The 72,089-nt window shown below is 38.9% G+C and overlaps 3 protein-coding genes across 4 annotated transcripts; all 3 read right to left on the bottom strand.

The window, feature by feature from the left end:
- Positions 1-13,262: 13,262 nt before the first annotated feature.
- On the bottom strand, positions 13,263-15,818 carry LOC104211888 (zinc transporter 2). The gene is made up of 3 exons (XM_009761025.2): positions 15,394-15,818; positions 14,829-15,059; positions 13,263-13,908 (listed from the first exon to the last, which is right to left on the bottom strand). The coding sequence occupies exons 1-3, from the start codon at positions 15,767-15,769 to the stop codon at positions 13,517-13,519; spliced, it is 999 nt and encodes a 332-aa protein (XP_009759327.1). The 5' UTR covers positions 15,770-15,818; the 3' UTR covers positions 13,263-13,516.
- Positions 15,819-19,332: 3,514 nt separating this feature from the next.
- LOC104211889 (E3 ubiquitin-protein ligase SDIR1-like) lies at positions 19,333-28,159 on the bottom strand. Of its 2 annotated transcripts, none has more exons than XM_009761027.2 (10): positions 27,835-28,159; positions 24,794-24,980; positions 23,346-23,457; positions 22,721-22,775; positions 22,575-22,627; positions 22,232-22,460; positions 21,962-22,076; positions 20,562-20,610; positions 19,991-20,107; positions 19,333-19,690 (listed from the first exon to the last, which is right to left on the bottom strand). In XM_009761027.2, exons 3-10 carry the CDS (start codon positions 23,346-23,348, stop codon positions 19,565-19,567), a joined length of 747 nt encoding a protein of 248 aa, XP_009759329.1. In that variant the 5' UTR covers positions 23,349-23,457; positions 24,794-24,980; positions 27,835-28,159; the 3' UTR covers positions 19,333-19,564. The 2 variants fall into 2 exon arrangements, with proteins under 2 accessions (XP_009759329.1, XP_070024523.1); XM_070168422.1 differs by having other exon boundaries at positions 22,935-23,457.
- Positions 28,160-32,685: 4,526 nt separating this feature from the next.
- LOC104211890 (E3 ubiquitin-protein ligase RDUF1) lies at positions 32,686-34,567 on the bottom strand. The gene has a single exon (XM_009761028.2). The coding sequence runs from the start codon at positions 34,325-34,327 to the stop codon at positions 33,176-33,178; it is 1,152 nt and encodes a 383-aa protein (XP_009759330.1). The 5' UTR covers positions 34,328-34,567; the 3' UTR covers positions 32,686-33,175.
- Positions 34,568-72,089: the final 37,522 nt, after the last annotated feature.

Consider the following 72,089-nt stretch of genomic DNA (forward strand, 5'->3'; position numbering starts at 1 on the left):
GCTGCGAACGTCGGGCAGTTACCTTGCTAACTCAGATGACTCTGCTACTGAGCAATCAACATCCGCTACCGGGTTTAGAAATACCTGAATCTGCACACAAGGTACAAGGAGTAATGTGAGTATGCCAACTCAGTAAGTAATAAAAGTAAATGAAAGCTGAGTAGTAGAAAACACGTAAGCCACGTCATAATGCTACAGCAAATGCAATACATTCCAAAATAGAATAGAAATCATTTTCTTCGTAAATCAAGCTTAGTTTCAGTAAAACCTTTTAAAACAACCTTCAATAGTTTCAAACGAGTGATAAAACAGTGAGTAAAAATGATAGAAAATGGAAACAGCCCCTCGAGCAAAACATGTACCATAAATCGCCCCTCAGGAATAATATCAACAGAACCAGCCCGTTGGGCGACCTCACAATCACTCGTAATCAGCCCCTCGTGTATAATATGAATCAAGAAACACCCTTCGGGCAAAACATGGATAAGAACAACCCCTCAGGCAACAATATGAAACAACAATAGCCCCTCGGGCTATATCATATCACTCACACTGGGTACCCGCGCTCACTAGGGGTGTACAGACTCCGGGAGGGGCTCCTTACAATCCAAGCGCAATATCAAGCCATCTCGTGGCATAATTAATATATCACTCACTCAGGGTACCTACGCTCACTGGGGGTGTACAAACTTCGGGAGGGGCCCCTTACGGCCCAAGCGTAATAACAAACCATCTCGTGGCATAATCAAATAGGCCCTCGGCCTCATAACAAGCCACTATGTGGCGTAACAAATCAGGCACTCGGCCTCATAACCATGAATCAGTAAAAACCTACTGCGGCACGCAGCCCGATCCCATAGTATCCTCACAACACAGGCCCTCGACCTCACTCAGTCAGAAATCCCTCAAGCCACTCGGGCAATAGTAAAACATGATGCTGAGCCCAAAATATCATTTAAAATATCAAAATGGAGTAAATATGCCTAAGTTATAAAAACAATATAATACAACATGACTGAGTATAAATAAGAAGTCAAAACATTAAGGAATAGCAGTAAAAAGCCCATAAGGGTCCAAAACAGTTGGCACGAGGCCCAAATATGGTATTCAGCCCAAAACATGGTAATAATTTCCAAAACACAATGATATCAAACAAGTTTTAATCAAATACGTGACTTAACAGTCGTACGGGACAGACTAAGTTACAATCCCCAATAGTGCATGACCCCACGCTCGTCATCTAGCATGTGAGTCACCTCAAAGTAGCACAATGATATAAAATCCGGGGTTTCATACCCTCAAGAAAGACATTTACAATCATTACGTACCTCAATCCGGTCCAAACTCTAGCCCGCGATGCCTTTGCCTCTCAACTCAACCTCCGAATGCTCCAAATCTAGCCAAAAGCACATTCACGCCATCAAAATATGCTAAGGGAACAAAGCCCACTCGAAAATATCCAATTTATAACAAAAATCCCGAAATTGGCCAAACCCGGCCCCCGGGCTCACATCTTGAAATCTGATAAAAATCACAAAACTGGAAAACTCATTCGCTCACAAGTATACCCATATAAATTTCACCAAAATCTGACATTAAATGGCCATCCAAATCCCCAAAATCAATTCTCCAAACCTTCCTCCATTTTCCCCAATTTTTACCCTAAATTCCCAAATTAAATGATAAGAATCAATATATAATCATGAGATTTAACCAAATTTGAGTGAAAAACACTTACCCCAATCAATCCTCTGAAAATCCCTTCAAAAATTGCCTCAATCCGAGCTCCATATCTCCAAAAATGCAAAAATGGCTGAAATCCTCGAAATAGAGTACTTTTTAATCTGTCCAGGCATTTATCCTATGCTATTGCGGACAAACTAATACGATAGTGAAGCACAAAATTATCCAACCCTTCTTTTACTCTATGCGATCGCGGCCATTTCCCCGTGATCGCATAGAACAAATCTTTCCAACAACCTTCTCCAACTCTTCCGAACAGCCTCTAGTATAATGGTCATAACATTTTGTACAAAACTCCAAATTACAATTGGTTTAACTTTCTAAAACCTAGATAACAAGGGCTACAATTTCATTTTTGGATAATTTTCAAATTCTTTATAGATTGTGAGATATAAGCTTCCAAATTCGGGTCAGTGCAGCAGAGATTTTACCCTATGTGATTGTGGGAGGACTTACGTGATCGCATAGCACAACTCCATTTTTCCAAATTTTCTCTATGCTAACGCGGTTAGATCTATGCTAACGCATTGTACACCCCCGAAGCCAAAAATCAACAACTAGAAATGGCCTAGAAATGGTCCGAAAACACCCCAAAACTCACCCGAGACCCTCGGGACCTCAACCAAACATGCCAACACATCCCATAACATCATTCAAACTTGTTCCAACCTTCAGAACGCTCAAAACAATATCAAACATCGAATCTCCCTCGGATTCAAGTCTAAGAAATCCAAACTTCCGAATTCGATCAAAAAGTCTATCAAACCTCGTCCGAATGACCTGAAATTTTGCACACACGTCACAAATGACACAACGGACCTACTTCAATTTCCGGAATTCCATTCCCACCCCGATATAAAAATTTCCGCTGCCGACCGGAAAATGTCAAATTTCCAATTTCGCCAATTCAAGCATAAATCTACCACGGACCTCCAAAATACATTTCGGACGCGCTCTCAAGTCCAAAATTGCTTAACAGAGCTAACCAAATCATAAAAATCTAAATCTGAGATCGATACTAAAAAGTCAAAACTTGGTCAAACCTTTCAAATTTTTAAGCTTCAAACTGAGGATTGTTCTTCCAAATTCATTCTGATTACCCTGAAAACCAAAACCGACGATTTACATAAATCATAATACATCACACGGGGCTAATCATGCCCGAGAACTAACGAGCGAAGTGCCAAAGCTCAAAACGACCGGTCTGGTCGTTACAGAGTAGTTGAGATTTTGTGAACCCATTTTGATTTTCTTTGTTGAAAACATATTATTTGGGCATATTTAGTGTTTTTCAGTACATTTATAAAGAGTTTGAGTTGAAGCTAGTGGATTCAGTTAAACCCACTCGTGATGGTGTAGATTCGCATCCGACTATGGTGTTGTAAATGACGAGCCTTGACAATATACACTGTGTCGATGTAATTGTGGACTTAAGATTGTTAGAAATGCATTAGCAACAACCAATAAGTGAAGTAGTAGTTTTCAATTACCTAATAAGGTCTTTTGACTTCTCTATCTTCTTCTTTTTCACTTACTTTCTACTTTTCTTTAGCTTGGCATTTTTTGAAATTAAATAAGTTCTCAATTTTCTTTTCCAAGTTCTCAACTTCTCATGATCTCTACTTGTAAGGGGAGGGCATATGCAACGAGAGATGTACGTAAATTTCCACATTTGTTGATGGCATGAGCTCTAGTGTCTTTGTGTGTCTCTCGGCATGTCTTTTTATAAGTTAAGTTTTGGGTTGAATTATGTTTAGTGTCTACTCTCTAACATGGTATCCAAGATAGGCATATTCCCTATTATTGGTTTATACGATGTTGGGCCCTCAATATTAGAGTCTGGAACCTAATTGTGGTTCTTTTGGACTTAAAATACATAAATAGGTGGGATAAAATGGTGATTAAAGTAACCTCTATTTGGGACGTTAAGGTAAAGCGCGTTTAAAAATTGTGTTTTATATAAAACGCCTTTTGTAAATACGTTTTACCTGTTTTGTGGGCCCGCCAATAACTCTTTTGTGCTTAACTGCTATAACAATAATTCAAATAGGTAAACCACCCTTTTAAAAAGCATTTTACTTCCAAAAATTTGACCCCCACCCCCGGATTGGGCATTGCCTTATTTAAATGCGTTAAGGATTTTGCAAAAATTCATTCAGAAATATTCTCAATCCTGATAAATTTTTTTTCTTGTTAAATTCTCAAGCTTTTTTCATAATGTCTAAAGAGCAAAAAGTAAGGGTTTCATTATATTGGGGGGTAAGGTTGTGGTGGCGAATAACTCAGTGAGCTATAGATTTATCTCTACAAAGTCATGTTAAGTTGCCCCTTACAATAGAGTACGATAGACTGATATCATTGTTATGTAATAAAATAAGGTTGAGCAAACGTTCGGTGAATCTTAAAATAACCGAGATATTCGTATTTTGTGACTTCGCAAGGAGTTGCTTGTTATGCTGAGGTTAACATCGAGGATGATGAAACTCTGAGAGATTTTTTTGGGACTCCGGATGAATACCGGGAACTTATTTTGATAAAAATATTGAAAATGTACATGAAGGTTGAAGACGTTTGCAATAATGAGGTTGTGTAAAGCAGGGATAACCCTCAATCATCGGATGGTTATTCTGGAGCAGTTTTAGCCGAACAGGTTCCGGCTGAAAGAGTTTGGCCGGATCTAAACTTATCTCTATGGGCGAATGAGGAACGAGGAAATAATTTCTCTCCTACTTTACATTATCCATAAGGCGAGTGGTAAACTTTAATTTTTCTTTGTGTTACGATGTTTATTTTTGTTGTATTGAATTTGTATTAACACCCATATATTCCACAGTGGGTACCGTCCATATATGAATTTTATAAGTTATGAACCCATGCCTAGTTGGAATATACATAGTTTTGGTATGTTGGATCATGGTAGTCCCTCCGGGAGTCATCACTAACAGGATAATGTCCATCATGGAATGTCAACACATTACGACTTGTAAGTGAAGTGATATAGCTATATGTAAAGTATTTATCAATTTGAGTAGCTTATTATTTTGTTGTTTGTGTAGTGAAAACGAGCAACTTGATGGTCCTGTCCTAACTCAGTTGCCCGTAGACGAAGTATTTACTTGAGATTTGGTAGATGCGCAGAGTCAGGAAGATAATAGTGATTATGACGAAAATGCCAATGAGTCTGGAGATGACACACCCTTCCTTGATGAGGGTGATGAGGATGATAAGGAGGAGGAAGAGAATGCTAGACCTGATTTGACGAGGGAGAATGCTCCACCTCCCGTTAGACTAAGAGTGTACGAGTCCCAGGTGTCGTTTCATTCAAGGCATATTCTCTACCTTGATCATTTGCCAAGTATGTCGGATGTGGATGCCCTCACAAGGGATTTTGATGAAATTTGGATAGCAAGGTGGGATGAGTCTAGACCAATGGTGCTGGCAAAGGGCATTATTTTTCCTGATAAAGCACGCCTAAGAAAGGTGGCAAATATGTACAACATAAAAGAGTGTCGTGAGATGATGGTATGGGAGTCAAGTACGGATGTATACAAGGTTATTTGCCATAGATGGTTTACAAGTTGTCGTTGGATGTTGCGTGCGAGCAAAAAGGAAACAGGATTATGGAAAGTGGGTAAATATATTGGTACCCACAATTGTAAAATGGAAACATTCAATGGGAATCACTTCAACTTGGATGTTGACTTGATTTCTCTTCAATTGATTCCACACATTGAAGTGTCCATTAGGTACAAGATCAAAGAGTGTATTACATCCGTCCATCAGGAATATGGGTGTACTATTACCAAAAGAAAGGCATATCTCGGGCGCAAACGTGCATTTGAAATTATTTATGGTGACTGGGATAAGTCATTTAAAATCTCTACCCAGGTACATGGCCGCAATGCAACACTTTAACCCCGGGACTGTTGTTGAATGGAAGTTTGAGCGGAGTGCAAGAATACCATAATATATATTCAGATACATGTTATGGGAATTTAAGCCAGCAATTGATGGTTTTGTGCATTGTAGTTCGGTAATTTCCATAGACGGTACTCATGTCTATGGAAAGTATGATAGTAAGTTGTTGATCGTCGTTACAGTAGATGCCAATGGACAAATATTTCCACTAGCTTTTGTCATTTGTGCCAATGAAAGCCAAGAGACGTAGACGCTATTTTGAACCACTTAAAGTAGCATGTTGTCACATAACGTTCAGGTATTTGTCTAATATCTGATCGACAAGGTGGTGTATTAAGTTCTGTAGAGGATTTCCCTGAATGGCAGAAACCCTATGCATACCATTGTTACTATGTGAGGCACCTGAAGGACAATTTCCAGAAGAAATATCCCAACAAGGACTTGCATGATTTAATGTGAATGACTGCAACTGATCACCAACAATGCAAATTCAGGAGGCGCATGGAATCGATCCGGCAGTTAGATGAAAGAGCCGATCATTGGTTGATGCGACATGAGCTTCACAAGTGGACATTGCATGCGGATGGTGGTAGACGATGGGGAACCCTGACTACAAATATGTCGGAGTCTTTCAACGGGTTATTGAAGTTTGCACGTGGATTGACTGTCACTGCCATGGTGCGGATGTCATCAAATAGATGGCGGAGAGGTTTATTGAAAGGCATAGAGGTGCATCGGAATTGATAGAGATGGGTGTTGAATTTATGCCAATACCAATGAAAATATTTGAGAAATACAGGAGGTGAACACATTGGCATTCATTTTTACAGTATGATCATGACCGGGGTATTTTTGAAGTTTGTGCCGCTATCCATCAACACCAGGGGAATAATATACACACCATAAATGAAGCTAGCAGGTTGTGTTTTTGTAAGAAATGGTTCATCTACCATATGGTGTGCTCATATGCCATCAAGTGCTTTCAACATACAGGTTTAGGGCCAACCAACTATGTTGATAGGCAATACAGTGTTGCTGCATACTTAAACATATATAGTGGGCAGTTGCAGCCAGTGGGTGCTAAGCATTATTGGCCGCGGAACTATTTAAAATGGTGTGTAACAAAGACTATTTGCGTAAAGTGCAAAAAAGAACGCGTATACAGAACCAAATGGATATGCGCGTAAATGTGGCATATGCTCGCAAACAGGACACGACCATTGTAAATGTCCTTCAGCTGGTTTGGTGTCGGTGGTAATCCATCTCCTGGTGGAAGTTCATCTAATGTGCTCAACTACCAAGAATACACGTAGTGTTTTGTTTTCGTAATGTGGTTGTAATAAGTGTATGTACTTGTTTATGTTGCAAGATGTATCAAATAAAATATGTTTCCATTGTTGTTAAATTTTATTGATATTTAACATTTTTCAGTTGAGTAAATTAATGAATTTCTCCCTTCCGTTCATGTAATCAAAAATAGTATTGGATTAAAAATGGAAAATTTTTATGTTCACTTTCGAATTTCACTCTAAAATTATTAGAAAACTACACTGTCAGAGGAGAAAGATGTTTGATAAATATGTGAATACTGCGGTTAAATACTACATTATGTGTGTTGTCTTGTCGATCTGAAAAGCTACCCGCCTGCGAAAAAGCTATTTTGTATCCGAAAGAATCTTTAACACGCGAAGCATAGCGCGGTTAAGTACTACGTTATATGTGAGAATACATAGCGCAGTTAAATACTACGTTTTGTGTGTTGTCTTGTCGATCTAAAAAATTGCCCGCTTGCGAAAAAACTTTTTTTTATCCAAAAGAATCTTTAACACGCGAAGCATAGTGCGGTTAAATACTATGTTATGTGTGAGCATATATAGCGCGGTTAAATACTACATTTTGTGCGTTGTCCTGTCAATCTGAAAAGCTACCCGCCTGCGAAAAAGCTATTTTGTATCCGGAAGAATCTTTAATACGTGAAGCATAGCGCGGTTAAATACTACGTTATGTGTGAGCATAGCGCGGTTATATACTACGTTATATGTGTTGCCTTGCCTATAAATAAGGGGCGCATTCTAGTTATTTTCTACGCTTAACCATAATAAATAGCAAAACTTTTCATAAAAACAGGGTTTCTTTTTTTGCTTTAACAAATGTATGAACCCATTTATGTACAAATGTGGCAAACGTTGTATGTTGGCGGACTGTTGGGATGATGGTCAAGTTGGGCGCTCATACTGGATGTGTGTGAACAGGTTTGGAGGCAACAACGGAAATTTTTAGGTATGATTTGATGAACCCTGTAAGCAGGAATGCTATAAAGAGTCTTTGCAGTATTATCATGATTTGACCAAAAAAACAGTGGGATGATGAGATTATGTATAAATGAGAAATTGCGAAGTTGAAGGAGAAACTAAAAGAGGTGGAAGAAGAAAGAAATAAGCTGGAAGAGAAATTTAAGTGGTTGGAGCAGAGAATAATAAGCGGTTGTGACTAAACAATGACATGTATGAGTTGAGTGTAGTACTTTATCTTTGTGTTTCTCGTGTCATGTGTTTTCATTAGTTGTATTGAATTTAAATTATGTTAAGTTTCTATGTTTGTATTTGTGTTGTAGTATTAAAATAAAGAAGAAACGGGAAAATAAAAATATAATGCGCATATAATGTAAACATAAAAAATTATTGTTATTATTTACATTAATATTTACATAAAATACAAAAAAAAATCAATGTATCCCACAGCCTGTGTGCTTCAATGCAGCCGCTGGCCTGAGGCGCATCCCATCCCGCCTGGATACGTTATCAGGATCATCCTCATCACGTCGCCTCGTTATCAGAGGATGCGTTGCAGCATGATCGTCAGTAGTACTGGCAGGATCGGTAGAAGGGGTCGCCGGTCCATCAGCAACTTACAGAAGAATAAGTCAGCTCAGTATATGAAAATATATATTAGTAATGTACGTGTTAAGTCAAAAAAATTTAAATTGTCTTACCATGGTCTCGTCGGGCTCCTGAATATAAGCATATGTCGCATCCTGGTCAGCATCACACAAAGTGGCCTCCGTGACGGGCGGGGATGAAGCCTTAATAAGAAAATTATAAAGTTATTTATAGCGAATCATTGAGATAAAAATAAATTTAAATTTAATAGTAATACAAACATACCTGCGCCTGTGACAGATCCCGAGTAACCGTCGATGATGAGCCATAACTCAATCGGTGCCCACCATCCACATCTCGGGTCCGTCGATCCTCAACAGCAGTTGATGGGCCTAAAAAGTACTGCTTCCAATCCTCTTCGGTAATTCTCGTGCCCGTGATGAACAATGGATCTGATGGGGTCACCTGCGAAGTCACTGGAGTGAACGGCAGCTGAAGGCTGAATGATGGCATGTTGTTGCAATGATCGTCTGGCTGATGGAGGTCACCCGGTAGATTAGCTGTAACATCCTCAATAGATACCTCAATGCCCCCTTGCTGGGATCACCTCCTCGCCAGCCCCCACGACCCCGTGGGACAACCCTGCCTCGTGGGGCACCTCTGCCTCGTGGGATAGCCCTGCCTCGTGCTCCCCTACTTCGTGGGACAGGCCTACCTCGATGGTAGTGCTCTGGTGCCACATAAGCAGGGATGTGCACTAAGTGCTCGTCCTTTCGGGCTCTCTGCAGTTTCCGGACAGCCAGCTCTATAACCTGCCGACCATACTCATGCAAAATGGCCGCTCCCATGCCGCATGTTGCTGCATATGCAGTCCCAACTGGTGGAATAAATGTAGGCCACTAGCCTGTACAAGATGTAAAATATAAATTACGGGTCACAGTTATAAATAAGAATACCAAATAACATACCAGTGCCTCGTGCCTCCCGGTATATGGAACATACCGACTGCCAGCTCGATGAATGGGATTCCCAACAAAAAGTTGGGTAACTCCGCGGTACCAGCCCATATAATCATGCTTAGTATCCGGCCGACTCGATGAAGGGGGCGAAATCAGGTCAAATCGCCAGTCCCAAGTAAATATCCTGGAACGATCATCTCATTGGTAATGCATGGCCTGCCAGGTGGGCAGTATCGGTACGAGCTGCGGATGGCCAAACTAGAGAAGTACCCGCTCGGTGGCAGATGCTCCACAATATCAAAGCAGATCAACGGGACGGAAGAGCACCACATAAGTTGGCCAGCCGAGCAATAATCGGGCAAGCCAGCTATCACCGCATTGTTGTATGGCGTCCAAATGAACTATTAAGTAATAAGAGGAAATGTGAGTATACGCAACACATGTGAAGCTATGACAAGTAAACTTAGATATACATTTATCTGTGCACCCTCCAACAAATCCAAGATATCCCTGCACAAGGAAAGATTATGCCGAGCCTCGTACTCACGTGTATATCCCTACCGGAGAACCCACCTCCTAGCTAGAGGGAGCAACGGAGGTGGTACATCCAGATCTAATGGTGGTAGAGGTGTCTGCAACTACAGGAACCGCTCTCAGGCCCAAACGTAACATAAAAAGTTGACGAAAAATTTAAGATATATTTTTACTAGGTATGTTAAAATGAATAAAGTATTCGAATATGTTGTCACCTGTAGTAGCGGCAAAAATCCAGCAACGTCACGCTGGGTGCCCCTGCTCGCCCGGCACATCTGCATATACAATTAGGCGAGAACAGCAGCACCCCATCTGTACTGGGATAAATCATCTAGCTGCTCAAGATGATGAAGAAATCTCAAGTTGACTAGGTTCCCCGAAGTGTTTGGGAACAAGACCCCTCCAAACATAAGGAGTAGCAGCAACCGCGTATACCGGTAAACATGATAATCCGGTGTATCGCCATCGATGTTAGGATGCAATACCTCTAAATACTCTCGAATAGTCAGTCGCCAACAGAAAACGACTGGTCCCCAGCCAGTACATTCTCATCCTATGGCCAGAAAGCAATGAGCCGCTGCAACATGTCCAGGTACTGCACACCTGTCATCTCTCTCATGCCATGTGGCAGAGCAATAGGGTGTCCATCAACGGGTAGCCCATATAAAACCTCCACGACCTGCAGTGTGATGGTGGCCTCGCCAATGAGCAGGTAGAATGTACGCGTCTCCGGTCGCCACCGCTCTATCAGGGCCGTGACCAAAGACCAATCGAGCTGCATCCGCCCAATCTCTAAAATCCTGTAGAAGCCCGTCTCCTGCAGGCGTGTGATTACACGGGGATGGAGAACTCTGCCATTCAGAAAGTCTCACATGTCGTCCACTCTCCTGATGCGGAGAGTCTGGGCCATTAACCCTCCCTCCCATATGTGGGCGGACCTATGATCGCCCTATAACGATAGTAGCTCATCGCTGGAAGGTCCCGGATGAATAGGCGGTACCTCCATGTTGTCTACTATAAATTAAACAACATCAATTACATGTTAGTTTTATAATTTTATATGTTTGTTTGTAAATTAAATAATTATTTTTTATAATTATATAATATTTAATTATTAAATATTCACATACGGGTTCCAGGCTCGATATTTGAGGCCCGGTAGCACCAAGATATCCTGAATTCTTGTATGTGCTAGTTTTATTATTTTACATGTTTGTTTGTAAATTAAATAATTAATTTTTATAATTATACAATATTTAATTATTAAATATTCACATATGGGTTTCAGGCTCGATATTTAAGGCCTAGTAGCACCAAGATATCTTGAATTCTTGTATGTGTTAGTTATATTATTTTACATGTTTGTTTGTAAATTAAATAATTAATTTTTATAATTATGCAATAATTAATTATTAAATATTCACATATGGGTTCCAGGCTCGATATTTGAGGCCCAATAGCACCAAGATATCCTGAATTCTTGTATGTATTAGTTTTATTATTTTACATGTTTGTTTGTAAAGTAAATAATTAATTTTTATAATTATATAGTAATTATTTATTTAATATTCACATATGGGTTCCATGCTCGATATTTGCAGCCCAGTAGCACCAAGATATTCGGAAAATATTGTTCTTTTCTCATGTTATTTTGTTACGATATTTAAACTACAGGGATACTACACTAAAAGGCACTACTTTTTACTACCCTAAAAGGGCACTATATTACTAGTCTTTAAGCAAATAAATAATATAAATCAGATAAAAATAACAAATACATTTAATCACAAAACATTCATGAAAATATATATACAACAGTAAAGAAAACTTATTACATAGCATTTTTTTAACAAATAATAATGATTTCTCATTTTTTTAGCACACTAATATCTATGTTCGGATAAAAATAACATACCAGCTTAATCGCAAAAAGATACAAAACAACATAGAACACATGTAAAACAACTAATATGCATTTTTTATATGAGTTTTGATAAATATTAAATCGAAATACCTCGATTTATGTTCTTTGGAATGTTGAAGAATTGAAGATTTTAGTCCGAAACGAGCAACCACAACGAGAGAAGGCCTTAGTTAGGATGTGGGACCAACAATCTTTACTTTTTATGGGACGGGTGGGATCCACTCGAGTTTTTAATCTCATTAATGGAGTGGGGGAGAGGGGGAGGGACTGATGTTCCAATAAAAAATGAGGGCTTCTGGTTTGAACATGGGGGAAGGGAAGGGGACGGGTATATGAAGAGGCAAAACGTGGTTTATTAAGGCGTTTTATATAAAACGCATTAATAAATCACGTTTTATACAAACGTCCAATCAGATGGGGTAAAAAATATTTACAAAAGGCGTTGTATATAAAACGCGGTTTTTAAACGTGTTTTACCTTAATGTTCCAAACGGATGTTAAGATAAAACGTGGTTCAAAAGGACGTTTTATATACTTTGGTCATTAAATTTTTTTCACTTATTTATGTATTTTGAGTCCAAAAAAATCACAATTGGGTTCCGAACTCCTCAATATTATGTTGTTCACACTACCTTAGCAGTGCGAGGGTGTATAAAAGTCTTATTGGTTTAGAGTACATAGTTTTTGTGATTTTTGTCAATTCTCAATCGAACTAACTTTGAGTTGAGTAAGGGTGAAATTCAAAAATAGTCAGATTTATAAGTGGTAATTGAAAAATAGTCATAGTTTAAAAAATAATCAAAATTTTGCCACTTTTTATGTAAAGATAAATTTGAACTAAAACACTATTTAAAATTCGGAAATTATTCCAGCATAATATACTGGTCCAGCATATTATGCTAGAAGTTCATACACAAGTGCTTCAATCTCCAGTATATTATGCTGAAACTTTCCGTGTGTTGGAGTTCCAGCATAATATACTGAAAGTTCATACACATGTGCACCAATCTCCAGTATATTATATTAGAATTTTTCGTGTTGCAGCAAAGTAGGAGCTATTTTTCAATAACTTTGCAAACGCTGGCTATTTTAAAATTATCAGTCCAAAAACTGACTAGCCCATGCTATTTTGACGTTGAGTAAGGCTTATAGTCCATTCTCTTAATAGTTCAAGAATATTATTTTCTTTGAGAAAATCTCCTTTTGCAAGCCATCATTTTTTTCCCTTTCAAACGGGTTGCATATTGATGAATATGATTTGTGATAGCACAATAAATGAGAAGATCTCTGCTCAAGAAATCTGTATATAAAAACACAACAATTATTTTTATACTGTAAAAAATACATCCACACATAATTGAATTTATAATAAACAACAACAAAAAATTCAGTGTAATCTCATATGTAGGATCTGGAAAAGGTAGTGCGTGTGCAGACCTTATCCCTACCTTGTGAAGGTAAAGAGATTGTTTCCGATAACATAATTGAATTTCAAAAGAAGAAAAAACACAAAAAGGTTAACAAATCAAAGCCGGTAAAATTAAAGAAAACGAATGATCTTAGTCCCATATCATGACTATAGCAATAGTCCCAACTCCAGAAAACACAGCAAAAAACTTGAAGAATTGAGTGTCAAAATAACATTTGTTCTTTGGCCTAAAACCTTTTAATATAAGGTGATTTATTGCCACATATATGAAAACTCCACAAGCAATTGCCATGGAAATGGCATAAGTCCAATCTGCTGTTTTTCCTTCACTTGTAGCATCAATTGCTATTCCTATTCCAACACCTATAGGGCTTGAAATAGCAAAGGCAAAAGAGTAAGCACAAGTAAGTAGAAATGGCCTCTTTGGTATCATTCTTAGAAGTGCAATTCCCATTGCAATTGCTGCAAATATCTTGTGTAATGATATTGTCCATAAATTTCTCCATGCTTCTCCCTTTGTAGCTGAAACAATTCTCAAATTGAGTATAATAAATTTATGTACTGACGGTTTAAAGTATTTATACAATCAGAATATTTATAAGGTAATTACAGATAAATTTTTATGATAACAATAATCAGTAGCCTGATAAATATTATTGTTGTGAATAAATATTAACCTAGAATATCCAAGAAATTTGTTACACATGCAGGACAAGACAACTAACATATTTACACCATATTTTATTCACAATCAAAAGAGCTATAGTTAGAGAATTGAGCTTACCTGGCAATAATCTTGGTAATAGGTCTACTTCCAAGTAAAATTAAGTTTATTTATGAGTATTATATATTTTGTGCACTGATAGTATATAAAATATATGCACCATGAGATTAGGTTAAAGAAATAATTTGCTATATCTGATTAAATTAAAATGGCAAGACATGGCATAGCTCCAGTTGACCGAGGACATGACTCTTGATAGAAAAATATGGAGTTTGAGGATTAGAGTAGTATAGTAAGTAGTATAGAGTGTACATAACAGTAGTACTTACACGCAGTTTCGCTTTCTGCTGTTAGTAAGTTTGTATGACTAACCGTTGTTTTCTTTCATTGCGGATTACCTTACTATCTTGCTATTTTTATTCTGCTTTTGTATGGCTTTTTGGTAATGTTCATTCTTGTCTATATTTCCATTAATGTGGTGCTTATGCTTTCCTGGGCTGAAGATCTATTGGAAAGAGCTTCTCTATCCTTACAAGGTAGGTGTAAGTTATGTGTACACACTACCCTTCCCAGACCTCAATATATCGAATAATATTGGATATGTTGTTATTGTAGGGTGACCCCGTAGAAATACTCCCTCCATACAATGCATGAAAGTCAAAAAATTTCAATTCCCTAAATTCATATACTAGTAGGAGTAGTTTATTTAATTAATTACCTGATACTCCAACAGCAATGCCTTCAAAAATAGAGTGAAAACACAATGCAAGAATGAGAAGTATTGTGTCCCCAAGTGAAGTTGTCTTGAGAAAAGGATTTGCTTCCCCATGTCCCTCCTCAGTATTATTACCTGACCTTCCTTCTTCTACTTCAACTTTGGCCTCACTTGATTCATGACCCTTTGTCACAAACATGATAATGCAGTCACTAAACATGGTGAGAAGGTAGCCTGCCAAAAAAATGCAGTTTATTATTAGAATTACATAATGAAAAAAAATTCACATATTTTATCTAGTTGCAAGTCTCTCATTCTTGTAGTCAATACAGACTTAGGTAAAGATAGATTATGATGGAAGAATAAGATCCATATATGTGATATCGACTAATTAAGAATAGATTTTAGTGTTAGAGAACTTCTAATGTTATTTTTCACTTTTATTTTATTTGGTATGGCGACAATATAAGTTAAGCTTAAATGTAGAAGTGACATATAGCCGTCCCCAACTTGTTGTTGCTATATAATTTCTATTTTTAGTTTAAAAAAAAAAGTAAAAGAAGGTAACCTGCAGAAGCCAACATGAAGGAAAAGGGGTACTCTTTCTCAGTAAGTACAGCAAACTTTGCAGCAGAATCACTCAAGAAATGCATCAAAGAAGTCCCTAAAAAAACACCACCAGCAAATTGAGTCCCTAACAATAGAAAACTCTCGTTCCATCGATAAAAATATGGCGAAACTCCACCAGCAAATGTGCTCACAAACATTATGATCAAGCAATAAACTTTAACAAGAATCAATCCCTTTGCGCGCAAATTTGTATTCTCATTATCTGAATCATGATCAGCACCACCATGACCATTGATAGTGAAAAATTGCAAGAACAAGAACAAAGCTAGTGGTAATAACAAAGTAGTTGACTTGTTGATAGAAGCCATGATCATTTTCTTGTTATTGTGTTGTGCTATGAAGTTAGTTATGTTAGTTAATCTTCTATAAGAAGAAAAGGTATAATTAGACTGAGAATTTTGATGATAGTATTTTTGCAGTACAAATTTGACTTTGGATGAGATTGTAGTACAAAAATGTTTGTACAAAACTGCAGATTGGCCTGGCTGGCTTCTTAGGAGTTGACTACTTAATGGATATTGTTAATTATATTAAGTAACATCTGCCCAGAAAACTAAATAATATAGCAGTGCCAGTGTGGTGAACATAAACTTCTATGATGTTTAACATATAAGTGAAAGGGACAGGGGCGGCTGGACCCTAAAGCAAGTGAAGCACTTACTTTAGGCCTTATTTCTCTATATATTGCAATATATTATTTATATAATTATTTCTTATTGTTGATAAATTTATTTCTCTATTGTCATATATTAATTTTTAAATAACTCAATTTCTTCCGGTAATTAATATAACCAAAATAGTTTTATGTCAATCTTATTTTATGTTTTTACTGAATTATATTTCTCTATACATTAGTTAGTCACGTAATTATATCTTATAATCTAACTTATTTATTTATTTTTATATAAATTATACTCTCTTCGTCCCAATTTATATAAAAATGTTTGATTAGACATGGAGTTTATGAAATAAAGAAAGACTTTTGAAACTTGTAATTTAAAATAAATCATAGAAATTTCTGTCCTAGAAATCATCTTATTAAGAGTAAAAAGGGAAATAATTACCATATATATATATATATATATATATATATATATATATATATATATATTGCTTTAGGCCTCGGTTGTTGTTGCACTACTAGAAATTCGGCCAAAACCGAGCACAGTCAACCAAACGACCTTTAATAATCGACTGAAAAACCGACCGGTTTTTTTACGAAATAGACCGACTTCAGTCTATTTTTTTTCACAAAAATTCAAAAAACTATTTTAGCATCCTGCGAAATTTATTTTTTAAGAAACCGATTGAAATCGGTCGAATTTTCATATAAAATAAATTAAAATTAATATTCAAAAAATCGACCGAAATCAGTGGTTATTTCAGGAAGTCATTTTTGAAAAACTACCGACTTTGATCGGTAATTTTATATTTTTAATAAAACCGACCGAAATCGGTCGGTTATTTTCGCGCGAAAATGCAATTAAAGAGTACAAATAAATTAAAAGAAAATCTTAAACCAAAATATACCAATAGTCTAGCGGCATATTTTTTTCTTTTTGGGTCGTTTGTGAAAATTAATTTACCGATTGAAATTGGTCGAAAATTGCGACCGACTTCGGTCGCTATTTTTTACCAACCAACTTAATTTCGACGGATTAAAGTCGGTCGGAAATCGGTCGGCTTTTTCAGTTTTTCGACCGACTTCGGTCGGTATTTCTGGACGGTTTTAGGCAGTTTTCTAGTAGTGTTGAGCCGCACTTGGAAGGGAAATCTTGGAGAAAACAGTAAAGTTATCTCAATATGACCTATATAGGTCACGGGTTCGAGTCGTGGAAGCAGCAAGCCTTAGTAGACTGTCTACATCACCCTTGGGGTACGGCCCCATGTACCCTACTTGAACGCGGGATACTTTATGTACTGGGTTATTTATTTTATAAGGTAACATATTAGCCAATAAGCTGGGGCAAAAACCGTTTACAGATTTCTCAAAGGGGTTGCCCCGACTCCTCACCTCTCCACCAGTCCGAAAATAATATTAACTTAGCGTGATATTATCCATTTTGAATCCAAGTCTGCACTCGATATCTTATATATGTATCCAAGGCATAAGACCTGCAATTCGCCATCAGCATACTCGTCTCACCGAATCATTAATCATTTGAAATTATATATTCATGGATGTGATCGGAGCTGTCATATTCAAGATTGGAAACTATCAAAAGTTATATCTAAAAGAAGAAAACAAACAACGTGTTGAGAGATAACATTAGTTTATAGGATGAAATGTTGTTCAATCATTTGGGTATGCAGACTATGTCCAAAAAACTTGTTTCGTCATGAATGACGGCAACTGCAAGCAGTCTTGGCTCTATTATACAGATCATGTTCTTTTATGGAAGGCTAATTTACTATCTTGAATTATTTCATGGTTTGCCACGCAGAACCTAGATAATGCACAAGGCCTCATAATTAATATATTCAAATAACAACAATGGTAACATACTCAATATATTCCCGCAAGTACCTTGTATGAAGTAGGGTGGTTATTTCCGATAGACTCATAACAAAAAAAAATATTTTCAAACCAAAATAGTAAAGATAACTACAGTAAAAGAAACAACAGTGGTAATAAATCTGAAGAATAAGATAATAATAGAATAATAATAATATTACTGATAAACGAGAAGAGGGAGCACACAAGGTTCTCTAAACTAGAACCATGTTCTCGCATAGAAAAAAGAGAAATCGCTCAATTACCTACGAATCTTCTACCCTAATCCTCGACATTCATGCTCTCCTATCTAGGGATGTCATTGGTGAACCGAAGATGTGTCATGTCCTATCTAATCACCTCTCTCCAATTCTTCGTCGGTCTACCTCTACCTCTACCTCTCCTTGGATCTATCATTGCAAAACCTCTCGCACCTCCAATGTATTTCTGCTCCTCCTCTTCACATGCACGAACTATCTCAACCTTGCTTCTCCCATCTTGTCTGTCGCGAAGGCAACTTCCACCTTGTGCCATATATCTTTATTCCTAATTTTATCTTTATTACTATGCCCATACATCCATTTACGCATCCTTATTTCTGCTACTTTTATCTTCTACAAATGTGAGGTTTTGACTGGTGAACATAATTATTACTCCCTCTATTCCAATTTATGTGAACCTGTTTGACTGGGCACGAAATTTAAAAAAAAATGAAGACTTTTTGAATTTGTGGTCCTAAACAAGTCAAAAAGAGGTCTAGAGTATTTGTGTGGTTATAAAAAATTCTCATTAAAGGTAGAATTTGAAGTTTAAGCTAAATTATTTTTAATTTAGAAAGAGGTCATTCTTTTTGGAACGGATCAAAAAGGAATTAGGTTCACATAAACTGGAACGGAGGGAATACATTCCTAGGCGGAAAAAAAAAAAGGGGACAATTTTCCCACCCTCATGACCTCCCAAGCAGAAAGTCGTAACTTCAAAAGTAGAAACATTGCTCAGGCCACCATTCTTGCGCCAACAAACATTCAATGGCATGCATTGACGAAGTCAGAAATTTTGCTAAAGATGTTCAAGATTTAATATATAGGAATATAGAAAGTAATATTTGCCCTATATACAGTCTACTTTTTCCGGCTAAAGGTGTTCAACCAACCACCCTTGAGCATATGTGACTCTGCTACAAATGGCATAGAGTAATGTGCCAGTATAACCACGGAACTCACAGTGACAACAAACACTGCATGCTTAAAAGCTTAATCTTGTTCCTGAGTACAATCTCAAACCTAGAGTACAATTAAAACCAATTTCCTCTGAGATTGCTCGAAAAGCAATTAATGCAACATTTTGTGTATGATTAGCATGAAAAATTAGCAAAAAGTATGGTTTACTACTACTAAGACAAGTTTTAACATGCATTTCACAGTAACAGAACCCTCAGGGTCACAGAACTTAGAAACGAAGAGAAAAGTGCAACACATAGTAGAGTCTTCTATCTTATTTACATACTGCAGCAACAAGTTATTAAAACTGCAGTGAGAATTCTTGTAAGAATTCTTTTATTCTCAAAAGCAGACTGGAAATAGAATTCAAACATATCTTAAAGTTTTTCAAGTGCTCAGACCATTTCATCATCACTAATCACACTCTCGATGCTTTGCTGCGCTCCTGACCCCAGCATAAATTTACAGATTGGACATGAAGCATTCACTGCGAGCCACGGGTTAATGCATCTCCTATGAAACTGCCAAAAAATGCGGTTTAGAATTAGAGGAAGTGCCAAGATCTGAACTTGGAAACATTTGCCCTGCTGCTAGGAGACTAGTAGCCCAGTTTTCTCAATCACTGTATTTCTAGTAATTATTCAAGCATCAAAGACAAGGCAATGGTAATTACAGTCAATTCCATTGAGTTATTCATTCACAACCAATGACATAGAGCTTTAATTCAGATCAATCTCTGCCATAAGGTGATTTAGGAAAATGGAAGTACATCATGTATTTCAGAGGGAAGGAAGAAAAAATCAGATAGAATAGGCAGAAACCTGATGTAAACATGGCAAGCTACGAACAAGGTCTCCCTTTATAACTTGCTGGAAACAAATATTACATGTCGATTCGTCACATGAGGGATCCTCTGTTATACCTATCCTCCAATATCCCTGCTTCATTTAAGACGGGAGTATATAAATAATCTTCATTTAAAAGGAGCACACTGAAAATATTAAGACCAAATCTTATGTTTTAAGCAAGTGAACGAAGGACTTTGAAAAGGCAAGCACAGGAAGACAGCATAGGAAAGATTCATCTAATGTGACCAGATAGGAGTATATCGTGAAGCTAGAAATTTATACTGTTAAAATTCTCATTCACGGGCTGTAAACACATTTATCATGAGATTTTTTAGCTGTTTCCCCCTTCCCCCTCTTGAAACTTAATAAAATCCAGCTGGGGGAGAATTTCTTTTTATGTCACTGCTTCTGGATTCGGATAATTATTCTGCTCAAGCAAATTTATAGTTATCCAACAAAGAGAAGGCAACAAGCAACTGAAAAAAAAAACAATGGATAGCTAAGCCAATTGTGGCATAACCTTTGAGCATCTGAAAGAAAGTACCTTAGCTGAGGCAGCAGAAAATGAGCCTTGTTTCAGTGGTGCATCCTCACTGCAAGAAAGACCAATATGGAATCGAATTACAACTGGTTCCTAACCAGTGTTTCGCTCTTACCACTAGACCAAATCCCTGGGGGCTAGGTTTGAGGTAAATTATAATAACTATAATGATAGAATGCGGGATTTTAATAGAGTAAATGAAGGAGGATCATTACATTCTAACAATTATGCAATTCAGCAAATGAACTAGTATCTTTTTCTTTTTTCTATTTGGATAACTGATAAGTCCCCTGTGAGTTAATTGGCCAAACCATAGTTGGTCCACGGATGTGAAACTCGGGGGAGTATCATCCCACTCTCTGTCATGTTCCCACTTAAATACCAAGCTTCCTATTAAAGAAATGGGTTTGAACTTGTGACCAGTGCTCAATCCACAGATTCCAAGCTGTGTCCTTATCACTGAGTCGGAATCCAAACAGGAGGAATATTACTGTTGTACTTCAACATTATTCGAGTTCATACTTAGTCTTTAAATTTCCATTATTTTAAATTTGATCCTGACTATGTCAAACCAAAATAAGCTTACCATGTAATAACACTTCAACTAGACCAAGAACACAAATAAAAGAAAAGTAATTCTTTTAACTATGTCTTTTTGCCAATAACTTTTTAACCAAAAGTAAATATTAGTTTCCATAATCACTTATAGTAAGTAGCACTTCCCCAGTATTTCCAAGTGATGACAGGCTTGGGAGACACACGCAAGTGTTGACATATAATGCGTGCTATTAAGACATCCAAATGACTAAATATTTTCCTGTGACTCTAGAGTGGTAAAAGTTAAATACCACTTGTGGACTAAACCGTAGTAGACAGAGGATAGGATGCACAAAGGCATGGGGATTCAACAAGGATTAGCCTAGTTCTGAATGAAGCATCTACAGCTAAGGCCAAGGATCAGTCAATGGCAGCAATGCTATGTTTCTCTGCCTCCACTGAGAAACAGCAACGCGCATGCTGGCCTCAACCAAAGGACCTTGGTCAAAATAGCACCAAGCCATGTAATCCCACAGAAGACTAAACATCACATTGTAGTGCCAAACACAGTTGAAAGACAAATTTGCATCCAAGCAATAGCTCTCCATCAATTTCTTTTCCCACCCTTACCTGCTACAAAGAAAATACCAAAAAGAAAATGAAGCAAAACAAAATATAGAATTGCAACTCACTCATCCCATGTCATTACATATTTTCAATTTATCCATTCTGTCACCATCTAGTTCTGTCAATTTAAATCACAGGCTACCTTCAGTTGTTCAATCGTCATTCTTCAGGGCACAAGAATGCCAGAAAATCCAAGGCTTGAAAAGAAAAGGCATGAACTTAGAATGCGTGTAACTTACCTCTCTAGACCAATGCCTTTGTAATTGTGAACAGGTAAGGCATTTATCTCTTCTTCATTCATGGAAGGAATTCCGAAAACAATAGCAGAAGGCAACTCACTTAAGGTTACGTTTTCTGCACATGGAAACAACCATATAATAAGAAAAGAGATCATTTTTATTTGCTTGAAAGAATCTTCAAAGGTCAGTCTGTGATAGTGATCCCAAGGACATAGAGACAGCAAAAGTATTGCTATGAAAAGTTTTAACAGATAGCCATAGCAAACATACCAAACTCAACAAGTTCACGATCTAGAAGAGCAACTTGGAGCCTCAGCTCCTGCAATCTTCTTCTGGTTGGAAAAGCTTCTGATGAAGGCACATAGTGATGGAGTGTATCACAACCAATCAAGCGGTTAACGGATGTACTACTTGTTCTGCCTCGAGCTCGACGTGTAGAACAAATTTCATATATCATAACAAATGCCATAATAATGCTTACATGCACAAAAACGCAGCCCTAGACGTGAAAATTAACAACATTACCTCAAAATATTATGCCACCAAGAATGGTTAAAATCAATCAATAGAAATGCTCAAGAATATTCAGCTAAGGTATTAGGACAGAAGTTACCATGAAGACCATAGACGTGTCATCAGCGGGCCTTAAAGTGTATAGGAAAAGAACTGCCAAACAGTTTAAGGGATGGCTAATTAGTAGAAAGAAATCACACAACAAATTTGCAAGAAAAGAATCAAAAGAAGACGCAGAAACTTTACCTAAGATAGACAGAACGACGCAGGCCGTTTTTGTTGGACTCATAAAAAATTTATGCTGGTAAGGAAAGAAGTTCCAGTGTCAGGATAAGGCTAGATTAAGTACTAGTAAGTCTCTCTTGACCTTTATACAAGTATAAAGAACAACTACTCTGGTGTACCCGAAAAGGATCACCATTCTGGAAAACACGCAAGATAAGAGTAATACAAGTAGTACCACAGCCACTAAGGACACACTGCAGCAAATCTTGCACTCATGGCTGCATGAATTTCACTGCTTGATTCAAAGTAGACAAATGGCAAATGAACAGAAACATCAACAACAACAACAACAACATACCAGTGTAATCCCACAAGTGGGATTTAGGGAGGGTAGTGTGTGTGCAGACCTTACTCCTACCTTGTGTGAGGTAGAGAGGTTGTTTCCGATAAGACCCTCGCTCAAAAGAATGCACAGAAACATACCAGTGCTTAATTTAAGATGTCAAAACTATTGTGGAGCTAAAAGGAAGCACTTGATAAAGATGAGTGCAAGTCAAAACAAAGAATACTAAATATACACCGTCATAACTTCTAGAAGAGATGAATGGTGAGTTGTAATTTTACTAATTCTGAAAATTATGATTACCATTGTCGAGATAATACTTGTTGCTTGCTACTGCCCAAAATTGCCAAGATCTGTCGAGGCTTCAGGAAAACCTTACAATGAGACTCCTCACGTCCTTTAAGAGCGAAGATGTCTGTGGGTTCAAAGTACAAGATTGTTAGCCCATATTAAGCTCCCTCTCACTACCCCCTTTTCTCAAAAGAAAGCATGATCATCCCGGCCTCAGTTGGTATCTCACAAAAGGTATATCAGATCTTTAAACATTGAGATAAGTAGTTGGCCATGAGTAAAGATAAAATAAGACAGAAGTGACAAGGACCAGACTGATTTCATATTCAAGCACAGAAGTTTAAGAGTTTATGCTGTGAACGCTCATCCTCCTCAATTTATGTTAAGTCAATCTCGACATCTGAACTATCTTCTTATAGTTCAAACTAATAAAATCATCTCTTTTAGAACTTAGAAATATGTAATGCAATCCGAAGTGATGAGGATAGAGATGATTCCAGAGGCTCCAACTAAAAGGAAAACTGCTAGAAGGATGCCAAAAATATATAATCAACTTTTATATAGGAGACATCAAGCGACTAATTATATATAAAATCTTTGCTTTAGGGTATTTGAATTGTCCACTACGAGGTTCTAACAACTAAATTTGGATCAGTGAACAGACCAAGGAAACAGTTGATGAATCCTTTTACTTTAAGGATATACTTGGTTAACCATTAAGATACAAGGAATACTCAAATAAATGCTATAATTGATAGGTTTTCTACACAATAAGAAGGGACTAGCTCATAAACATTGCAGCTTGGCCTGCTTTAGATATGGTAAATAAGAAGTTCGGTAAAAAGAAAAGGAAGTTCAATTGAAATAATGTGTTTCCTTTTTTCAATATGTATTTCAATCTTCAGTATGGAAGTTTGGACATAAAGAGAATCCAATTAATGGCAAGAGTGTAGGGGGGATGGACCTTCTAGCCTCGTGCAATGAATTTACTAATAAAAGACCTCTGATTTCACCGAACTTAACGAATTGAGCCCTTCTGTGAGATACCAATAGCACGAAAGAAAACTCTACAAGAGTTAATTAAGTTTTGTGGATTCTGTTTCTTCGTCCTATACTGCAATCACCCATCTTCGCCTAGTGCATGATGACACTCAACATGCTCAAACAGGTTCTTTTCTGGAAAAAAAAATCCTTGCATGAGGGGGTAGCATGCCACTAGTAAACTACTGAAACTGCCAAATCACAGGTAGGGCAACTAGCAATTTCAAGTATCCCAATGATTTGTTAATGAAGTACAAACATAATCAACTAGAAGAATCAGAAATCACAAGAACCCTTCAGGCATAACATAGGATGATTTACCAATTGTAAGGCAAAATTGAAGAGGAAAAAATGAGAAAGAGGAATAGCAATAAAGGGAATGGAAATCTAGTAAACCTGAAAAGAAAAAGAAAGAGTACCTCCAACGCCAGAGGCCACAAAGAAGTGCAGCATCGAGGAATCCGAACTAAACTATATATATTGATGTTGTCGGTGGTGGTGCACTGTTCTTTTTGTCTGATTCGCTGCTTTAACGTTTCTTTTGCATGAATCTTATCTTCAAGATCACCAATGGCCGACATGTCAGCATTGCTTTTGGAAGTAAAACTGCCACGAAAATTTCCATAAGCAATAAGAATATTGAATACAGGATTTAGGAAGATAAATTAACTACTCCACAAAACTAATAATATTTTTTTAGAGCATGGAATCCAATGTCTTCCATGGCAAACCATGGCTAACCAGAAATGCCTGTATTGGCAAATGGCAATTAATAGTGTTTCCGAATATACAAATATTGTATCAAAACAACAATCAATCAATCAACTGTGCTTCAATGCCAAATTAGCCAGATTCGGCCATATGTATACTCCATATCCCCATTCTATTCAGATACATTTCATCCCAATTCTAAATAATCACAAATTAACTTATGAATCTTAGTTGATATTTGTGACACTTGTAATCTCTTAATTGAAAGAGATACAAGGACATGTGGGAATACTCGCATGTATAGGAAACGGTATTTTATCCCCTTTTACTAAAAGCCGCAAGGATTGTGCTCAGACGAATAAGATAAAAAGTCAACAATAGTTGAAACAGTTATTTCCACTGCCTCGATCTCAATTTAGTTGGGGTCAACTATATGAATACTATATATCTTCTTTTTTCTATTTTGAAAGTATGGATACTTTATATCCATTCAACTCTATCTAGGTCTATTTCACTCCAATATTAAATAACTATAAATTAACTTATCAACGTAAGTATACATTTGTCATACTTGCAATCTCTTCAATAAAAAGGATACAATAACATGATGAAATTCCAGCTTGTAAGAGAAATGGTAAAAGCATGCTCGCTCGAATAAGATAAACAGCAGCAGATAAATGAAAAGGTTTATCTCCGCGTATCCTCTCTGTGTTCCCTTTTTTCTCCTCAAGAAAATTTGTTATACAAAGATAAACAAGAGACAGAAAGAGAAAGTGGTTCCCATATATGCTTGGCAAGAGCGCACGAAGAGCTATGAACATGCAATTAATAATTAGTTCATTGAGCAGCTTAGGAGATGTGGTGCATCCTTTACTCTTTTTTCAGGCAGATGAGCAATTAATAATAATCAAACAATAAATAGAAGACAAAGTGATTTTTCTTTAACAAATGCAAAGAGGGGGGAGGGCAAGCACGAGGTGTAGTGGGAATCAAACTCAATCAAAACAATCGAGCAAGAATTGATTAGCGTTGAAGGTGATAAAGTAGTTCCTTTGTCCCAAGTTGATATGCTATTTAATATTCAGCATCTCCAAGCTCCTCTTCACAAATGGGATTTCATAGTAAAGAAACACTTGAATGTAGACAAGTATTGTTAGTTCAAAACCTTGCAAATGTGAATAACTAGAAAAACAACTACCAACAATGTGCTGTTCATTAGCTTACATTTCAGCAAAGCAGAAATGTTGTCACCCGTCTTACTATGGACCAAGGGAAAAATTCACCCTCGTATTTCCAAAAAAGGAAACGGTGTGTCTACATTAACAATAAGTGCAATTATTGAAACAAAGTTTCATAAAAAGAATTATATCATTCTAGCAAATTTGATTACAATTCAAACAACCATCTCATTGAACTGTAATCAATATTAGATTCAACTAGAAAACGAGACATTGACATCTCATTATTATACGTGCTGCTAATCTAAAATCTAAACAATAAATGTACACGACGAAGCAACAAATGTGTTAAATTAACATGTTGAAAATGCATAAACTACCATACCACATTTGAAATTAACATATTAATGTCTCAGAAGTAGAGTCACAATATAAGCAATGGGTGCACGCAGCACTGCCTTAGGCTCAAACAGCATATATGTGTGTAATGAGTAATGACTTAAAGAAAATGTTTAGCACCACTATCCTTTGTATAATAGATCAGCCTTGAACGTCCTACAGTCTACTGTCAAGAAAACCAACAGATCGAGAAAATTTTCCTCAATAATTGCTTTCAGCTTTACAATAAATTATTCTGTTTCAATTTTCAAAGCAAATGATAACCCGGCAAGAAAATAATTAGGCATCCAAAGCCAGCATGCGTGCAGGGCAAGGCCATAAAATGAAAATTTGTGTCAATGATAAAGGAAAGTGTGATAATTATTGAAACAAACTCCATAAACGAATGATATCAATCTAGCAAATTTTGATTGTAATTCATATAACCATCTCATCCAACTCTAATCAATATCGAATTCAACGAGAAGACTAGATATTGACATCTCATCGGACCATTCACGTTCACAATGTAACAATGGATGGTTGGTTGTTTCCACATTTGTTTCACAAAGGAAGATACATGGCCAAGTAACTGAAGTGTTTGAAGTAACAAATTGAAAATGCATAAACTGCTAAACGACATTTGAAATGAAGATACAAACGTCTCGGTTGTGGAACCAGCTTGTAAGAGAAATGGTTCCACAGCCGAGTAACTAAAGTGTTTAAGGTAACAAATTGAAAATGCATAAACTGCTAAATGACATTTGAAACGAACATACAAACGTCTCGGTTGTGGAACCAGTATATAAGCAGTAGGTGCACGTGCACAACTACCTCGAGCTCCAATAATGTAAGATAATCCAAAGACAATTTTCATAAAACACATTATATATTAAGTGGTGCATCCACTACTTTCATATACTGGATCAGCCTCTAACATCTCATAGCTATCTCACAGTTTCCTGAGAAGAAAACAAAACTACCAACCAATGTTTTGAAGTAACAAATTGGAAATGCATAAACTGCCCAACCATATTTGAAATTAACATACAAGCATCTTGGTATCGGAACCACCCTCTCGAGCTCCAACAATGTAGATAATTTAAGGACAATTTCTATAAAACACACTAGCATTGTCCCCATACAAATATAAAGTAGCCTGTCTATTAAGACTTAAAATAGAAAGAAATTACCTAAGCTTTTTTCTGGGATTGGAACATTGATCTTGCATAATTTTGATTTTAGTTTTATCAACAACTAAGACACATCAGTGACGCCAGAGAGAAATCTGGGACTAACACTTGGAAACCCCAAATCATAAGGGAAAAAAGATTGGATTTTTACAACGATGAGAGCCAAAGCCAAGAGCAGAAGTATAATGCAGCAATGGAGCACTGGCGTCGCCATCCTGTTTCCACTCTCCGGCATAATTAGCGAAAAATTGAATTCTGAGTTTCAATCTGGTTACTGCACCAAAACAACGTTTATTACATTAAGGGTCGTTTGGTTTGAATACTTTGGCATAAATTGTGTTGGGATTAGTTATCCTAGTAATATTGTATTAAAAATGATAATAGCATAATTTCCAAGAAGAAGGTATAAGTTAACACGGCATTAATTACCCCACCCTACAAGGTATAAGTTATCCCGATACTAATTTTAATCTCGGGATAACTTATATCAGGTTTGCTAATCAATTAAATTATTAATGTGATATTAAATTTTTATACCAGCACTATATCTACTTATACCTTATACCAAACGACTCTTAAGACTTTATTGTAATTTAATAATTCAATAACAATGTAATCTCACATGTAGTGTGTGAAGAAGTTAGTGTGTACGCAGATAAGATACAAACAAACAACAACGACCCAGTATAATCCCACAAGTGGGGTCTGGGGAGGGTAATATGTACGCAGACCTTACCCCTACCCCGAAGGGTAGAGAGGCTGTTTCCAGGAGACCCTCGGCTCAAAAAAGCAATAGGAGATGATATATTAGTACCATAGAAATGCGTAATAAAAATAACAACAATAACAACAACAATATATAAGAGATACGAAATATGGAATACAGGATACAAAATACGAAATACGAAATAGATGGCTGGTATAGTACAATTAGAAGGGAAAGCCCTGCATCAATAGACGACCAATGACATTCCTAGTCTAACTCCTAACTGGATAGTCTCCCTCTATTGTGCTGTAGAAATATTCACACTCTCCCCTAACCTACAACCTTAATGCTCGACCTCCATAATTCCCTATCAAGGGCCATGTCCTCAGTAATCCTAAGTCGCGCCATGTCCTGTCTGATCACCACTCCCCAATACTTCTTAGGTCACCAGGAGAGTGTGAATATTACGCAGATAAGATAGGTGGAGATATTATTTCTACGGCTCAATGACAGGTGGAAAAAGAAGCACTAGCAACAAGAATTATTAATATCAAGATAGTATAAGAAAGTCGAAGCAAAAGAAATAATAGGTAGTAATAGAAATCTAAAAATAAGAAACTACAAGACTAACACTAATACTAGTGATGTGGACACGGAAAACTCAAGTCTGCCCATAAACTTTCTACCTTAATTCTCGACATCTACATCATCCTATTAATGATCATGTCCTCGATGTTCTGTGGGCATATTCTTATCACATAGAACACCGGATCCAAGATTCTATTTTATTCATTCCGCTCCAATACAACGTGTGACATTCTTGTCAATCTTTCCATTTCCTTGAAAGTTCATTCATTTTAATATGATAAAAAAAAATATGACTTTGTTGTTATAATAGCAAAAATATTGACTTTACTGTTATAATGGGTTGAATTCAATCACTTTAAGGTGACAACAAATAATTTTGTAACTTTATTGTTATCGGAGGTAAAGTTTAATGACTTTATTGTTATAGTAGATAAAATTCAGTTACTTTAGTTTGATAAAGATTAATTTTGTAAATATATTATAAAGATAAGTACAATTACTTTATTGTGACAAAATTAATTTTGTGAATTTATTATTCTAATGTATAAAGTTCAATCTCTATATATGGATAAAGTGTAATGATTTTATTGTTATAGTAGTGTGATATAAATTAATTCTTTGAATTTATTATTATAACGAATATAGTTCAGTCTTCCTAATTTCTCAATGAGCTAGTAGATTTACATGGGAAAAAATACCATATAAAAGCAATTGACAACCTTGACGTTTCTAGAAGCAGAAGCCGAAAACTATTGTTTAGTGTATAATATCTCCATATTATGTTTGCACATTCATAAGCATATATATTCATAAGGAAACACATTGACTACAAGATTTGTGTAAAATATTCAAAGTTTTGGGTTCATACAAAATATTTTCTGATATTAAAAAAAAGGTGAAAAGTACATGAACAATTGACTGACTAGGCAACCAAAAGTAGAGTCAAATTTCACGCGCAAAAATCCAACTGTATATTGAAGGGATCCAAAGCCTATTTTGTCATGTGTATGAAAATAACTTCGTACCAACGAGGATTGTGGTGGAGTGGTAAGTACTCCTCCATCTTTAACCGGAGATCTCGGGTTTGAGCCCCTGAATATAGAGTTGTATTTGTTAAGGAGCACTTTACTCCCATAATGTGGGGCTTTCCGGTGCAAATCAAGATTTAATCGGGCCCCAGTATAAATACCGAACACCGGATGGAAATCAAAAAAAATAATAACTTCATAATTCTTTAGTCAAAACACTCCATTAAAACTCTCTCTCTATTCAAAGAAAAGGACAGTACCCCATTTCACATTTCAACTTTCATGGGCTTAATTGGAATTAGGCCCCACTTCCTCTTCAACGTACATAATACTCTTTTCAATTGTAAAAAGATGCAAAATTGGGAACCTCCTATGTACACGTTACCCCCTCAACATTTTTATTTTTAGTTTTTTACCTTGAATTGCTTACTTACTCAAAGGTTTGAAGCATCGGCAAAATTGTCTTTGTCTAACCTTAGTTCACGGATTCGAGCCATAAAAGTAGCTATTAGTGTTTGTATTAATATAGGTTGTCCATATCACACCTCTTATGTACGGTCATTTCCCAGATTCTGTGTAAATACGGAATGTCTTGTGCACCGGACTGCCCTTTAATGGTTTACGTATAAAAAAGATGGTTGAGACTTTAGGTATCTGAAATTCACTTACCCGATTAGTTCAATTCGTGCTAGGTAGGTTCATCGAGAGGTATTCAACGCTCACTTTTGGAGCTCAAATTCGAGACTATTAATTAAGAGTAAAACAATTTCAACCATCCCAACCCTTTAATGGTTCTTTTAAAAGAATGGAAATGACAATATTGAAGATCATTGTATTTGCGCTAAGATATCTACTTACTGTGTATATAACCTAAGTAAACAATCTATTTTAGAATTTAAAATCTATAAACTTACAATTTTGAATTCGTCTCTGAGTAGGCATTAAGAATATTTTTGCTCGAGTACAATATAAGTTTAACTTATGTATAAAATACCATATTACGTTTTCGATGGAACATGATTATATAAAACGAAATGAAGAATTACTTGTCAATTTTCTATAGATTTTGGAAAGACAAAAAATAATGGTTTTCAAGTCTAATACCGAGTAGCTTTTGTACAAATAAAAACAGTGGCCCAAACAAAAACCTCGAACTGCTTAGCCTGAAATCTGAATATGTGGTGAAGCTTTTCTATGCTATTGTTATTGTAATTTCCTTGAAACAACCTCCAATTTCAAGATATTTGTCTATCCAATGAGGTTGTTTCATTGAAAGCTCAGCATCATTTTCACTTTTTTTTCTCATCCCAAGACTTTTTTTTTATAAAAAAAACAAAAGCAAAGGTTTACCGTGGGGAAAAGACCCAAATATACCGCTTTAATTTTGGATATATTTAACATATGCTATGCTATTCGGTCAAATTTACCCCTACCATCACCAAACTTTTAAACTAATTCCAAATTCATTATCACAAGAAGAGAAGTTGGTGCATTGATAACAAAAAATATTCATGAATAATTTGTATAGTCTAGTATCTTTAACAATCACATCAATAATAATTTCTGAAAATAGTAGAGCAAGAAAATAATAACTAATTTAAATAAAAGAAAATTGTGAAATTTTGGATTACCTAACATTAAGGGGTAATTTTTAAAAGTCTGCTGATGATGGTACGGATAAATATCGCCGAATAATATAATAATAAGAATAAATTTGACCAAATAGTATAACAGAAGTTAAATGTAGATAATATCGGGAAGCAGAGGGGTATATTTGGCTGTTTTCCCTTTGGGAACATCTTTTCAAAAGTTAAACTGCCACTAATTTCCAGCCAATCTTCAGTAAACCTCATTACGTTAAAGAGATTTCAAATATGGTAGAGACAAGAATTAGATTAGGTAAGAAGAAAATCAGCATAGAAATTTGATATCTTCCAGCATCACCCTTGGACTATGAGCTGCTTCTTTTTCTTTTCTGATGACAGTATTTTCTGTATAGATTGCACGTATTTTGATTATTTTATTAAGTATATGGTTAGTTTTGTGGGCGTATTTTGACTAATTCACTAAATATATATATTATCTTTCAACAGCATAGGTACAGGTAGTTTTATCCACCAAAACTTAGAGCCATAAAATGAATAGTATTTCACACCAAATAGTTGATGCCTTTCACCAGCACAAAAAAATGATTTTGCCCACCAAAACTTGCACAAATTAAACATCATTGTTTATTTCGCATGCCAAAAGTATTCTCTTTTTTATTTAGTTATAAGTATTGTCTCTTTTTCTTTTTGGTCTGAAATGTGACTTTCACTGCCCAAACTAGGAAAAGTCCGAATTAAAGGCAGAAGAAAGAAGAATTTAATGGCAGAGACAAACCCAGTTAGAAAATCAGTCTAATTTAAATAAAAGAAAGTACGATGGTTATTTAAATGACCATAAAATCAAGAAATTTAAATTATTAGCACAGTTTTCGTTCTTTGAGTATAGTAGCAGTAAGAAAATGGTCCCATGCAAAGCTGCAAATTCACATAAAAGTTTCTCCAAGTAGCTTAGACAAGAAAAATACAGAGAAAAGTTTAGATTGACTAATCCAAAAAGACTCTTCACAGCTAAACTTTCTTGCACTTGCTACCAAAATAAATAAAAATAAACCATTTAAAGAGCCTACATTTATCTTTCTATATTACTAATAAAAAGTATATTGAATTCCAGATCAAAGCCTTCTCTATTTACAGATTTCCTCCAAAATGGCCAACTTTCTACATTTCATTGTCACAAAATGAACCCAAGATAAATTAGAAAAATTATACAATAATTCTCTTATCACCGAAAATCGTCTCGCCAACTGTTTGAAACTCGATAGATAATCCTCGAGAAATTATGCCATATTTCTCGATAAGTTGTGTTCGACCTCTAATCGACTGCTCTATGACGATTTTTCTGTTTTCTTAGTGCTTTTGCTCAGTAAATAATAATTGAAAATTGATATATTTTTCATTTTTTTCCAAAATAATTACCATCTGGTTACTCCATTACTCTCTTCCGGTACCCAAGTTCTACTGCTCCTCCTCAAATATCTACTGAATACTGAAGTGCTTGAAACGCTCCGACTCCGAAAAACATTAGATCCGGACCCGGATGAATCCGAGCTGCTCGAATGTATTTCGAGCGCTCTCCGCCGTTGAGAAGAAGGCGATAATCTTCTAAAAAACGATGCAACATTGCCGAAAATTCGGCTTATTCCACCGCCATTTCGACTTGTATTACTCCTCCTTGATCTCCAAGCTATTCTTCTAGGCACCCCATTGTTAAACCCGCCGTCCATTTCTGTATACACTACCGGAAGTTCTCTTTCCGCTCCCAGTCTTCCGCCGGCAAATCTCCCCACGGCGAATCCACCTCCGGGGAGTCTCCATATCGTCAATCCCATCGCTTCTTCATCGTTTCTCGATCGAACAAAGTCGCCGGAGGTTGTAGTTTCCGGCGATTCAGCCGGTATTTCGTGCCGGCAGACGGGACACGAATTGCGTAGCGACAGCCACGGGAGAATACAGTCGGTATGGTAGATGTGTTTACATGGCATTTCACGTGCTTCAGAGCCTAAAACAAAAGCTTCTTTACAAACGGCGCAATGCTCTTCTGTATTCACGTGATGAGATGCTATTTCTAAGATCGGCATCGATTCAATCGCCGATTTCGAAGCCGGCGGATTCTCCGGCCGGCCAAATCCGTTCACCTCGATTTGCGCTAGCTGATCGAGCAACCGGTCAAATCCAGACCCCATTAAAAACTCTGACATCGTCGGAGGTAACGGCCGGAGACCAGAACCTTCGCCGTCGTCATAATAAAGCTCGTAACTCCGCTCCTCTCCTGCAGCTTCATCATCTCCGGCTAAAGTTTCCGACGGACTACGAAGAACAATAACCGGATTGAACGGAGATCTGTCTCCGCCGCGATTACGCCGGCTCCGGCGAGATCCCATGTTAACACTACGTTCCGATTCTGGCCGCCCGTTCAATCGCCGGCGAGTTTCCGGCGACGATCCAATATTACTAGCCTCAGCAGCTTCAATAAATCCACTATCACAGTACGGACAAACAACGTCGCTCCCAGCTGAAACCCTAACAAATCGCGTACACCGGTAACACCAATACGATGAAGACATCTGCTAGACCGGAGATCCGAACTCGATCCGATAATAAACCCAGTTAACTAGATCCGATTAATCAGAACCCGAATTTGATGATTTGGAGTTTTCACCGGAATAAAAAGCTCGGTCTGAAGTATAAAAAGAGGAAAACTTGAGGGGAGCGTTGAAGAATGTGAAAGCTATAATAAAGAAGAAAAGAGAAAAGAGTTTTTGAGTTTATAAAAACGAAGAAGCGTGGGGGGTGGGTTGGGTAGGTTTTGGGGGCGGGGGTAATGATGGGGGGTGTGAACGGCGGAGGAAGGAGCGTTGTATTCTTTTTTTGGTTTTTACTGTAGGCGTGTGGTCCACGCGTTGAATGGAGCGGGGTTTGTTAACGGGAGTGGTGGCATAATCAGTAGAGTGGGAAGGTGTACATGGCAACTGGCAACAGAGAGATTAACGGCGTTAGTTGACTGATCACCATTTTAAGGAGCATTACTCTTTTCCGTTCTTTGTCTTTAACGTTTGAACAATATTTGGTGGGTGCTTGACATAAGAATTGTAAAATTTCGAAAAACAAATATAAAAAAAAATTTAAGTGAAAATGTTATTTGAAAATTAGAGTTGTGTTTGGGATGAATATAATTTTGGGTTATTTTTGAATTTTTATGAGTGATCTGAGTGAAAAAATTTAAAAAATAGTTTTTTGGAGTTTTTCAAAATTTCAGAAAATTTCAAAATTCATCTTAAAGTAAAAATTAAAAATTTTATGACCAAATACTGATTTTGAAAAAAAGTAAAATAAATTTCATGGCCAAACGGGCTCTTAGTTAATGGAAAAAAATATTTGCAATAAAAAAAATGAACCTTCTGTTTTAATTTGTTTAAATCTTTTCGGATTACAAAAGTTAATTGAGTAATTTTGAGTGTGAATTCGGATATAGATTCTCACAAATCCAAACTCAAACTTACTTACAAGTTGAATTATAACAATATACTAGAGTAGGGGAAGCCCGTGCTACGCCCGGGGCCAACATAGTATTATGTTTAGCAATATTTGTAATAAATAATGTATATTTCACTGATGGAGGAGTGACTATTATCGTCCCACCACATCCTTCAGTGAAATTTGTGGAGTATACTAATAGTTGAATGTTGTTAATATGGTAAATATGATAGCATCAAGGATTTGACACAACGATCTAACAAACTGAATAAAAAATATGAGAGATTAGAGTTAAAACTCAACTTAAACAAGAAATGTTATATAATTGCTGGAAGTTGATCCATTGCACCAAACTCCAATATATTATGTTGGATCAGTCTCTGTTACAGCAAAATAATAGCTATTTTTTAAATAACTTAACAAACGCGGATTATTTTTAAATGATCAATCCGAAAACTGACTAGCACGTGCTATTTTAACTATATAATTAGGCACCAAATCGCAATATAGAAGAAAACAAGACTGAGAAGGGAGCATTTGGCAAATTCATGAAGCCAGTCTAGAGACGTCTAGGAAGAACGTTGACCTGACAAGAAATCCACTGAATTTCCGAACGCCGAATTTGAAATAATTTCGGTCCGTATAGTCGTTGATTTATTCTTTATTTATTTCACAATATTAGTCGGGGAGTTTAAACAAGTGTCAATTTAGATTCCTTATAATTTACGCGCTCCATTTGTGTAATTTAGCTTAAATTCCCCTAAAGTCTTCGTCAATTTCACCATCAATCCCAATCTGTATGCCATTTAAAATACGTCTAGAACTAATATGACAAGAATATTAGTCCGTTTGGCCAAGCTGCAAAATTTAACTTATCTTGAGAAGTATTTTTTTTTAAAGTGCTTTTCTTAAAAGTACTTTGGATAAGAAGCAGTTTGTGTTTAGCTAATTAGTTTGAAAAGCACTTCTGAGCAGCAATTAGTGTTTGACCAAGCTTTAAAAAACTGTTTCTAAGTGTATTTTTCTCAAAAGTGTTTCTCAAAAAAGTAATTTTGGAGAGAAACTATTTTTTTTCTGTTTCTCCAAAACTGATTCTGCTTCTCCTCAAAAGCACTTTTTTCCTTCCGGAAGCTTGGTCAAACACCTCAAATTGAGGCTAAAAGTGCTTTTGGCCAAAAATAAGCTTGGCCAAACAAGCTATATATCTTATAATATAACCCCTCGTAATGGTTAGAACATGCGCAACGGAAACAAGCATAAAATTTAGGTATTACAAATATCTAAATTAGATAATGATTTAAGCACTCTTTTGAAATTGTTACACAAGCCCTTTACAGAGCAAGAATCCAGGACTGCGGTTTTTTACTATGCTCCTCGTAAAATCTTGGACAAAATTATTTGAGTGGATAAATAATACAATTCTAAAGAGTGAGTTAATAGGTGAAACTGGTCTTCTATTTGTAGACCTAAAATTAAGCCAAAAAATATGCTAAAAATCCTGTAGGATTCTGCTAGTGTAGTAGAATATATCCTACTGTAACTCAAACAGATAACTTTTTCCCCAAGTATGTCAAGGTTTTTACTATGTATAGCAGGGACCACATAATTAATAAGAGGCTACCTAAATCCTACTATAATTAATCGCAGTTTATTCCACTAAAAACTGCAATTGAACTTCTCAATATAAATTTCGAAATTCACTAATACTTATTTTAACTCCCCTTCTTAAGTTTACAAATGCCAGTTAATTAAATTAAATCACTAATAATTTAATTTAATCAACTAATTAAATCCTTTATAATTCCGCTTAAACTATTCCATATGACGGATACAAAATTCACCTGTCAGGTTTTCACATAAAAACTGATAAGCTTACATAAAGGGTTATCACCAAACTCAAAGTCGAGTAATGGATTCTATCAAATAGTAATTGTTATTTCACAAATGATATTCGTTATTGTCCAATCTATTAGGCATACACTAACTGAATAGAGTTGTACTTTTTGATAAATCAAAACAATAAACAAATCACATTGATCATAATAATTATATCAAGATTAGGAGTATAAGCTCATTTAATGAATCAGAGAAATATTTTATATATATTCAGTAAAAAAATATCTTTTCTCTACTTGGTCCATTCAAAATACACTAAGTATACTAGCGTAAGAAGTTGGAGTAAAACCGCTCCTATAATCAAGATAAATTGTACTTTAATCTTGTGCTACAATTATCAAGATATTTTGCCCAACAATATCTTCGATTGTGAACATAATTTATTAATTATGAGAACTGATAATTTAATCTTCTGTGCATGAGCTAAGACTTCATACGCTAGATTGTCTACTGCATAACTAAAAAGACACACATGTAACAAATGATCTATTTAAATAATGCTTTATTGAATCGAATAAATCAAATAAACAATTGTTTCATAAAAATAAAACACAATACTATAGCTAAACCGCATGGTTAATAGTATATCCTAACAAGAATAGTCGAGTTGGTTGACCATGAAACTTTTTAAATGGGATATCCATTTGCATACTTTCTAGATCAAGCTCGTTGTACCGGGCTTACTTAGTATAATTTACCTCATGTATAATTTGCGGGCTATTTATGATACAGGAATTAGGTTTACCCAGTGCCCATTTCTTCTTCAAACAATATCATTCTAATCTCAAATTAATTTTCTCCACTTGCTTTTAAATTAATGTACAAAAGTTACCATAACTTTAAAGCTTTTAGATTTATTTAATTTCTTAAATTACAGATTTCGATATCATATTTGTCCTTGGGGGGGTTAAATTAAATTTGTCATTTACCTCAATATTGCTGCAGCATCTTGGGAGCAATGGCTTTTATATAGCAGCCAATATCTAAGATTTTGTTTTAATTGGCTGATAATTAGTACTACTCCTTCCAAATATTAGTGTTTTGACAAATTGATTCTTTCAAATTATTTAACGCTATGGGAAACAAAAAATTATTATAATCATCTTTTCTATCCTTATTATTTTAATTAGTGAATTATTAATTAAGTAAGTCATGCAAGAAAAGGTTAATTGTTATTAGATAGAGTAATATTTTTATGATTAATATTGTTAAATATCTTTTTATGAAATATTTCAAAATCTTAAAAGACAGATAATATGAGTACAAGATTACTTTTTCTCGAGAGATTTAATTTTGTAGGTCCATTACAAATGTTATTTTAGTTATAAGACCAGTAACATTAACTCGTGAGATCTATAAATTAACATAATAAATTTTTTGTAAAGTTATAATTTTTTTTAATTAATTTATAAGTGGGCACACGAGATTTCCCCTTTTTCCTGCCAAGAAAGAAGCCGCGTTCGTCCATGACTCCATAGTAAGGAGATGATGAAGTAAATACAGCATACAGCATACAGCAATTACATTACAAGTTGCACATTGACCTGTGTCCACATGTCCCAACGTGTAATAGTATGTCATTGTCAACCCAAAAAAAAAAAGAAGGAAAAAACTGCTAAAATTTCGACTCCCATGTTAAACATTTGACTTAAGGTTAAGAGTTTATCATTATAAATTTTTTATTAGAGAACTAAAGATAATGAAGATTTTTGGGGGTTGTTTGGTAGGAAAATAAGATATCCCGGATTATAATTATTTAGTAAATATATTTTTATTGGAAGATGTTTGGTTTATTGGACTGAAAATAAAATATATATTGTATAATAAAAAAAAGTGTTCGGCGTATTATAGGTAAGTTGGGATAAACATTTATTTTTAATTTTAACCCTGGATTGTTTAAACTTTGGGGGAAGAGCCTTGGAGAAGGACATCTTTATAATTTTAATCTGTGGGACAAAACAAATACCCAAATGGGGGATTAATAATTCAGGAATTATTAATCTAAAATAAAAAATTCAACCACTCCGAGAGTATTATCTTTTATCTCACGTATCAAACGACCTCTTGGCGTCTTAATTTTTGTTGGATGGTCAATATCTTTGGGTATTGCATGTTTACTCCCCCAATAAAATTGTGCAACTTGACTATTACTATGTACTACAATCTTTGTATCTTTGTCAATAATAATTTCTATTGAAAGATCCTTTTAATTTGATTTTGATAATTCTACTCAAGCGATAGGTCAGGTAAGACTGATACCAAACAACTAGACTGGCTCGTGGTTTTGAATTTGAAGGACATTTTTATAATTGGTGATTCACTCAGTTGGTATCTGTTTGAGAAAATCTATACATTAAAAATGTCTAGGAATCTGTTGGAATATTTAATAAAAACATGGAGATAAATATTTTTTTATTAAAAAGACTAAAATGTTTTTAAAACTATTTACAAAAAAAAAAAAATTTGAAAGTATTTCTATATGGAAAAGACAGATGGCAGAAATGAAATGGAGATAGAGTTAGCAGTGTTTTTTTGGGGAATAATGTCTCAGGGATTTCAAAAGGAAATTATGGATAAATTAATAAAATTTTGATCGAATCAAGAGTGTTTATAATAAGTAAAAAGTCATAAGCGACTTTTGACTAACAAGTGATCGATACACAGATCAAAAATATAGATTATGCTTCAACAAATTAGATTTATATGAAAAAGAGTTAATCTTAGTTAAAAATAATATTCAAAAAATAAAGTTATCGGTGTCATATTTTGTCTAGATGATAATGAATATAAATAATGATAACAATATTCAATGATCTAAAAAGATAGAATATGCCATTAAATAGTAATAATTAGCAATAAATGTCATTTAAGTAAATAAAACGTATGAGTCACCTGAAAAGGGGTGAGATTAGTGGATATTCTTTCTGACAATGATGAATGATTGTTAAGCCTTTGAACACTTAGGTTGTTCTTGGATCCAATGAAAATGTTAGACAAGAATCTTAGTAAAAAAGTTATTTTTGTATGCTTGCAATAGGACCGGATTCTCTCTATAAAGCCACATGTGTTTTTACAAATGAATATCACATATCCTCTATCATTGTATCTCTTTCTATTTATAGGGAACAAGTTCCTAAAAATCCCTAATAGTACATGTGTAAAGAATATCCACTAGAATATTCCCTTTAATATCCTATCTTAAAACTAATCGTTATAACTCTGGCAAGGATGTTCGGCCTCGACCTTGATCTTTGATGACTCTTCGACTGCGACCTTCGTTGCATCTTGAACCACCTCGTCCTTGGGCAGGTCTATTTGAGTCACATAGGTTACGGATGGCAGCATGTGAATGCCTTACCAATACTATCATGAATCAAGCATATTAAAGATAATTTTTGACCCATACAGTTAGTCCCTCCGCTTATTGAGGTCGACCTCGCATACGAGTTTGATGAGCGGATAATGTCGTTTGTGGTCGAGCTTATCAAGCAGACTATACGAGCCATAGTTGTTGTAGTGAAGGGGCAACGTAGCCCTTTGTGAGCCGCATAATTCAAATGCTTCAACTTTCCCGGGTGATTTGTTGGAGTTACCTTGTCCAAGGGTTAGAATGACGTCATGATATCATGCGTCATTGATAACGCATATTCCCAATGCGTAGCTTCGTTTCGTGTATGACCCTTGATTAGACCTGCTATTTTGATTTTGGTGCCAATTATGATGAACCGTTTTTTATTTTGGTTCCCTAACTTTTATAAATAGGGATTCTTAGATCTACTTTTGAAGTTTTATTCTTCTAATGTTTCGAAGCACCAACTTTTTTCCTGCTTTTCTCTTCTCTGAATCTCCTTTCTCTATTTCATTGACCTACACCATTTTTCATCCTCTCCCATTTGTTACTTTCACTACCTTGAATCATGTCAAACATATCTTCTGACGCTGGCAAAGGGAGTCATGTTGCTCTCTTGACAGTGGTGTTTCCCTTCCATGGGAAGAGCGTTTCCGCTATTGTTGAGGATGAAGCATTCCCGTCAGTGGAGGAATAATCCCCTGCAATCCTGACTCTAGGTCCAACCTCACCAAAGTACCTGGCGTCGTGCCTGGAGTCTTTCAATCGACGATGACTCCTAAGGAATTGGCGGAACTCAATGCCAAATTCGACCTTCCAAACCATGTCGAGCTGGTCCCGGCCGAAGGGGATGTGATACAGGTTCATCGCCCTGGGTATTGCGCTCTTTACACCTACCCCTTCCTCATCGGCTATTCTTTCCCCCTCCTTGCATTGGTGGAGGAATTTTGTCATAACTACGACATTTGTCCTGCTTAGCTTGTGTCGTATGGCTACAAGATTATCAAGATGCTGACTAAGTTTGCCGAGTTGGCTGGGGTCGAACTGACATTGCGACACTTAGTACATCTATTCGCCCCTGACTTCTATATGGGAACGATGTTGAACCTTCGCCACCATGGAGGCAAATGTTTGGTGTTGAAGATAGATAACAAGGCTAGTCTTCAATTCTGGTTTAACTTCTTCTTCGTCAGAACTTAGGACGTCCTGGCCAATGTCAACGGCTTTCCTGAGGCTTGGAACTATACTCGTAAGTTCCTTGTTTTTTTTCGTTTTGTTTGGTTCTGAGTTCTAATTTCTCATTTTTCTCTCTTGCAGCCAATAGCTAGCCTCCTCTTTTGGTTGCACACATCTCTGATTGGGTTGAGTGACTCGTCCCACATATCGTGGAATCCGTGATTGGACGAGTTTTTTCAAGAGATTTAAACCGGTTCTTCCTTCAACGGGTAATTTCTGTTCTTAGATCGTAGCCGCTTCGCTTCTTGTTGTGTGCGGATTCATCCTTCTAACTCAATGTTGCATCTTTTTCCCAGGCAGGGAATCTTTTTGGAGAAGTCGAGGCGCCAATGGTGCCAATGCCCTCTTTCCGGAGGAAGACTGCTACACCTTCAGCTTCTGCCCCTGTTGCGACTACAACGCCTTCCGTATCGGTCCCAACCTTAGCTGCCGTAGTTCGAGAGCCCATCTCTGTTTCATATGCTACTTATGTTTCTCAACTCCTTTCGCTGGTTGATGAGGATGACATCTCCGCTGATGACGGTGGTCTAATGCCCCATAAGAGGAGAGCCGTGGTGCAAGGGAAAAAGGCCGGTAGCCGTGGACTTTGAAGAATGCGGCTTCGTTCTTTGAGAGACGGACACCGTGTACGTTGGAGAGAGCCCCGAGGCAGGTCCTGAAGTATCGCACTTGGAAGAGTTGAACGTGAGTGCATTGATGCATCCCGTGGGGGATGCGGTCAAAGGTGAGGTGCATAATGATGGACTTGCCCTTCTGCGGCAAGAAGAGGCCTCATTTTTTGGGGTCACAGTGGATTTCCTATCTGCGGCTAATGACAAAGAGAAAGCCGTTGATGAGGAGGATGTTGGATCCGACTCCGACATGGACCTTGACGAATTGAGGATGATCGATGAGGGACTTACCCAACTCGAAGTGAGGTTGGAAGGAGGCTCCAGGACTATTGTGATCCCCACAGATCGTAATCTTCTTGTAAATATCGAGGAAATAGTTCCTGCCCTCAGTCCTCTTTGTTCTGAGATTGAGGATATGACCCTTAAGACGATAAATGACAACATTCTATCGAATAATATTGTTGGTCTTGATCTCCGGGTAAGTACGACTGACGTCTGTTCTTTTCCTTATGATTCATTTTCTTCCGTAAGTTATTCTTTTTCTTTGTTTGTAGACGGTTATTCTGGAGATAGAGAGTGATTGCCGGGAGAAGAGGCCCAATGAAGTAATCTTCAAGCCCAAGCGGTCTTGCTGCAAGGCCAACTCAAGGAGTTCCAGTTCAAGGCAGATGCTCTTAGTATCAAGGTCACCGAGAAGTAGGAGGAGCTCGATAAGGCGATGTTTGCTCGGTCGGAGGCTCAGAAGATGGTGGAGTTCCTTGAAGTGGTGAATCTAACCCTCCTTTCTAAGCGAGAAAATGACTTGTTGGTGAAGAGACTTAAAGAGGAGTAGCTTGATGAAATTATTGGAGAGTTGGAGAAAGAGACCTTCGATCTTTATGATCGAGTTGCCACCCTGGAGGTCGAGAAGGCCCAGCTTCTTGCACGACCTTCTTCATCTACGACTTCTGGCTTCCCCAATGTTTCTTGCGAGCTGTATGAATAGTGGAACGATGAGGACTGATTAGATGTGCTTTGTGAGTTGCATATGGCGGATTCCATTCTTGTCGCGGACTTTAAGGATGCCTGGGTCAAGGCTTGCGAGGCTCGGGTTGCTTGTGGCTACGACCCGACTATGCCTCGTCCCGGTAAAGAAGATGAGGACGATGAGGATGTAGTAGATATCCTCGAGGATGAGAATGTTATGGGTCGTGAAGGCGATGGGCTGCAATTGTTTTTTTTATCATTTTTTGTGTATTTTTGCTGGCGTCTTTGAGAGCCTTTGTAAGAAACCTTTGTGTATAAATGTCAGGTTGTTTTGCTTTCATTTGCACCGTTGTTATTTGTCGTGGTTAGTTTATGCACTTTGCGTGTTTTGCTCCTTCATACTTTTGTCGGCGTTCTTGAAAATATCGAAGTCTTTGAGTCGAGTAGTTACAGGTCGAATTATCCCTTTGTCCGTACAGGTCGAGTATGTCTACGGGACGATCAATTAGGTTTGAACTTGGTTGGACCTAGCTTCTTATTTGTTTAACTTTCTATTGAAACGTGGTCGAGGGTCGATAGGTGTAATTCGAACTTGGTCGAATTTTAGCCTTTATAATTCGCCGCCGAGGGCTGGTAGGTATCGTTCGAACGGGATTGAATTTATCCTTTTATTAAAGTACAGCCGAGGGCCGATAGGCATTGTTCGAGTGGGGTCAAACTTAACCTTTTGTTAATCACGATTGAGGGCCTATATGTGTTTTTTGAGCGGGGTCAAACTTAACCTTTAGTTAATCTCGGTCGAGGGTTGATAAGTGTTGTTCCAGCGAGGTGGAACTTAACCTTTCGTTAATCGTGGCCGAGGGCCGATAGGTTTTGTTTGAGTTGGATTGAGCTTAACCTTTCGTTAATCGCGATCGAGGGTCGATAGGTGTTGTTCGAGCGGGGTTGAACTTAACCTTTCGTTAACCGCGGTCGAGGGCTGATAAGTGTTGTTCGAGCTGGGTCAAACTTAACCTTTGTTAATCGTGAGCGAGGACCTATAGGTGTTATTCGATCGGGGTCAAATTTAAACTTTCGTTAATCGAGATCGAGGGCCAATAGGTATTGTTCGAGCGGGATCTAACTTAACCTTTTATTAATCGCGGCCGAGGGCCGATATGTGTTGTTTGAGATGAGTCGAACTTAACATTTTATTAAGATGAGACCGAGGGTCAAAAGGTGTTGTTCAAACTGGGTCGAACTTAACCTTTTATTAAGATACGGCCGAAGGCCGAAAGGCATTTATGATAAACACAAGTTTCTTATTACTTTGATGTTGGTGCTATGATTACATGATTGGAGAAAGTTACAAATTTTGGGTGTTGTCTCACGTTCCAGTCCCAGTATATCTAGTCCTATCATTGTTTGACTTGGAGAGTATTGAGGAGTCGGGTAATGAAAGAGAAACAATGTCCTTTCCTCGCATTCTTCAACTCGAAGTGTCCCCTTTGTCGCCTTATTAAAAACCTCCTTGAGAAAACCCTAATGGGGCAAAACCCAAGTGAAGTAAGAAGAGTACGGCTCGGGGAAACTTCTCCTCTCTAGAAGTTAAAGTATTTGAGGTGGCTGATGTTCCAATTGTTCGGTAATTGCTTTCCTTCTATTGTCTCTAATTGGAACGAACCCTTGTTTGCTTTGGCTGTAATTTTGTTCGGGCCGTCCTAGTTTGTTCCCAGTTTGCCTTCCCATGGGTCTTTCTTTGCTTGAGTTTTGACTTTGAGTATGTAGTCCCCGACTCTGAGCGGCCGAACCTTTTTTTTGTAATAGTGTTCTGCTTGCTGATTTTGGGCGACCATCCTTATGTACGCCATATCTCTTCGTTCATCGATTTCATCGTGTTCCTTCCTTCTAATCTCATCATTACTAGTACCTTTTTTGTGGGAGTACCTTAGGCTGGGCTCTCCGACTTCGAATAATATGGCTGCCTCCTCCCATAGACCAAAGAGCAAGACGTCTCTCCTGTGCTTGTCTTCAGATTAGTTCTATACGCCCATAATACTTCTGGCAATATCTCCGGCCACAGTCCCTTGGCATCTTCGAGCATTTTCTTCATGATGTTTAATATTGACTTTTTGGAGGATTCTGCCTGGCCGTTACCCACTGGATGATACGGGGTTGAAAGTATCATCTTAGTATTCTTTTTCTCGAAGAATTTGGCAGTCTTCTTTAATGTGAACTAGGGTCCGTTGTCGCAGCTGATCTCCTTGGGTAGGCCGAATCGGCAAATGATGTTCCTCCATATAAAGGTGATTACCTCTTGTTCGCGTATTTGGGCGAACGCTCCTGCTTCCACCCATTTAGAGAATAGTTAGTTAAATCTAAAACGAATCGTACATTACCTCGCCCTGCTGGCAGGGGCCTATGACGTCCATTCCCCATTTGATGAACGGCCACGGAGAGGTGACTGAGTGGAGATGTTCGCCTGCTTGGTGGATTATTGGGGCGTATTTCTGACATTGCTCATATTTCTTCACGAACTCTAAAGTGTCCTTTTTCATAGTAGGCCAATAGTATGATGCCCGTATGAGACACCTAACGAGTGCTCGATTGCCAGAGTGAGTGCCACAATGGCCTTCATAGACTTCTTCGAGGGCGCACTGGCTTTGGTTTGGGCCTAAACATTTTGCTAGAGCGCCGCCACATATCCTCTTGTACAGGTCGCTATGGAGGAGATTGTATCTGGCTGTTTGCATTCTTAGTTTCTTGGCTTCCTTTTTGTCGTTTGGGAGTGCGTCATCCTACAAATAGGCGATAATATGGTTACACCAATCCCAAACTAGGGTTACAGATTTTACCTTGATTTGGTCTAGCGATGAGTTGAGGAGGTGACCTATGTTTTTATCCCCGACCGTGATGCTTTTGGGACTAATTTGCCGAGGCCGTCTGCCTCGTCATTCTATGTATACAGGATCTGGACGAGCTGGCATTCATCGAACTCAGGCAACATCTTATAGATCTTGGTTTGATATTTTTGCAACCTTTGTTCTTTGATTTGAAAAGTCCCTGTGACCTCGTTGATTATGAGTTGGGAATCACAACGGAGTTTCTACTTCTTTGCCCCATGCTTGAGTGCTAGCCTCAATCCTGCAATTACGGCCTTATACTGGGCCTCGTTGTTAGTCATATTTGGGCATCTTATGGACTATCAAATTACTTTGCCAGTAGGGATCTCGAGTACGACTCCCAATCCGGATCTGGAGGCGTTAGACGCATCATCGGTGTATTGGGTAGAGGCTCATATGGCTTCCTTATCAGCTTTAGGCATTATTTTTGCACTGAAGTCTGTGGCAAAGCCGGCGAGCACTTGCGATTTTATCGTTGTTCGTGGTTGATACATGATATCGTGATCGCTTAGCTCGATGGACTACTTGGCCAGCCTTCCCGATAGATCGATTTTATATAGAATAACTCTTAGGGGAAAAATGGTAACGACTATGAGTAGCTAGATTTTTACTAGGATTGTGACCCAACCCTAGTGTGTAAACCATATGGGTGATTAATTTTATGCTTGTTTATGAATGAGTGTTTATTATTTAGCTTAGTTTATGCTTCAATTGTAGAATTAATGGTTGCAAACATTGATTCATGCCTATTTGACTTAGTCTCTTCTTGAGAAAGAGGGACCCAGTCTAGGTTAACTTAGCTAACAAGGAATTGGGCCAATTGAGAGATTGACTAACCCAATTAAAGGGTTCAACCTAGAGATAATAACAACCCGACTTGAGCTCTTATCAATCGTTTTGGTAGATACTCATTTGGTCTTAAGAAAGCCAAATTGGAAAAAACCACTCTCTGACCGAGAGGTATTGAGTGGGCAACGTAGTGCTATGAGCTATAATACACCCTAGTCAATAAAACAAGCATAACAGTTTTTATCCCATTAGGCAAACACCTAGGTCATGGTCACAACCGTAGGCCTTTTATATATTTAGAAAACATTCAAAAACCAATCATCTGTAGTTTTATATCTTTAAATTTGCAATCGTTAGCTTAATTTTAGAAGTAGAAACAAAAATCCGTTTGTGGAAGCGCAATCTAGATATACTCGTAACTCCCATCTTAGATCCCTGAGGATTTGATCCTGACTCTTTGTTGGATTTTATTATTGTAAACGACCGTATCATACCTCTTTAAAGGCATGCATTTGGACGTGATCAATTTTTGGCGCCGTTGTCAGGGAGATAAAAATGGTATTAGCTATATATTTGAATTTGTATGTGGATTATCTTCTTTTCCTTCCGTATTACTAATTTGTGTGAATCAGTTGTAGGTACAATTATGGCGGTGAACAACAATGAACTTGGGAACATGCCTTTGGGGGATGCGGACATTGAGGATGACCAAGTTGAAGAGGTTCCTCTTGAACCTCAAGCAAATATAAGGGGTCGGGCGCCTCATGACAATGTACCAGTTCCACCCCCACCTCTATCACGAGCGGCTCCACACCGAGTGTTGCCGATTGAAGGGTATGCAAGTGCAATAGTCCCTCCTCGTATTAGGGCGGGCAACTTTCAAATCACCAATGTGATACTCACTTTGCTAAAGCAACGAGGTTTCTTCATCGGGGGTCCAAGTCAAAATGCATACAAACACTTGAAGGGGTTTGTGGACACTTTTTGGGGGAGTAAATAAACAAACATCTCCGAGGATGCTTTGAGGCTAAGGCTTTTTCCCTTATCTCTATGGGGAGTTGGAATGATTGCCAAACCATTCCATTCGTACTTGGGATGAGTTGGCGGAAATATTTATTGACAAGTTCTTCTCTTCCGGGCATATGGCTACTCTTAGAGATGAGATTCTAGCATTGGTAATTAGAGTGGTGGCAACAATTAAAGGAATTGGTATAAAAACAAAAATCAAGGAAATTGGAGTGGCAACAATCAAGGAAATTGGGGAGGTAACAATCAAGGGGGATGAAACAATAATCAAGGCAACCGAGGGTCGGGGTTTCAAAGTCCCCAGATGTATCAACAACCGAGCAACCCGCTGCCTTATCATTCCCATGGTCCAGGTTCTTCCAACAATGAAATGGGGTGTATTGAGAATATGTTCAAGCAAATGATGGAGAAGAATATCGATTCCGATGTCCAAATTGCCTCACACAATACATCAATCTGCAACTTGGAAGTTCAAATGGGGCAAATCTCTCAAGCTCTAAATACTCGTCTTAAGGGGGCACTATCAAGTGATACAATGGTGAACCCAAAGGGTGGAAACAACAAGGGCCATATCATATCCATTACTACAAGAAGTAGAAAAGGTGGGAATGCACCCACCTCAAGCCAAAGGCAACTTGTGGATGAAGAGCAAGTAGTACAAGAAGAAGAGATCCCGAACAATGTTGAGCAATCTAAAGATGAGGTTCGGATTGATACTGATGATAGTGTGGAAGAGACTCAAGAGGAGGTGAACCTATCTAGGGATCACATTATTGACATGCCAGAACTGGTAGTGCAAAAGGCTAAGGCACCATTGCCTAAGCCTCCACCTCCATACCCTCAAATACTTGCAAAGAAAAATGGTGAAAACCAATTCAAGAAGTTTATCCAAATGATGAAGAGTCTCTCAATCAATGTGCCATTAGTTGAAGCCTTGAAGTAAATGCCCGGTTATGCAAAGTTCATGAAAGATCTTGTGACAAAGAAGCGGTCGATGAATTTTAAAACTATCAAAGTCACTCATCAAGTGAGTGCAATTGTGCATTCAATGGCTCCCAAGTTGGAGGATCCCAGTGCTTTCACGATGTACAATTGGAAGTACCGAGTTTGCAATAGCTCTTTGTGATATTGGGGCAAGTATAAATTTGATGCCCTATTCGATTTTCAAGACATTGGGAATTGGGCAACCAAGGTCCACCTCTATGAGATTGCAAATGGCCGATCACACTATGAAGAGACCCTTGGGAGTGACTGAGGATGTTTTGGTTCGTGTTGATAAATTCAGTCTCCCGGCGGATTTTGTCATTCTAGATTGTGAGGTTGATTATGAGGTGCCGATTATTCTTGGTAGACCTTTCATTGCTACGGGGAAGGCTCTTTGTGATGTTGAAGCCGGAGAACTTCTTTCCGGGTTAGTGATGAAAAAGTAATTTTCCATGTGTGTAAGTCCATGAGGAAACCCAATAGCAATGAAGTGTGCTCTTTTGTAGACTTAGTAACCGATGTGATTGTAGATGAAACAAGTGTTATGATAAATGTTGGTGATATGTTGGAGGCTGTCTTGCTCAACTTTGATGATGACGAGATGGATGGCTTTGTGGAATATGTGAACTCTCTACAAGGAATGGGGTCGTACATCTATGAAACTCGAAAACTGTCCTAGGATCTTGAAAATAGGACTCCTCCTCCTACAAAGCCTTCAATCGAAGAGCCTCCTATCTTGGAGTTAAAGCCATTGCCTCCACATCTCCTGTATGAATTTCTTGGCCCTTCTTCTACTTTACCGGTTATTCTTTCCTCTTGTTTGATTAACGTGCAGGTAGATTCTACATTGGTGGTGCTATAAAAGAGGAAAAAAGCTATTGGATGGACATTGGTGGATATTTGAGGGATAAGCCCGCATTTTGCATGCACAAGATTAACTTGGAGGAAGGTTCCAGACCACCTATTGAATATCAAAGGAGACTCAATGAAGCCATGCAAGAGGTTGTCAAAAAGGAGATCATCAAGTGGTTGGATGTCGGGGTTGTCTACCCTATTTTCGATAGTTTGAGGACTTCTCCAGTTCAATGTGGCCCAAAGAAGGGGGCATGACGGTGGTCACCAATGACAAGAATGAGTTGATTCCTACAATAACGATGACCGGGTGGAGACTGTGTATAAACTATCGTAAGCTCAACAAAGTCACAAGGAAGGACCATTTTCCACTTCCTTTCCTAGATCAAATGCTTGATAGATTGGCCGGCCGCGCTTTCTATTATTTTCTTGATGGGTATTCCAGCAACAACCAAATTCTTATTGCTCCGGAGGATCAAGAGAAAACAACCTTTACATGTCCCTATGATACTTTCGCTTTCAAGTGGATGCCATTTGATTTGTGCAATGCACCAATGACTTTTTAAAGGTGTATGATGGCTATCTTCACGGACATGGTGGAGAATTACCTTGAAGTTTTCATGGATGACTTCTTGGTGGTTGAGAATTCTTTTGATGATTGTCTCGCAAACTTGGATAAAATGTTGGCAAGATGTGAAGAAACAAATTTGGTGCTAAATTGGGAGAAATATCATTTCATGGTCGAGGAAGGCATTGTCCTTGGCCACAAAATTTCAAAGAATGGAATTGAAGTCAACAAGGCAAAGATTGAGGTGATTTCTAAACTTCCACCTCCAACTTTGGTGAAAGGCGTGCGGAGTTTCTTAGGCCACGCAGGGTTTTACTAGCATTTTATCAAGGATTTCTCTAAAGTGGTGAACCTATTGTGTAAGCTTTTAGAGAAAGATGCTAAGTTTCACTTCAATGATGATTGCACGAGAGCATTTGAATTGTTAAAATTCAATTTGTCAACTACTCCTATTATCACCACTCCAAATTGGAGTATTCCTTTTGAGCTTATATGATATGCTAGTGACGTAGCGGTAGGGGATGTTTTGGGGAAACGCATCAACAAGATTTTTCATCTAGTCTACTATGCTAGTAATACCATGAATAATGACTAATTCAACTATACCGTTACGAAGAAAGAGCTCATTGCCATTGTGTTTGCTATTGAGAAGTTCCGCCCGTACTTGATGGGTGCAAAAGTGATTGTCCACACAGATCATGTGGCACTTCATTATCTTATGAGCAAGAAAGATTCTAATCTCGGTTGATGAGATGGATACTTTTGTTGTAAGAGTTTGATTGACATCCAAGATCGAAAAGGGAGTGAAAATCAAGTGGCAAGCCACTTGTCTCATTTGGAGAAGGAAGTGAGGCCGCATGATGGCCTTGAAATCAATTACTCCCTCCCCGATGAGCAAATTTTGGCTATTTCAATGAAAGATGTGTGATGGTTCGTGGATCTAGAAAATTTCCTTGTGAGTGGTATCATCCCATATGAGTTATCTTCAAACCAAAGGAAGAAGCTCAAATGGGATTGTGAAGACTATTATTAGAATGAATCGTACCTTTTCTGATTTGTATAGATTGGGTGATTAGAAGATGTGTACCGGAAGAAGAGCAATGTAAAATTCTTGGGGCTTGTCATTCTTAGCCATATGGTGGTTAACATGGTGGAGCAAGAACGACAGCCAAAGTGCTAAGTTGCGGTTTTTATTGGCCCACTCTTTACAAGGATGGAAATGATCTAGTGAAATGATGTGATGAATGTTAAAGGGCCGATGGAATCTCAAAGAAAAATGAAATGCCCCTCACCACTATTTTGGAGATTGATATTTTCGATGTGTGGGGTAATGACTTCATGGGTCCTTTTGTGAGTTCTTGTGGAAACACCTATATCTTGGTTGCAGTTGATTATGTGTCCAAATGGGTTAAGGCCATAGCCTACCCAACAATGAGGCGAGAAGTGTGGTAGCATTCTTGAAAAAGAACATTTTCACAATGTTTGGCACTTCGCGGGCTATCATAAGCGATGAGGGTCACATTTTTGCAACAAATCCTTCGAAACCTTACTTACCAAGTATGGTGTCACTCATAAAGTCATGACTCCCTATCAGAATATTTTATCCAAAACAGTGAATACTAACCGGATGGATTGGCCCAAGAAACTTGACACTGATCTATGGGCTTATCGGACAACTTACAAAATGCATATCGGAATGTCCTCATACCGGTTGGTGTTTGGAAAAGCATGTCATCTTCCAGTGAAACTTGAGCATAAAACCATGTGAGCTCTAAAAAGTTGAATCTTGATAGGATGTAGCCGTTAACTTGAGGGTGGCACATTTGAATGAATTGGATGAGTTCCAATACTATGCATACACAAGTTCGTCCTCATACTAAGAGAAGATGAAATATCTTCATGACAAGTACATTTAGAACAAGGAATTCAAATAGGGAAATCTTGTGTTGTTGTTCAACTCACGGTTGAGGATGTTTCTCGGAAAGCTAAAGTCTAAATGGAGTGGTCCCTTTGAAATTGTGGGTGTGACGCCTTTTGGTACATTGGACTTGAAGAACAAAAACAATAAGGTATTCCGAGTCAATGGTCACTGAGTGAAGCACTATTTGGGAAAAGTTGGTGATGGCAACATTGTGGTGGTGATTCATTTCAAATGATGGTAATCTGCGTCGTGCCGCGACGTTAAATCAGACGCTTCTTGGGAGACAACCCATGTTTCTTTTCTTTTCTTTTTCATCTTTTTAGTTAGATTCTATTTTTGTGCTAACTGGATTTGGAGTGTGTTGCAGGGATGCGCGTGCTTTACAAGAATTGTGCCCAGAAATTTGGTTACATGTGGAAAGAATTGCAGACTGCAATTGTATTATGTGGACCGCATAATTATGGTTGCTGAAGTAAAAAGGTGCTCTGCGCCTGCACAATTACATTGCGGACCGCAAAAATTGAAGGTGGAAAATGACAACTGTAAGCACGTGATTTTTGCTTCACGGACGCTCACTCCAAAAAGAAATCAAAAAATAATGATAAATGGCCTCGCTGTACAGTTTTCCGATTTTACGTGACATGTGCTGGTAGTCATTTGTGGTTCTGTCCATTTTTTTTTATTTAATCTTATATGTGTAACTGAACCGTGAGTCGGTCATTACAAGAAAATTAAAAGAAAATTCACAAAAAATATGCATCTTTTATTCTAGGATGTGATTTAACCTATTTTAATTTTTTTTAACATATGTGTGATAAATGTGTTAAGTATTAATTAATGAGTGTCTTTATTTCATTTTATTTTTAATTGTGTTTAAAATTAGAAAACAAAAGAAAAGAGTGCAAATTATTCAGAAAATCGGATTTGGGCCTACTTGTTTTAAATGTTTTAAGCCCAAAAAGCAGCCCAAGCAACCCGTCCCCAGGCCATCAAAACGACGTAGTTCAACACCAAGACTACGTCGTTTTAAGGACGGCTCATCTCAGCCGTTCCAACCAATCCAATCCAACGGCTCTAGACCCCTTTTCTCGACCCATTTCCAAACCTGACCCAGTTAACCCCGGACCAACCCAACCCCTCACTTAAACCAAACGACCCCGTTTCCATACCCAACGACCCCGTCCCGTCCCTCATCGTTGGATCCAAGCCGTTGAGATCATCTGATCTAACAGCCAAGACCCAACCATCCACCCCGTATAAAAGCCTCCATATCATACCCTGCCCCCTATCCAAGCACCCCTTCAGTCGTCTTCTTCACCAGACCCGAGCCCCATGAAACCCTAACGCCGCCCCTTTTCCCTCACCCTTAAACCCGGCAACAAGGACGCCGGTGACCACCCCCTTTACGCCCTAGAACCACCTCAACCCCCTGAATCCAAATCCACCAACAGCTTGGCTCGAATCCTCCCCCGCCTTCTCGAATCTTCATTCGAAGATTCGAGACAAAACTCGATCTACACCAAACCACCCCAAATGCATGCCAGGCACTCCCCCGACCACCCTCGTGACCAAACCATACTTGGTTTGGTCCGATTCTACCCACAAATCCAAAAAATCAAATCTGGAAAAAAAAATCGAACCCTAGAACACAAATATTTTGTGGGGTCTGTAAACAAGTTTGGGGTCTAGTAGACCCTAATCGAAGTGTTCTCGATCGAGAACACCTCGGTTAGGATTTGTTCGACTTCAAACGAGCAAATCAAGCCCGGGCCTGGGTTCAGCTATGTTTAAAGTTTTTCAGGTTTGTTCATTTGTCCCTTTTATCGTCCATTTTGTTATTTAGATTAATTTATTAGCATGTTTAGTTGTTTGTCTAGCTCTGGGATTTCTGTTATCAGTTTGTCTCCCCATCTATACAAGACCTTTTGTTTAGTTTATTCTGTTATGTTAAGTTCATGTGGTAGTGTGCTTATTTCAATTCAGTTGGTATTCGTCAAACCAATAATGCCCGTTTATTTTCCTGTATCGTTGCAAATTGCCAAGAACGTTGTTACACTTTGTTTTGTGTTGTTTTGTTGGGTTGATTGCTTGTCCTGTATCATAATTAATATAGTCGAGTCGATGTATGTCGTCAATTAGTTTCAGCCATTAAATGGTAACAATTTGATTCATGTTGTTTGTGTTCTGTTGTGGTCGTATTTGAATTCAATTAGGAACTGAAGTATGTTGCCTATTGATTTGTTCAATTTGAATCAGAAAACATTTAGGGGTGTGTTATAATGGCAGTTCAGACTTTGGTCTTAAATGGATGGCATGTTTACTTGGTTCAGATTTTGGGCAGCATGTGCTTGGTCAGCTGATTAAGGAATTTAAATAATTGGACAGCATGTGCTGTCAGATTATATTCCTGCTGCCCATGCTTTGCTAAATAAATAAGAGATTAGGCCACTTTAACAACCAGATAGAGAGGGGCTGTCAGGGGATCTCATGGGAGGTTTGGTTATTTTAAATAGTTGAGTGGAAAAACAGCAAGGAGGGGGAATTCTGAGTTGTCCAACACACTGTAAAGTGCTGAGGTTAGGCTATAAAAGCGGCAGACCTTCCATCAGAAAAAGGAGGAGAATTTTGAGTCTGGAGAGAGGTTTTTTTCTTAGAAAAACTGAAAGAAAAACAGGAAGAAATTTTTAGAACACTGTAACTAAACACTGTCCAAAGCTGCATAAGAAATTAAGTTGGTTAAGCTGTCTTGGCCAAGTCAGTTGTTCTAACTGGGGCTGTTACTATTCCATTAGGAGATTCTGTTTGTTTTCTGTTGGGATTACTACTATTCTGAGTTTCTATATGTTGTGGATTTGAGTATTGGTCTCACTGATTATCAAAGCTTTGTTGGTTGTTTGCTGAGCTTTTGTGTTTATTGAATTTCTGTTGCTATTGCATCAAATATTCTGGTTTTCCCGACTGCCTCACTACTCTGTTTCTGGGATTGATTGTCTGGTGCTCAACCACTGTGGGTTTCGTCGTTTGAAACTGCTGATTGGTTGTCTGTGGACTATTGGCGACATTGTTGTTGATTGTTGTGGCTGTGTTGTTGCTGTTTGGTTGCCTTCTGCTGATACTTTTTCTCTTCCTCTTCTTATTGTCCTAACATCCAGGTACACATTCTAAATTCACTAATGTAATGATGAGTTTGGAGCTGAATAAGGGCATAAAGAGTGTGGTAGTCTAAACATTAACATGGTTACCTTTATTCTGTTGCTTGTAGTTTAGAATATTTGTGTGTTTAACATGTAAAGTCTGACTTTCAAACTATGTAATAAAACAGTTTTCAGTCTATAAGGAATTTAGTCTGGTAATCTATTGTTGTATATAAGTCAGGAAGAAGCTAGCTGGATAGCAACGATACTCGGCCAACAATGGTTTCACATAGGGTCTGTTGAATTGAAATGCATTATTCGCATTAGCTTCACCTTAACTCATCAGTTGGTAATGCATAATTCGAATGCACTGGGCAATCTGGGTTAAAGCAAAAGGAAAAATCGTGTAGTCAAACATGTAGTAATATCACATTAAGTTAGATAGGTTCGTTTCAGTTGCTTCGTTTGCAAGTATCAAGCATGTAAGGAATAATTAACTGAACCTCGTACGTATGCCCGTCAATGAATAAGGCCGAATATGTCTAATCTCTTCGCCTAAAATAATCTGCTTCGATATCATTGTACGTTAATCTCATGTTTCAATTTTTCTTGAATAATAGAATAGAGAACAAAAGCAATATCTCTTTGTACAAACTCCGTTGCAATTTTCCATTTGTATCAACCATAAACTAATAACTAATAAGCCACGTTTTTAGCATGTAATTAATTAAGAGTTTTTCTTTTAGTTTAGAGACGAAATTAATAGAAAATGTAGTTGCTGTAGGTTTATCTTTAAAAATAAAAATAAGATGAGTCTCGCCGGAAAAAAAAATATATACAAAAATCGCGGGGCCCTCAGTAAATATTTGTTTTAAAATCTCTTAGACTTCGGGATGGACCGCTTAGCAAAATTCCACGGCCTCCTTGAAATAATGATACGCTAGTCATTTTAGGCGCGTATTTAATAATGTTATTTCCTTAAACTCGGGTGCACATCTATGTGACCCAAATCCAAATCTCAACAAAATCGAAATGTGTCTCTAATCACGGGTACATTGATTGTGACGTGGTCTGAGATGCATTTCCATGACGTTGCAAATTCTTTTAAAAATAATGAATGAGACGAGCCTCGACAAACAAAAATGCACAAGCTGCGGGGCCCTCTAAATGTATATATTAAAATACTTAGAATTCGGGACAGACCGTTTAGCGAATTTCACGGCCTTTTCCCAAAATAACAATACGCTAGTTGCTTTAGGCGCGTATTTAATAATATTATCTTCCTAAACTCGGGTGCACATTTATGTGACCCAAATCCCAATCTCAACAGAGTTGAAACGTAGCTTTAACCACGGGTACATTGATTGTAACGTGGTTCGAGGTGTGTTTTCCACGATGTTGCAATTCTTGATAAAAATAACATTAAATGATAAAAACGGTTAAAAGATAAAATTGGCACATAAGTTCATATTTGTATAAAATCAGATAATCAAGCCGAATATAACAGTTGAGCGACCGTGCTAGAACCACGGAACTCGGGAATGCCTAACACCTTCTCTCGGGTTAACAGAATTCCTTATCCGGATTTCTGGTACGCAGACTGTAATATGGAGTCATTCTTTTCCTCGATTCGGGATTAAAATTGGTGACTTGGGACACCCTAAATCTCCCAAGTGGCGACTCTGAAATAAATAAACAAATCCCGTTTCGATTGTCCTTTAATTGGAAAAAACTCCCTTGTACCCTCTCGGGTGCGGAAAAAGGAGGTGTGACAGCTCTGGCGACTCCGCTGGGGAAAAACCCAGAACCACTGGTTCAGGGTTAGAAATTCGAGCTTAGATAAATTGTTATATTTGGTTTTATCTGATTTTTACATGTTTGAGCCTAATGTGCTAAATGCTGCTTTTACCGCTTTGATATTATTTGAACTGTATATAAACTGTGCCGAAACCCTTCTCTTCTTACCTCCGGGGAGAAGCTCGCTGGTCGAGACTCCCTATTCTGTTAGTGTCAATACCCAAGTAGAAAGAGGCTCGGATAAGTTACAAAGCCGGACGACCCCGCGGGTCCCCGGTACGTAGCCCCCTCCTCGACTCGAGTTGTCCGCTCGTGTAAGCCAGGTCTAGAACAAAGCCCAGTTTGAAGCTTAGTAAAACATAACTTCATCCCTAGTAGGAAAACGCTTATTTGCATCACGTTGCATTTGACTTAGGGGGCTCAACACAGGGGTTGGGCCCGTCCAGGAATAGCAACCTGAAACAAAACAAAAGGGAGACCATCATGTGGCATTTTGTCTGTTATCGCATTAATTTGCTTCAAATTTGCATGTTGACCGACAGGTGGTAACGGGAATTTTGAAATAAATAAATAAATAAATAATGAAATAAAAAAAAAGGAAAAAAAGGAATTTCAAAAATTCTCGCTTGAAAGGCAGTGTCCAAATATTTTTGAAAACCGTGATAAATTTCTTACCCGAACTACGTCGGTTTGATTCTCACCGGATGTGGGATACGTAGGCAACCCTTATCGGGTCCAACTCCCCGATTTTGTTTTACCAATAATTATATATATATATACCCATGTATGTATATACACATATTATTTCTTTTAAAAAAAAATGTTTGGAGTCAAAATAAAAAAAAATAAAATTTTTTTTCTTGTCTAAAATCACCTTAATAAATGTGCAGAATGAGCACAAGTAGGAGTTCATCTGAGGCCATTATAAACAAAGTTCCTCTGGGCTTACGCATGTGGTGGAACGACTTGGGAGGATCAGGGCAAGATACGGTCAAAATATACTTGGGAAATTTGGTTGGATTGCTGGACATCGATCCACGAGGGGACGTTATCAGGGCTCTAATTTCATTTTGGGACTCGGCTCACAACGTATTTCACTTCTCAGATTTCGAACTCACCCCGACACTGGAGGAGTTGGCAGGGTACATTGGATGTCCTAACATCCCTATGAAAGAGCAGTATCTCATTGCACCAAGGACCGTAACCATACACAAATTCCTGGACATCGTAAAGATCCGCAGAACGGTACATAACCCAGAATTATCAAAAGGGTTTTGTAGTTTTGCATTTTTGTATGACAGGTACGGTCATCTGAGAGGGTTCAACAATCCCGAGAATAATATTTGCAGTGGGGAAAGCCGTTTGAAATGGGAGTGGCATAGATGTATTGCTTTCATGATAGCCTTTCTAGGTTTTCTGGTGTTCCCTAGAAAGGATGGGAAAATTAACATACAAATCGCTGGGGTCGTCAGCACTTTGCTCAAGCAAGAAAACAACACTCTAGCACCAATGATAATAGCAGATATTTTCCACGCACTCACCGTTTGCAAAACCGGAGGGGTTTTCTTCGAAGGATGTAACATACTACTGCAAATGTGAATGATAGAGCATATATGTCATCACCCTCAATTGCTGAAATATGGGTCATCACAAAAGACTTGTATAGAAGAGTTTCCCACCAGGATCGGCGGTTTCAGATTGCCGGAAGGGGTCGCCGAATGGGTCACGCTACTGCGCTCTATTTCAGCAAACCAGATAGAGTGGACATTCGAATGGTTACCCATAGAGGAAGTCATACACATGTCAGCCACCAAATCTTATTTACTGTTGATGGGTCTCCAAAGTATCCAGCCCTACGCACCATGCAGAGTGTTGAGACAGTTGGGACGATACCAAATAATCCCAAAAGAAGAGGATCTCAGTAGTCAGGTGATCGAAATCGGGCCTGGTGGGCAGTTCCTTGAGGCGATCGTTCGGCGAATCTGGAATGAATGTCAAACCCTGAAGGTAGATACTTGTGTACGAGACAGGGCCAAGGGCAAAGTGTCGCCAAAATACCTCACGTGGTACCGAAGAGAGCTTGAGCACCAGAGACCAACTAAGAGAGCTCAGATCCAAGACTTTGAGGAATCATCACATGCACAATGGGGCTGGTTAAAAAGAGAGGAAGGTTACCGAGCTGAAATTGGGAAGCTAAAACAACAAGTTGAAAAGCTTGTATTTGAGAACAACGTGCAAATCGCCTCCGAGCGGGTTGAGAAGAACAAGTTAGCCCAAGAAAACCAGACACTAAAAGCCCGCATTCGCCAAGCCAGTAAGAGTAACATCGACCGACAGAAGCATTGCTCCGACGAAAGATTGATAGCAAGTTTGAGAAATCAGGTCATCCAAAGCCAAGGAAAATTAGAACAATCAGAAGCTTGCGTAGCAAGGATGAAGGTCAGATGGGCAAAATGCACAATGGCCCGGAGGCAGCGTCTGCAACAGGTCATAAGGGATTATGAAATGAGCATCGGGATATTAAGGAAAACGAACTCCACTCTTCATGATCGGATCATCAAACAAGCACGAGATGCCCAGGCCGACAGAAGACATTGTTACGATGCAATGGCCTACATGGAAAGACAAATGGAGTTGTTCCAGGATCGACTTGCCAACAATGCTCAGGCACTGGGATTGAAGAACCGAGGAATCAAGCAATTGTTCGTTGAAAGGAACAACATTCGAAGAAGGATCGACGAAATTGGGCATTACATCTACATGAAATGCCTAGCATGCGAGCAAATACCTCAGAAGACCCTCCTTATTTCCGTCATGGGCTGCGTCCACCGGATTATGAACGAGTTGAAAAGCTTGTAGAGAGACCTCACACCAAGGGCCGCGGAAAGGTCGAATGATGCCTCGCGAGCCCCTAAGTTGGAAAATTAATCTTTGGTCGAGTCTTGTTTATTTGACTTTGTTGCTTTCTCATATGTTGTTTTCTTTTCTTTTAGTCAAATCGGGTTAAGAACTGTGGAGTCTGTACCATTGCTGTTCCTTGTTTGAAGTAATTTGTAATAGCAAAATTTTGAGAATGAATTTAATGATTCCAAAAGAATTTTGTGTTTCTTTACTTTATGGCAGAACTACGCCGATCTGATTCATGCGGGGACGTGATACATAGGCAATCCACATAAGATTCGACCGCCTTTAATAAAGAAAGAAAGAAAGGGAGAAAAAAGAAGAAAATACAAAAATAAAGTAAAATACAGGGTTTCCAAAGTACTTTAGAGGGACAAATGAGCAAGCCGGAATGACGCATGTTGTTTAAAGCAAAGCATGTTAGAAACGGTTAACTGTCTAGGAGCATTGCATCCTCAATGTGTTGTTATCAAATCTGTTAATATCTAACGCTAACAAAGTTTGTTGTTGTCTGGATCCAGATAGTTAGTTGTTAAAGAATTCTGGCAACACACCCTTACCAAACCAGATCCAAAGGACCAGTAGCAACAAGCATGACTACTTCAGAGAATAGTACCGAGGGAGAAAGGCCGATGAGCCAATTGTTAAAAGAAGCGATGGAAAAGATTGAAAGGATGGGACTAGAGATGAATGCAATGCAGCTAGCTTTAGCCAAAGCGCAAAAGAACCCTGAGCCACTGGGGCACATGCCGGAATACCATCACTCCGGCCCTTCAACAAGCCTCACAAATCCCCGTTATCATCAAGAAAGAAGCCCCCACGATTCACAAGCTCCACCACTGCATCAACCTCTCCCAACACCAAATGTTCCCACTTATGTGGGACCCACATCAGCCACCCTACAAAGAATGGACAGCGAACCATTGTTTCAGGCTCCTGATACGCAATACTATCCCCCTGAGCCTACATTCCATGCCCCCGAACCACATGCCTACAATCCGCATTTGGAGGTACCGGCAGAAATTAAAAAGCCGGTTAAAGCCCCAGAACAAGATGAGGTATTGAGAAAATTCAAAATCCTGGAGCAGTCCTTCAGGAACCTGCACGGATTGGGTAAACAGGTCAGTGTGGCCTACAAAGATCTATGCCCTTTCCTAGATGTCCAACTCCCGGTTGGATTCAAAATGCCTAAGTTTGATTTATATGAAGGGCACGGTGACCCCATGGCACATTTGCGGGGTTTCTGCAGCAAAATGAGGGGGGCAGGCAGCAAAGATGAGCTGTTGATAGCTTATTTCGGCCAAAGTCTGAGCGGATCGGCACTAGAATGGTATACCAGGCAGGATGCCAGCAGATGGTACACCTGGGATGATCTGGCGCAGGCTTTCGCAGGTCATTTCCAATACAATCTCGAGATAGTCCCTGATCGTCTCATGTTGTTGAGGACCGGGAAGAAACCCGGGGAAAGTTTTCGCGAGTTCGGGTTCCGTTGGAGAGAGCAAGCGGCCAGAGTCGATCCTCCCATGAGAGAGGGAGAGATAGTGGACTATTTCTTGCAAACATTGGATCCAACCTACTTTGGTCACTTGGTGACGACGGTTGGAAAATCCTTCAACGAGGTGGTGAAGATAGGGGTCATGATAGAAGTGGGTCTGAGGTCTGACAAAATCCTGAATTACTCAGCACTCAAGGCAACGACCTAGGCTATTCAGAACGGCACGGGAGGTGCGCTGAGAAGAAAGAAAGAAGAAATTGCCACAATCGAGGCAGGCAGTTGGTCCGGGTCTGGCAAGCCACACTACAACCAACCCAGACCTCACAGGCCAAGCTACCCATACAACCCACCATATCACTACTATCCACCCCAAGAACCGCATTTCACCGTCCATCAAGCCCAGACATACACCCAACCTCCGGTTCGCCCACAATGGCGTGCGCCAGCTCCCCACAATACATACCCAGCTCCACATAATACCTACCCACCACCACAAAGTACCTACCCTCCACCCAGAGCATACAGGAACCCTCCAGGGACATGTTTTCGAGGGAGTCAAGCTGCTAAAAATGATAGGCTACAGAAACATAGAGCCTTTACTGAGCTGGGAGAGTCCTATACCGCCGTATTCCACAAATTGAGACGGTTGGGTTTGGTGAGTCCTGTCGAACCTAGAGAGCAAAACCCCCCATCCCAAAATGTGAACAGGTCAATAAGCTGTGAGTACTGCTCAGGAATGCTGGGACATGAAACTAAAAAATGTTGGAGACTGAAGCAGGCGATACAAGACCTCATTGATGCTAACAAAATCGAGGTCCAGACGCCGAAGGCACCTAACATCAATCAGAACCCACTGCCAGCGCATCACGAGACTCACATGATCGAGTTGATGTATGAAGGAGGAGAGCTAAGAAAGCCCTCGCAAACAGTGATGATGACCCAGGCCGCTCCGAGAGAAGGATCGACCAGTGGAGGAATGGGGATACAGTCGCAGGGAGAAGGCGTCAAGCCACTAGTGATATTGGGAAAGAGACCTTCTGCCATAACAAGCAAACCCGAGCCAAACAAGTTGGTAATATCAGGGACTCCACCCACGCCTGCAGTTGTGTTGAAAGGGGTATACAGGGAACTGGTCACCATAAAGCCTGTAGTTCAGCTGCCGATGATTGATAGCAAGGTTGTGCCTTAGAAATACGAGAAGGCAGTGGTGATGTACAAAGGAAAACAAGTGGAGGAAGTTAGTTGTGAAGCGCAAGGGCTGAATCGATCAGGTCGGTGTTTTGCTCCGGTGGAGCTGAGAAGAACCAACCCCGCTACAATCAAGAAACCTGTGTCCGAAGAAGAAGCTGAGGAGTTCTTGAGGAAGATGAAAGTACAGGACTACTCCATGGTCGAACAGCTAAGGAAAACACCGGCCCAGATCTCGCTGATGTCATTACTAATCCATTCTGAGGAGCATCGTCGGGCCCTGATGAAAATATTAAACGAAGCTCATGTACCCAAAGAGATTTATGTAAATCACCTGGAAACCATTGCCAACAAGATTTTCGAGGTGAACAGGGTAACATTCTCAGATGATGATCTGCCAGTGGAAGGTACGGAGCACAATAAAGCTCTCTACCTAACTGTCAAATGCGAAAACTCGGTAGTTGCTCGGGTATTGGTGGATAACGGTTCGAGTGCCAATATTTGTCCATTATCCACTCTGAACCAGTTAAAGATCGACCATGGAAGAATCCACAAGAATAGCATCTGTGTCCGGGGATTTGACGGAAATGGAACAGCCACTGTGGGGGATGTTGTGCTTGAATTGACTATCGGTCCGGTCCAATTTACCATGGAATTCCAGGTATTAGAAGCCACAGTATCTTATAATATGCTGCTAGGACGACCATGGATCCACGCAGCCAAAGCAGTGCCTTCCACCCTACATCATATGATCAAGTTCGAGTGGGATAGATAAGAGGTCGTACTACACGGCGAGGACACGTAATGCACCATGGGTGGCGCTATTGTTCCATTCATAGAGACCGATGATGACAAAGGTCCTTGGGTCTACCAGATCTTCGATACAATGTCGGCAAACAAAATTTCTGAGGGTGAGATCCTTCAGTACCCTAGGGTAGCTTCCGCAGCAATCATGATGGTCTTGGAGATGCTGGGCAACGGGTTTGTGCCAGGAAAAGGCTTGGGGGTTGAGCTTCATGGGATTGTCCAACCTGTCTCCCTGCCCAAGAACTTGGAAAACTTCGGTTTGGGGTTCAAACCAACCGTAGCAGATAGGAAGCAAGCGCGAAAAATGAAGAAGAGGGTTTGGTTTCTGCCCAAGCCGGTGCCACATCTCTCTAGGTCTTTTGTCAGAGCAAGTGCCAAGGGGCCGCCAGTCCCAAAGATTCTAGGACTATTGATTGGTATGGATGGGGACCTGAATCAGAGTTTCGAGAGGCTATTCGCTGATGTCAGTATGGTAGAGGCTGGAGAAGGTTCCAGCAGAGCAGAGATACAGTTTGTGGGGCCTGAGGCCAAAACCAACAATTGGACAGTTACTCATCTTCCTGTCCGAGGGGAGTCCTGGTAGTAGTCTTTGATTTATGTTTTTTGTTTGTTTTGTTTTGTTCGGATTATTCCAGGGTGTAATCCAAATTTTACTTTTGTTTGTAAAAGTGTGAACCCTTTTATCCCGCAAGTTTAATAAAGTTCTCTTCTTTTGTCTCATTTTAATTTTGTTTTGTTCTTTTTCTTTCTGAACAGTTCTCTTTTTTCTGGTTCTAATGACATGGCATGCACAGCGGATTTTCGACCTAGTCTAATAAATCAATCTGAATCCGACTTAATGATACAAGAGGTCGTTTGTGACGATGAATCTGAATATGACGAAGATAAAGCCTTCGAAGAGATAAACCGAGAACTGTGCCAATTTGAAGAAAAACCCAAACCTAACCTAAATGACACTGAGGCTGTGAATCTAGGAGACGCTGATAATGTCCGAGAAACCAAGATCAGCATCCATATTGAGCCGAATGTCAGGGAAGAATTGATCAAAACCCTCGTGGAATTCAAAGATGTTTTTGCATGGTCATATGATGATATGCCGGGATTAAGCACCAATTTAGTGGTTCACAAATTGCCCACTGACCCGGCATACCCTCCGGTCAAGCAAAAGCTAAGGAAATTTAAAACAGAAATGAGTGTAAAGATCAAAGAAGAGGTGATTAAGCAGTTGCAGGCGAAGGTCATTCGGGTCACTCGATATCCCGAGTGGTTGGCCAATGTGGTACCAGTCCCAAAGAAGGATGGAAAAATCAGGGTGTGCGTCGACTACCGCAACCTCAACAAAGCAAGTCCCAAGGACAATTTTCCATTGCCCAACATCCATATCTTGATCGATAATTGCGCTGGGCGCGAGATCGGATCCTTTGTGGATTGCTATGCGGGTTATCATCAGATCCTAATGGACGAGGAGATGCGAAAAAGACAACATTTATCATGCCATGGGGAACTTACTGCTATCGGGTAATGCCATTCGGACTGAAGAATGCCGGGGCAACGTACATGCGAGCAATGACTGCCGTGTTTCATGACATGATACACAAAGAAATTGAGATGTACGTAGATGATGTGATCATAAAGTCTTGGCGTCAGGAAGACCATGTAGCAGACCTAAGGAGATTCTTCCAAAGACTCCGAAGGTATGATATCAAACTTAACCCGGCCAAATGCACATTCGGGGTTCCATCAGGAAAGCTGTTAGGATTCATCGTCAGTCGACGGGGTATTGAGCTGGACCCATCTAAGATCGAATCCATCCGAGATTTGCCACCGCCAAAGAACAAAACATAGGTAATGAGTCTGTTGGGTAGACTCAATTACATCAGCAGGTTCATCGCTCAACTCACAGCAACTTGTAAGCCCATATTTCGGCTGCTAAAAAAGGATGTTGCGGTAAGTTGGACGGTAGAGTGTCAAGAGGCTTTCGACCAAATCAAAGGGTATCTGTCTAATCCACCCGTGTTGGTCCCGCCTAAGCCAGGGAAGCCCTTAATTCTTTATCTGATGGTCCTGGAAAATTCATTTGGTTGTGTACTGGGGCAACACGATGACACAGGAAGGAAAGAGCATGCCATTTACTATCTTAGCAAGAAATTCACAGTATATGAGGTCAAGTACACTCAACTCGAGAAAACATGCTGCGCCCTAACTTGGGTAGCTCAGAAGTTGAAACACTACCTGTCCTCGTATACTACTTATCTCATATCCCGTTTGGACCCATTGAAGTATATCTTTCAGAAACCTATGCCCACAGGGAGGTTGGCAAAATGGCAAATTCTGCTCACAGAGTTCGATATCGTCTATGTGACGAGGACAGCCATGAAAGCCCAAGCGTTGGCCGACCATTTGGCAGAGAATCCCGTTGATGAAAAATACGAGCCTTTAAGAACGTATTTTCCCGACGAAGAAGTGATGCATACAAGTGAGCTGGCGTTACCCGAGGAAACGGGTTGGAAGCTTTTCTTCGATGGAGCTGGAAACGCGAAAGGGGTTGGAATAGGAGCAGTACTCATTTCTGAAATAGGACGCCATTATCCTGTTACGGCTCAACTACGCTTCTATTGCACCAATAATATAGCCGAGTATGAAGCTTGCATTTTGGGTCTGCGATTGGCTGCAGACATGGATGTCCAAGACGTTTTGGTCTTGGGAGACTCGGACCTCTTGGTACATCAGATTCAGGGCGAATGGGAAACACGGGACTTGAAACTCATACCTTATCGACAATGCTTGCACGATCTGAGCAAGCAATTTTCGATCGGTGAAATTCAAACATATCCCGAGAGTTCATAACGAGGTTGCGGATGCATTGGCCACCTTAGCATCAATGTTGCACCACCCTGACAAAATGTATGTTGACCCTCTGCACATCCAGGTTCGTGATCAGCACGCTTATTGCAACGCGGTGGAAGATGAAGCAGATGGCGAGCCTTGGTTTCATGATATCAAGGAGTACCTCAGAATGGGGATATATTCGGAACAGGCCACTGGAGATCAAAAAAGAGCCCTTCGGCGTTTGTCGAATGGTTTCTTCCTCAGCAGAGGAGTTTTGTACAAAAGAACCCCGAATTTGGGATTGTTAAGATGTATAGACGCCGGTCAAGCCACGACGGTCATGGCAGAGGTACATGCTGGAGTTTGTGGGCCACATATGAGCGGATATGTATTGGCAAGGAAGATCTTTCGAGCAGGGTATTATTGGCTTACCATGGAGTATGACTGTATCTCTTTCGTGAGAAAATGCCATCAGTGTCAGATACATGGAGATCTGATTCATTCTCCGCCAACAGAGTTACATACGATGTCAGCACCCTGGCCGTTTGTGGCATGGGGCATGGATGTCATTGGACCTATCGAGCCAGCAGCATCCAACGGTCATAGGTTCATTCTAGTAACCATTGACTACTTCACCAAATGGGTTGAGGCTAAAACCTTCAAGTCGGTAACTAAAAAGGCAGTGGTGGATTTTGTGCACTCCCATATCATCTGCAGATTTGGGATCCCAAAAGTAATCATCACGGATAACGGTGCAAATCTTAACAGCAGCCTGATGAGAGAGGTATGCCAACAATTCAAGATTACACACCGCAATTCCACCCCATATCGTCCCAAGGCGAATGGAGCGGTCGAAGCAGACAATAAGAACATCAAGAAGATACTGCGGAAGATGGTGGAAGGGTCCAGACAATGGCACGAGAGATTACCCTTTGCTTTGTTGGGTTATCGCACTACCGTCCGGACTTCCATAGGTGCAACTCCTTATTTGTTGGTGTAAACTGAGGCCGTAATACCAGCGGAGGTCGAGATTCCGTCCCTCCGGATTGTTGCTAAAGCCGAAATTGATGATGATGAATGGGTCAAAGCTCGACTAGAACAGTTGAGCTTGATAGATGAGAAAAGATTGGCAGCAGTGTGCCATGGTCAGCTATATCAGAAGAGAATGACAAGGGCATATAATAAGAAGGTATGCCCTAGGAAGTTTGAAATAGGGCAGCAGGTATTGAAGAAGATCTTCCCACATCAGGTCGAGGCAAAAGGCAAGTTCGCCCCAAATTGGCAAGGGCCTTATATCGTGACCAGAGTATTGTCCAACGGTGCTTTGTGTTTGACGGATATCAAGGGAAGATGTGTTGACATGGCTATCAATTCGGATGCAGTCAAGAGATATTATGCGTAATTTCTTTGATTATGGCAATTATTGGTTCGTTTGTTTGTACTTGGTACTTATTGGATAATGAAATGACGGAGGCAATTCTTTCTTCTATCCAAACACTTTTTACCCTTGTTTCCCCCTTTTGAGCCTTAAGTTATTCTTTCATATCCCTCTTTTGGAATCACTAATGAAAAAAAAAATAAGGAAAAAGAAAATTGTAAAATAAAATGAAAAAGAAGAAGATAAAATCACAAGAAAAACAAAACCGTGGGAACTACGTTTGACCTGATTCCTCAAAGAGGATACGTAGGCGCCTCACGGCTCGGTCATAGTGTGCATAGTGTACATAAGTGTGCATAATAGGCACAGTGTGCGTAACGCACATAGCTCAACATAGAGTAAAAATAAAATCCCCCAAGCAAGAAAACTGGGGCAGAGGTTATGTTTTAAAATTCCAACAAAGGTTTGATTCCAAAAGTTGTAGCGGATCACCCATCAAAGTTATTTCATTTTTTGATAGCATTTCTTTTAGCCCCACACCAAAACCAACGTCGACGTCCAAAAGACCTCCTGATCAATATCCAAGAGGTGCCAAGTCAGGCAAATAAAGCCGAGAATAATACACTGATCCCTGGCGAAGAAGAGGATCATAAAACTGGAAATGAATTGATAGTCCAAAGGAATCTCCAAAAGAGAGGGTCATATCGACAGCACTCCAATTCTCCGTTGAAGAAATAAAATGAGAGAGTCTTGGCGGTGAAAACCTTCGCAGGCACCACAAGGCGACGAAAGATGAGAGATATAAAAAGAGAGAGTCTTATCGGTGAAAACCTTCACAGGCACCATAAGGCGCCGGGAGCTGAGAGAAAAGAGAGAGTCTCATTAGTGAAAACCCCTCAAGGGCACTATGAGGCAACAAGACAGATCAGCAAAAGGATCCACGTTCACAAAGAAATGGACGCCCATTTATCCCCAGCAAGTAAGGTCATCAGGCAAGTTGATTGATACAAATAGACTGGGTCGGGAATCTATGGTGCACGTCATGATCACAAGGACCAGTCATGTCATCCAGATAAGTTTTTCTCTTTTCCTTTTTCCACCAAGTATTGGTTCAGAAAGATTTTCCTCCTTTTTCTATCTCTTTCATTTTTCTTTCTAAGAATTCGTGTTGAAAGAGATTTTTCAAAGTTTACTACCAGAGGCCGAAGGGGCACAAAAGCAAAATATGAAAAGGGTAGGCCAAGAGCCGAGGCAATAAGACAAAAGGCATCGGCTGCAAAACCAAAGGACGAATTGTGTAGAAAGAAGGGTGACGTAAAGAGAGCGGAAAATGACGGGTGAAGGACTTGTGGACCAAGTTCCGAGAAGGTTTCCCCGCAGAATGTTGATAAATCCCGGACCCAAATCCGAAGTGGTCAGACGCCACAAGAAAGGGAAATCAATCCGGTGCAGGATATCCCCAGGCAATGCAATTCTATGCCTTGCAGTTCTGGGAGGAAGTAAACTCCTGAAGGGAGTAGTTTCGGGATTAAAAGCAGATTCCCACAGCATGTCCTGAAAAGAGAAAGCAGAAAGGGGGATAAATGGAAAACCACCCCCAGCAAGCAACGTCGACCACCAACCAGTTGTTGGAGCATAGAGCAAGGAAAAGAAAAGGAAAAAATCATCCCCCAGCGGAAAGGTCACCGTTGCCCCACCATGATTAAAACTAACTAAATCCTTTTGACTGCTGCAGGAAAATAAAGGTTGATGATGCAGAAGGACGCGATACCAGAAAGGTCACCAAAACCGGGGCAGAAAATTTTCTGCCATTGTCAAAAATTTTCTCGGAGGAACGAGAAAACATAATTTTCAGTCTTAGTTTAAATAGGCGCCCACCTGTATAACGAGAGGAATAATTTTCAGTCTTAGTTTAAATAGGCGCCCACCTGTATAACGAGAGGAATATTTCATGTCTTAGTTTAAATAGGCACCCACCTGTATAACGAGAGGAATAATTTTCAGTCTTAGTTTAAATAGGCGCCCACCTGTATAACGAGAGGAATAATTTTCAGTCTTAGTTTAAATAGGCGCCCACCTGTATAACGAGAGGAATAATTTTCAGTCTTAGTTTAAATAGGCGCCCACCTGTATAACGAGAGGAATAATTTTCAGTCTTAGTTTAAATAGGCGCCCACCTGTATAACGAGAGGAATATTTCATGTCTTAGTTTAAATAGGCGCCGACCTGTATAACGAGAGGAATAATTTTCAGTCTTAGTTTAAATAGGCACCCACCTGTATAACGAGAGGAATAATTTTCAGTCTTAGTTTAAATAGGCGCCCACCTGTATAACGAGAGGAATAATCGCCCACCTGTATAACGAGAGGAATATTTTCATGTCTTAGTTTAAATAGGCGCCCACCTGTATAACGAGAGGAATATTTCATGTCTTAGTTTAAATAGGCGCCCACCTGTATAACGAGAGGAATATTTTTCATGTCTTAGTTTAAATAGGCGCCCACCTGTATAACGAGAGGAATATTTTTCATGTCTTAGTTTAAATAGGCGCCCACCTGTATAACGAGAGGAATAATTTTCAGTCTTATTTTAAATAGGCGCCCACCTGTATAACGAGAGGAATATTTCATGTCTTAGTTTAAATAGGCGCCCACCTGTATAACGAGAGGAATATTTTCTGTCTTAGTTTAAATAGGCGCCCATCTGTATAACGAGAGGAATAATTTTCAGTCTTAGTTTAAATAGGCGCCCACCTGTATAACAAGAGGAATATTTTTCATGTCTTAGTTTAAATAGGCGCCCACCTGTATAACGAGAAGAATAATTTTCAGTCTTAGTTTAAATAGGCGCCCACCTGTATAACGAGAGGAATATTTTTCATGTCCTAGTTTAAATAGGCGCCCACTTGTATAACGAGAGGAATAATTTCATGTTTTAGTTTAAATAGGCGCCCACCTGTATAATAAGAGGAATATTTTCATGTTTTAGTGTTTCAGATTTGGAGAGCAGTAACCCCACCGGAAGGTAGAAGGTTACAACAGGAATCCCCAGCTGGAAACAATAAAAATCCCCAGCACCGGGAAGCAAAGGTTGCAACAAGAGGTCCCAGCACAAATTCAGGCGCATGAGTTAAAAAGAAAAAAGGACGCACCTTGAAAGAAGCGGCTTGTGAACATTAAATCAGGTCCAGCACAACAAATCTGATGAAGAGAACCGTACTACCAGAGGAACCACTGAAAAGCTTAATGAAGAAAGCCAGGTCCCCAGCGGACCAAGCAAAATGATGAGAACCGACATTAAGAAAGGCGGAGGACTAGTGCCATCCCCAAGATTACAAAATAAAAGTGTCGGAGGAAAACGCAAGCCGACAAGAAAGTAAGGCGACAAGAACAAGTTGAAGATGGATGAGATCTTATGATCCATAGTCTAGCCTAGCTTTCTGTTTTTCCTTTTAGCACAATGTAACAGGGAGGTCGGTAAGCGGTAACGGCATACAACAACACATAACAGCACAACAACAGCAAACATGACAGTCACACGGTAGTCCCAGCTACCGAAACTTCCCGAACTACATTGACCTGATTCCTGTTCAGCCCAAGATATGTAGGAAACCTCTGAAGCGAAGGTTCGGTCAAATCTTTTTCGAAAAATGCTTCACACGGAGTACTCGGACGAGCAAAAATCGCCCGCTTTGTCTTTGCGCGAAAACCCTTCGTGTCTTCGGGCAAAGAGGGGCAGCTGTAAGCACGTGATTTTTGCTTCACGAACGCTCACTCCAAAAAGAAATCAAAAAATAATGATAAATGGCCTCGCTGTACAGTTTTCCGATTTTACGTGACATGTACTGGTAGTCATTTGTGGTTCTGTCCATTTTTTTTATTTAATCTTATATGTGTAACTGAACCGTGAGTCAGTCATTACAAGAAAATTAAAAGAAAATTCACAAAAAATATGCATCTTTTATTCTAGGATGTGATTTAACCTATTTTTTTTTAACATATGTGTGATAAATGTGTTAAGTATTAATTAATGAGTGTATTTATTTCATTTTATTATTAATTGTGTTTAAAGTTAGAAAACAAAAGAAAAGAGTGCAAATTATTCAAAAAATCGGATTTGAGCCTACTTGTTTTAAATGTTTTAAGCCCAAAAAGCAGCCCAAGTCAGCAGCCCAAGCAACCCGTCCCCAGGCCATCAAAACGACGTAGTTCAACACCAAGACTACGTCGTTTCAAGGACGGCT

The sequence above is a fragment of the Nicotiana sylvestris genome, chromosome 2, assembly GCF_000393655.2.
Source record: "Nicotiana sylvestris chromosome 2, ASM39365v2, whole genome shotgun sequence".
Taxonomy (NCBI): Eukaryota; Viridiplantae; Streptophyta; class Magnoliopsida; order Solanales; family Solanaceae; genus Nicotiana; species Nicotiana sylvestris.

Excerpts from the sequence above, each read along its gene's own strand:
- LOC104211888 (XM_009761025.2), bottom strand. The coding sequence starts at position 15,769 with ATGATCATGGCTTCTATCAACAAGTCAACTACTTTGTTATTACCACTA. Across the intron at positions 15,060-15,393 it reads CTTCATGTTGGCTTCTGCAG|GCTACCTTCTCACCATGTTT; the intron begins GTTACCTTCTTT and ends TTTTTTTGGCAG. Across the intron at positions 13,909-14,828 it reads CATTGCTGTTGGAGTATCAG|CTACAAAGGGAGAAGCATGG; the intron begins GTAATTAATTAA and ends GAATTGTTTCAG.
- LOC104211889 (XM_009761027.2), bottom strand. Across the intron at positions 22,461-22,574 it reads ACACGTCTATGGTCTTCATG|GGCTGCGTTTTTGTGCATGT; the intron begins GTAACTTCTGTC and ends TTTCACGTCTAG. Across the intron at positions 22,077-22,231 it reads TCGTGAACTTGTTGAGTTTG|AAAACGTAACCTTAAGTGAG; the intron begins GTATGTTTGCTA and ends TTCCATGTGCAG.
- LOC104211890 (XM_009761028.2), bottom strand. The coding sequence starts at position 34,327 with ATGTCTTCATCGTATTGGTGTTACCGGTGTACGCGATTTGTTAGGGTT.